Source organism: Chelonia mydas, chromosome 22, assembly GCF_015237465.2.
Source record: "Chelonia mydas isolate rCheMyd1 chromosome 22, rCheMyd1.pri.v2, whole genome shotgun sequence".
Lineage (NCBI taxonomy): Eukaryota > Metazoa > Chordata > Testudines > Cheloniidae > Chelonia > Chelonia mydas.
This window is the reverse complement of record NC_051262.2, coordinates 173,636-234,583: the sequence shown is the minus strand read 5'-3', so window position 1 is coordinate 234,583 and position 60,948 is coordinate 173,636. Positions and strand designations below refer to the sequence as shown.

Below are 60,948 nucleotides of genomic sequence, written 5' to 3'. Positions count from 1 at the left end.
AGACTCTGTCTTAGAATGTACTAACACAATTAGCAGCTTGCAACGTTCACACAGAGAGGGAGAGAAACAGTACCAAAAACCAAGAGACCTCTTAATTAGCAATACCCTGGAATTTAAACTGTGGGGAATCAAACTCATTTGTGATTTTAATACAGAACTTCTTTAATATGATCCAACACCTGAGTCTGAGCTACCAGGATCCCTGCCACAGAGCAGAGTGCACAGATCTCAGCCTCCCTTTCCCACACATGGCTCTGGACAGCACCAGGAATGATTTGGCTCCTGGCACACAAGAGCTGAGTTGCCTGGACAGGAGCTTGAACCCTGGTCCCGCCCATTAAGAGCCTGATGCTCTGTGGACTGAGCTGGCCAGGCTTGCTGAGAGCCTCTCCCCATCCTCTTTTTCTCCACGCCCACTGCCAATTCCTCCTCCTCTTCCTCCCTCCTGCACCTCAGGGTCAATAAATCTCTGCACCTAGACAGCCGGCCCGCCCTCTGCACCCCAATCCCCCATGCCTAAGCCTCCCTGCCAAAGTCCTGCACCTAGCTCCATAGAATTAAGTCTCACATCTCGCTGGAAACTCGAGTTCTTGTGCCCAGAGAGTCTCTGCCCCCCTCAGTAGCTGACCTGAGAAACTCAGTGTCAGGGTTCTTTCCCACTCTGAACTCTAGGGTACAAATGTGGGGACCTGCATGAAAACCTCCTAAGCTTACTTTTACCAGCTTAGGTTAAAACTTCCCCAAGGTACAAATTATTTTACCCTTTGCCCTTGGATTTCCACTGCCACCACCAAACTTTATCTGAGTTCCTGAAAAAACAGAGTTTGGACACGTCTTTCCTCCCGAAAATCCTCCCAACCCTTGCACCCCACTTCCTGGGGAAGGTTTGGTAAAAATCCTCACCGATCTGCATAGGTGACCACAGACCCAAACCCTTGGATCTTAGAACAATGAAAAAGCATTCAGTTTCCTTACAAGAAGACTTTTAATAGAAGTAAAAAAGAATCACCTCTGTAAAATCAGGATGGTGAATACCTTACAGGGTAATTAGATTCAAAACATAGAGAATCCCACGTGGCAAAACCTTAAGTTACAAAAAAGACACACAGACAGGAATAGTCATTCTATTCAGCACAGCTATTTTCTCAGCCATTTAAAGAAATCATAATCTAACACGTACCTAGCTAGATTACTTACTAAATTCTAAGACTCCATTCCTGTTCTGTCTCCAGCAAAAGCATCACACAGACAGACACAGACCCTTTGTTTTTCTCCCTCCTCCCAGCTTTTGAAAGTCTCTTGTCTCCTCATTGGTCATTTTGGTCAGGTGCCAGCGAGGTTACCTTTAGCTTCTTAACTCTTCACAGGTGAGAGGATTTTTCCTCTGGCCAGGAGGGATTTTAAAGGGGTTTACCCTTCCCTTTATATTTATTACAAGGCTGATGGCTGCAGTCCCTCAATCACCGCCGAACACGCTGTGGTCGCTGAAAGAGAGGCTGCTGCTGCTGTGTCGGATTTCCTCTTCGCTGGCGAGGGGCCCTCTGGTCTCAGGTCAGACCTAAGGACACTGTGGGACTCACCAACAGGTCCGGTGCTCACCGCTGGGTCAGTTCTCCCCCCATAGGGGTGTTTCCTTGCCTGGGTGAATGAGCCCCCAGACTGCTGCTCCCCATCCCCTGGGGTCCCACCACTACCCCGATCCAAAGACACCTCAGTCCCCACAAGTGCTCCCAAGGCGGGGTGAGAGACTCCTAGTGCTCCACTCCCCAGCTCCACCAATTCCGCACTCTCCTTCCCCTGGTCTCCTGACAATTCAGGCCCCAACCCTGGCCTGGACCCAAGCCTCCCAGGGATTGGCACACACAACAACCTTCTTCCTGGGGGAGGCACAGGCCTACCCCAGGCACTGCAGACACATGCTCTTCCTCCCACTCCACTCCTCTCGCAGACGTTTCACGCTCCTCCAAGTCCCAGCCAGCAGCACCGCCACCTGCACCCCTCTCCAACTGGGGGGGCTGAGCCCCACCCTCCTCCCCACTCCAACGAAGGGAAGCCGAGCGCTGGGTGAGCACCTAACGCTGACGGGGCAATTCTTTCAGACTCTCCACGGAGCCCACATCACTCTGCTGTAGGAGGGAGCCCTCAATACGAAGCAAAAGCTCCAAACATTCCCCACACCCTGTCTCAGACAGGCCAGCCAGATCAGCACAGCCACGTGAAGGCAGAAAAAAAGGCAAGGAGACAGAGCTTCCACCTCCACCATGTGAGATGCAGCCATCTGGGAGGAACCTGCTATATGCCCAGAGGCCTTTATTCCTCCAGCCTGTGAGGACAGAGGGGATGTCAGGAAGTTTCCCCTTCAATCCCACACACAAAGGGCCCTTCTTAGGAAAGGCAAAATCCTGAAGAGAAAAAGACATTCAGAAGGATGCCAAAGTGATAGACTTTTATGATCTTGGGAAATAGCTCATTGCCTGACCAGGGACTTGAACCCTGGACCCTCAGATTAAAAGTCTGATGCTCTACCAACTGAGCTAGCCAGGCTCACAAAGAAAAGGAACAAGTTCATGCAGAGGAGAAACTAGTCAAGAAAAAGAGAGGAGGAAACAATAGAGGAAACCTGCTGCTCTCTCTCTCTCTCTCTTCCCAGCCCTAGCCCTGGTCTCCTCCTCCCTCCAGCACCCTGAGGCATTTTGCTAGCACAATGCCCAAGTCAACTCCACCCTCCCCAAACTCTAGAAGGCCTATCTCATCAACCTGGCCACTCTTACAGCCTCCTCTCCAGCCCTGACCAATAGGGAGGAGGATTGAGTCTCTCTCCCTCAGGCCCACCCTTCACCATTCCTGGGTAAAGACCAACACCGCCAAAGTGACTTTGGGCCAGCAGGTCAACCAAGAGGGCTGCCTCCTAGGCCTTGCTGCAGCCCAGCTGCAGGACTCAGAGTAAATCCAGCTCACATCCCTCCCTATAGGGCTCCAGGAGAGGCCAGCCTTCTGGATCCAACGTCTCCTCTGGCGTTCAAGTCACAACTGCAAGCAGGCAAAAGACTGGCTCCCACATCATTTGAAAGAGCAAGACAAAGCCTTGAAACTCCACCTATGCTTAGGTGTGAAGCAACAAGTCCAAAAGCCCCACTGAGATCTGAGCTCAGCTTGCAGTATTCAGCACTCTGACAGCTGACCTTTACGCCATGGGACCCGATGATGTCACAGTCTCTAGACACCTGTGGCCCTCAGCTGGCAGGCTTGAACTCTGCACTTACAGCTCTCCAGCTGCTCCCCCTCTCTCTGCTGCTCTCACCCCCCCCTTGGTTTATCATAGTACCTGGCCCCCCTTTCTGCCAACCAGAGACTCTGCTTTCTGGGCCCGCTCCTGTGGAGATGGGCTTCTATCCTGCTTCCTAGGACTAAGCAGCAGAAAGAGGCCTTTCCAGGAAATGGTCATGGCTTCTGGGAATCCCTGTGTGGCTCTGGACACCACCAGGAATCATTTGGCTCCTGGCACACAAGGCAACTTAAAAGCTAAGTGTCCAGCCAGGGGCTTGAACCTTAGACCCTCAAAGTAAGAGCCTGATGCTCTACTGACTGAGCTAACTGGGCTTCCCAATAGACCACAAGAGTGAGCAGGCAGGCAAAAGAGAGGCAAAAAAGTGCCAGAAACCCCTCCTCTTTTTCTCCACAGCCACTGCCTTTCAGCAGGATTCATAGAATCATAGAATCATAGAACCATAGAATATCAGGGTTGGAAGGGACCTCAGGAGGTCATCTAGTCCAACCTCCTGATTCCTCCTCCTCCTCCCTCCTGTGCCTCAGTGTGACTAAATCTCTGCACCTAGACAGCCAGTCCATCTGCTGCATCCCAATCCCCCAGGCCTAAGCCTCCCTGCCCAAGTCTTGCACCTGGCTGCATAGAATTAAATCTCACATCTCGCTGGGAACTTGACTTCTTGTGCCCAGAGAGTTTCTGCCCCCCTCAGTAGATGACCCGAGAAACACAGTGTCTGCCTTTTCTGAAGAAGTGCTTAGACTACATCATCATGTGGTCGGATGGATAAAGCATCTCCCTTTGGATCAGATGATTCAGGATTGGAGTTCCTCCATGGTTGTGCTTGCTTTGGTTAAAAGTCCTGCTTTCTTCAGGGCTGGATCCTCTTCTTGGCTGCTCAGGCCAATGCTCTGGCTTCAGCTAGACCCCCGGGAAGGAGCTGGGTTTGGGCATCACAAAGGCTAGGGCGTGAGCCCCAGGTGCGTCCAGTCTAGCCTTTGCCATTCCTGACTTGCCAAAGTAAATGGGCAGCTGCCCAGGCTAGCGTGTAGAGCAGTTTCCCTCCTCCAAATGTGCACCTGTCCCTGTGCTTGAGGGGGCTAAATAGCGCCGAGGGGGCTGGGTGTTTCTCTGCTTCTCACCAGCTGGGGAAAGCCTCTTGGGGTAAAATCTCCTGCCCCGCTGCAAAAGTGAGCACCTGGAGTGGGAATGGTCAGAGGCCCCACCGGCGGGGCTGGCCCTGTTTTCCTACCATCTTCTGGTGCTGGCCACAGAGCAACAGCAGCTGCCTCACATGCTGGTCTGTGGGTGGCCTTCAGTGGGTGTTTGGCATGCCAGGGAACAGGTTGGCCGGGTGTCATTGTGGCTGTCTGCTGGCCACGTGCAGGCACGGTCCTCCCCTCCTCTTGCCCCACCCTCGGTTGCTCTTTGGCTTTTTCGCCTTCCCTTGGAGCTGTCAGCACCAGCCACCTCTGCTGTAGGTGCCCAGAGGAGGAGAGGTGTGCTGTGCTCCAGCCTGGGACTCTTCCTCCCTCCTGCCTAGCTCTGACTATGAAGCCTGGCCCTGGCACTCCTTTCTTCAAGCGCCATGTGGGAAAGAGGAAAAACATGGGCAGCAAGCACAAGGGCCAAACTTGTGGGCTGTCAAGATTCCTTCCCCACTCTGAACTCTAGGGTACAGATGTGGGGACCTGCATGAAAGAACCCCTAAGCTTATTCTTACCAGCTTAGGTTAAAACTTCCCCAAGGTACAAACTTTTACCTTTTGTCCTTGAACCTTTATGCTGCCACCACCAAAGTATCTAACAAAAATAACAGGGGAAGTGCCCACTTGGAAACATCTCCTCCCCAAAAAATATCCCCCCCAAGCACTACACCCCCTTTCCTGGGGAAGGCTTGATAAAAATCCTCACCAATTTGCATAGGAGAACACAGACCCAAACCCTTGGATCTTAAGAAAAATGAAAAATCAATCAGGTTCTTAAAAGAGAATTTTAATTAAAGAAAAAGTAAAAGAAAAACCTCTGTAAAATCAGGATGGTAAATACCTTACAGGGTAATCAGATTCAGAAACATAGAGAATCCCTCTAGGCAAAACCTTAAGTTACAAAAAGACACAAAAACAGGAATATACATTCCATTCAGCACAACTTATTTTATCAGCCATTTAAACAAAACAGAATCAAACGCAGATCTAGCTAGATTGCTTACTAACTCTTTACAGGAGTTCTGACCTGCATTCCTGCTCTGGTCCCGGCAAAAGCATCACACAGACAGAGAGGACCCTTTGTTTCCCCCCCCTCCAGCTTTGAAAGTATCTTGTCTCCTCATTGGTCATTTTGGTCAGCTGCCAGCGAGGTTATCTTATCTTCTTAACCCTTTTCAGGTAAAAGGACTTTGCCCAGGAGGGATTTTATAGCACTGTACGCAGAAAGGTGGTTACCCTTCCCTTTATATTTATGACATGGGCATCAGGTGAAACAGCGAGAATCCCAACCATCAGGTCAAACCGCAGGCATCACTAGCTAGGGTGGCAAATTCTAGGGCCCCAACCCATGGCAGCCATCCTGACCAAAGACCTGGCTCCAGTGGGCATGAGTCACCCAGCAGGACAGAAATGACTCACTCTTTCACACTTGGAGACAGGGAAGTTGAGCACTTTGAGCTCCAGGGCTTTACCACAAACCAATACAAGGTCCCAAAGAGATTTGAACTCAGATTGCAAGATTTAGAGGCCTGAGTGCTGACCATTACACCATGGGACCAGCTCATGCTGCTTTCTCTGGATATCAGTGACCCCCTACGGGGCTGGCTTGTGTAAGGGGGCTGTTGGCCCTTTACTAAAACTTTGTGGGTTTGCTTGATTGGCTAGTTCCCAGTACCAAGAGAAGCGGGAAGGGCCAATGGGGAATCAGGACCCAGAGACTGACAGTCCCCAGGGGCAATGGGGAGAGGCCAAAGCTCCAAGTTAGCCAGACTGACAGGGCAAGCAGTCTAATGAGGGAGTCATTATGTTGTACCATGGGTACTGTGCTATATAATTGGTTATGTTCTGGCTGTATACAGTGTATGTTTTATAGTAAGAATTAAGGTATTAGAATAAATGAATAGGATAGTGGATACTAGTATTAGTCATTTTCTTTTTATTCATGCCTTGTAAGTAACAGACAGGATCTTGTCTGTGTCTATGTTAATTAGATCAGAGGAATTTTGAAGGCCTAGGCCCCAATGTAGGAAAAGATAGTTGCAAGATTTAGTAAGGCCTAATTTACGATGCCTTACTTGTTCAACATAAAACACTGCCATTTGTTACCTTTTGACGGTCTCCGCAAAGACCTGTTTGTGTGATTGAGGAATGTATGCATCAGGAAAAGATAAGGTGTGAAGGCCATTTTTGAAGCCAGATGGCTAAGGGAGGAGAAGTGAAGAGACTGAAGAGACTCAAAGACACCAGAGAACCATCAACGCACATCCATGGTTGAGGAGGGGCAGACTGACGAACCTCAGGTGAAGGCTGGCACCCTTAAAACACAAGATAATAGATTAAATGGAAACCTGACAGGCTGACGCTCCCGGAGTGTTTTGGCCATCAAAAGATAACACCCACGGAGGAGTAACCGGTCATAAACTGACACAGCAAAACCCATAGACTTCAACAAGAAAAAGGACTATAAGAACAGGGTGCTTTGCCATGGGGCTTTGGGTTCGTCTTGCCAACAACTCCAGGAGCATCGGTTCGTGACCAACAGAGCCCGGCTCCCCTCTGCGACCAATCTGGCTGGCCACTAGATTGATCCAGACTCTGGACTGGTAACTATAAATATCGGCTGTCTGGTCTGCGTGCATGGTGTATGTGTGCGTGACTGAAAAGCATATGCTAATTGCCCAAGAAGAGCCGGGGAGCAGAGCTGTGCTGGTGTAGTGCCAGAAACTGCTATCTGTAGGAATTTGCTACATGTAGCAGTTACTGGTACCTGAGGTTGTTCTTATTGGATGACTTGTCCTAATTTGCTAAAACTTGACAGTGGCATGGGATGGAAGCATCAAGTCTTTGGCTTCCAAACGACCCTGCCTGGTGTACGTCTGTATCAATTACCTCTTTATTTATTACAATAGCACAAGGAAGTCAGTCAAACAAGTGACACAGTGGCCATTGCGAGTCTATGCTGACGTAACGAGAGTTAACATAGGCTTGTAGTGTAGCTATGGCCTTAGGTCTATGAAATGTTTGGGTGAGGTAACAGGAAAAGGATGAGGGGAGACCAAGATTCATTCAGGTGTTTAGGCTCCAGCTTTTGTGGAAGAGGCCTTACTGCACCCTAAAGGCTCAGGAACAAAGAGGCCCATAAGAACGAAATATCATGACTTTATTAACATTTCTTGACTTCCGGGTGTATAATTCCTGTTTTTAGAATTCTTGGGGTTGTCAAACCCTCTTGGGGTTGTAGACGTGTGTTCATTATGTTTTGAGGGCCAAAGCTGTAAATGGGTTCAACAAAGAATTAGATCAGTTCCTCAGGATAAGTGCATCAGCTATTAACTGAGATAATCAGGGATGTCTCCGCATGCTCTCGGTGTCCCTAAACCTCTGACTGCCAGATGCTGGGAGTAGATGATGGGATGGTTCACTCAGTGATTGCCTGTTCTGTTCATTCCCTCCGAAGCCCCTGGCACTGGCTGCTGTCAGAAGATGACGTTCTGGCTGACGATGTGTTATCATTAGGTTTTATCTGCCATAGGGCTGGATTAATCACATAAAACTGGGACCTGATTATGTTTTTACTGTTCTTTTGCACACCAAGTCAATGCCATTATGTCTCAGTTGAGCATGTCCGTGGAAGGAATCGCATTCCAGAGCTTCTCGGGCTGAGATCACTATAATCTGCAGGCGGGGAAAAAAAGTGTGTGGAGGCTAATTAAATATTTGGCTAAAGCTGGGGGCACTTGGTGAGCGCAGCACATTAGCCAGGGTTTGTTTCTACCCAGATATGTTCTGTCTCCCTGCTCCATAGTCGATAGCACAGCCTGTGGTGCAGGGAAGATGGCTAATGAAGTGAGCAGGTCGGAGGAGGCAGGTTAGTCAACGAGGAGAGCCGCACGGATGGAAGGTGGGGTGGGGCAGGGAGGGATGAGACAGACGCCCAAGTCCTCACCCCCCCGCACCCCAACCCTCTGCCCCAACCCTGAGCCCCCTCCGCACCCTGAACCCCTCATCTCAACCTCCAAGAGCCTGCAGCCCCAGCCAGACCCCTCACCCCAAACCTCTGCCCTAGCCCTGAGCCCCTTCCTGCACTCCAAACCCCTCATCCAAATGCCACCCCAGAGTCTTCACCCCCAGCCAGTGCCCTTGTCCCCCTGCACCCCAACTCTCTGCTCCAGCCCTGAGTCCCCTCCTGTACCCCGAACTCCTCATCCCAACCCCCCCGAGCCTGCACCTTCAGCCAGAGCCCTCACCACCCCCCAAAACCCAACCCTCTTCCCCAGTCCTGAGCCCCCTCCCACAGTCCGAACTCTTGGCCACACCCCCACCACACATCACCTCCATATTGGTGCACATAACAAAATTCATTCTGCACATGGATGTAAAAAATTAAAGGGAACATTCCCCAGGGCCCATTAGTAAATGTTTATGGCCTGTCACAACTCAGTAAATTGTCTGGGGGTGGAGGCATATGGGTGGTTTTGGGTGGATCCTGCCTCCTCTGGAGGTTTGGGTCCTGTCCTTCACTCACCCCACGGTGGCGGCTCCTGCACCGCCGGTGCTATGGGGCTGGCTGGACTTGACTCTCCGCTCCGGGCAGCAGGGCAGAATTAACTTTTTGTGGGCCTGGGGCCAAACATATCTGTGGGCTCCCCTGGGGAAGGATTGTAACAGACAGGAGAGTGACACGGGAGTTGTCTTTGACACAGCACACAGCTGCACGGGTTTTATGGACAATATTTACATGTTTAACTTGCAGATGGAGGTGGCTGCAACCAGGGGCCCAGCAATGGGAGCCCCAGGGCAAAAAGATCCACACAAGTGTCCAGCAAATACATTCTAAACGACCAACTACAAAATCAACCCTGTGGGGACAACCAGCAAACAAAAGCCAAAGCTGGGCAATCCACCAGCCCTGTGCTGCTCCCATGGAACGGGAACCTTCCAGCTATCTTCTCCCGCACAATTCCCACCCGAACCACCAGGGCTTGAATCCCATTTTCCTTTCCAATTGGGGTGGATTTAGAACATTGCAAAAATAAAAAATATGAAAAATACATTTTATTTCCAGCATCATTATTCACACTGGTTTTGCTAGCCCCCGAATGGGACCAGAACCACATCCCTCCGCAGAACGATCCCCCTAAAAACCAGTGCAGCCTCAGCAATTACAGTAGAGCCTCAGGGTTACAAACACCCCAGGATGGCGGTGGTTCAGAACTCTGAACAGAAAGCTCTGGTTGTTCCTTCAAAAGTCTGCAGCTGAACAGAGATTGAATACAGCTTTAAATCTTTACTATGCTGGAGAGAAATGTTGCTTTTAACCATCTTAATTTAAATGAAACCAGACAGAAACAATTTCCTTACCTTGTCAAATCTTTTTTAAAATTTTCCCTTTAATTATTTTAGACTACATTTAATACACCACTGTGCTTTTTTTTTTTTTTTTTTTTTGGTTCTCTCTCCTGTTGCCTGATTACATATTTCCAGTTCTAAATGAGGTGTGTTTTTGACGTGTCAGTAGGTAACTGGTGTTTGCAATGCTAGAGGTTCTACTGTAGCCACCACACAAATCTCACTTAAAGTCCAGTATTCATTAAGTTATTTTTTTCTACTAGGGACCAGGCTGCTGCAATGGGGATGGATGGGAGGAGCCTAGCTTGGCTTCCAGGGAAAAAATTTTTAGGCCTGACTGGGCTTTGTAAAACCAAAATTACCAAAAAATCCCCAAACCCTGCTACTGATCAATCACTGAGCAGACATCCAGCTGCACCAAGCAGTGCCCAGGTCACCAAGATCTCGAAACACAGGCCTCAGGAGATTACAACTCCCATGAGGTATGAGGACCTGGTCAGGGAGCTGCACTAGAAGTACACATTAGACGGTGCCAAGGAAGATTAGCAGCTCTCAAGATGAAGGAATTCTCCACCTGCCCGCAGAGCTAGTTGGGAACCTTTAATTGGAAATTAGCCCCAGCCCAAGGGAAGTCTCTCTGCAGTCATCAGGGCTGTCACCACAGCCTGGAGGAGACGAACACTTACCTTAGCGACAACAGCAGCTGCTTTGCTCCCGGCTGGTCTTGCCCAGAATCACTGGGTGAATGCTCTGGAACTACTCCATAGGACTCTGGGGTGGCCTACGCTCTCTGAGCATATTGTTCTTTCTGGATCTGATCTTGGAATCCCCACAGGCTCATGTCACTGCACACAGACCCCACAGCTCCCAGATGCTGCAAGCAGACCCCAGAGCTCCCAGGCACCCCATGGGACAGGGGACCCTGGAGTTCCCAGCCACCACAGGCAACAGAGGGAGCCCCCAGCTCCCAGACACGGCAAGCAGAGCCTGGCGTTCCCAGTCACCATGGGTGATGGGGAGAAGCCGCAGTCCCCTGCCATTGCAGATAGCCCCATAGCTCCCAGCTTCTGCGGGCGGACGCCAGAGCTCCCAGCTGCCACATGTGGTGGAAGAATGTTATGAAGGCCAAGACTAGAACAGGGTTCAAAAAAGAACTAGATAAATTCATGGAGGATAGGCCCATGTGGCTGTTCCTTCCCCAGAGAACCAGCAATGAGCTGGTCTACATCGCCCATAGGCATGGCAGTGCCAATGTCCCCCGCATGGGTGATCTGTGTGACATCGCGGTGATCACCCACGCCTTCCGCCTGCTGACGTGTCCCGACGCCATGGTCGCAGCAAACGCCCTCCATGACGCAACAAAGAAGTGGATCGGCAGAGCCCCCTCCAACCAAGACACCGCCAGCTTCCTGAGCGGTTCCCTGGATGGTGAATTCGGACGGGACGGGCGCGACATCGCTTCACTGTGGTCCCGCGCTCGCAATGCCACGCGTCACCTGGGGAAGCGCATCGGCTGCCTCTGGGAGTGGTGCGAGGAGCGCCAGGAGCTGGGAGTCCTGGTGCCGCAGATCAGGTCTGAGGACAACACCATCGTCACCCCGAGCGCCAGGGGCATGCTGGAGAGGACCCTGAAGGCGGCCATCCACTCGCTGTACATGGAAGCCCTGAAGCGTAAACCGGACCAGGGTAAAGTCTTCGAACTGACCAGCAAGTGGGACGCCAGCAACCACTTCCTCGCCAGGGGTGGCTTCACCCGTTTCGCTGACTGGCGGTTCAGCCACTGCACTCGGCTCCACTGCGTCCCACTCAACGGAGCCGTCCGCCACGGGAACCGAGACGAGCGTTGCAGGAAGTGCGGCTACTCCAACGAGACCCTGCCCCACGTCCTGTGCAGCTGCAAGCCCCACTCCAGAGCCGGGCAGCTGCGCTGCAATGCCATCCAGGACCGCCTAGTGAAAGCCATCGCACCATGCCTGGGGGAGGTCGCCGTGAACTGCGCCATCCCCGGCACTGACAGCCAGCTGCGACCCGACGTGGTCGTCACCGACGAGGCCCAGAAAAAGATCATCCTCGTCGACATCACGGTCCCCTTCGAGAACAGTACCCCGGCCCTCCGAGAAGCCCGAGCTCGTAAGCTGGAAATTTACACCCCCCTGGCCGACACCCTGAGAGCGAAGGGCTACGAGGTGCAGATGGACGCCCTGATCGTCGGAGCCCTGGGCGCTTGGGATCCCTGCAACGAGTGTGTGCTGCGGACCTGTGGGATCGGTCGATGCTACGCACGGCTCATGCGGCGCCTCATGGTCTCGGACACCATCCGATGGTCCAGGGACATCTACATCGAACACATCCCCAGCCACCGACAGTACCAGGAGGTGTGAGCCGGGACGACATCGTGCATCCACGATGGGAAAGGGACTGAGAGACTTTTTCCATTGGACCGTACGAACTGCAACCATAAACTCACTGAACATTAAATCCCACCAAATGAGGGTAAATCCATCCTCATCATCGTATCCGCTCATTATACTCCACACCTGAACATAGCCATTATATGGACAACATACCCCCAAATCTCAGTGTCTGTATTTTGACCGGTTAAACTTTTACCCCCAATCGGGGAGATTGCAGATTGTGTATTCCTTATGCCACCAGCTCCTAAACCAAATTTTGCACCCCTTGATAATCTGTACCTTATTCCCTGATAAACAGAAACTTCTATGCTTACACTCTGTACCGTTTTCTTTTTACTTCAACATCATCTTAATAAAATTATTAAATCTGTTCTTATCAGTTTAATCTCTGACATGTTCTCTATCTGAGAACTCAATTGAAGGGATTTTTGGAACAGGGATCTGGAACAGAGGCTTGCTCCATCCACTCCACGCATCAGCCTGGTATTGCAGTCCTGCTGGGTATGGTGCACCTCCCCCTGGGGAGAGCATGATGGTTCAAAAAAAGAAAAAACGTGTCCCATTTTGCTCTTTTATTTGTAACCTTGAGCTGTGTTTTCTGTCAGTTTCTCTATTTTCTCTTTCTGACGTGGGTGCTTTTCTTATTTCTGCTCTAGTGCTGTTTCATAAAGTACTTAAGAGGCTGGTTCTCACACATAGTGCTTTCCAGAAGTGTGGGCTTTGGGTCTGTGTCTCTCGGCAGTGTCCCCACAGGAGAGAATAGTTTCATTCCTTTCCCCTTGTGAAAATGTCCCTGTTGGCACAGAGGGAGCAGTTTAGAGGATCAGAAGAGGAGAAAGGTTTGAGTCGATTTGTAGACCCAGAGGCTAATGGGAGGGGGGACCCAACTCCCTAACAATCCCCCGTCCCCAAAGAAACTGTTCCGTACTGTCCCACCCACACCCAACTACCCTCCAGGTTCACCCCCAGGCTCCTTCCGTCTCCCTCAGCTCCTCCGTTCTCCCCTAGACTGGAGCGCCCTGGCAGTGCAGCCCTAGTGGTTTAGGGGCAGCCGTGCCCTCAGACAGGCCTTCCAGCTTTGTCCTGCCCTAGTGCTGGCCCCCAAACTGACACAGGGTGGTGCTGTTGCAGCCCAGAAGCCTCTGGCCAGAGGCGGAGGAGCCTGAGAGCTGACAGGGAGAGCAGGGGTAGGCGCCAGCCAGTGCTGGGCTTCCCCAGTGTCTGCCCTCCGCAGGGGCTGCTCCCCTTGAGAGCATCAGCCTCAGAGCCGCCCCCTGTTGCTGGCACGGGAGGAAGGATCGGGTGACGGGGCAGTTCTGGGACTGCTGCCCTGAGGTGCTGGAGCCTGGAACTAGGGGAAGTCGCGCGGGCTGCTAAACTCCCTGGCAGGAAGGAGTTTCCATCCTATCCAAGGTTTGCAGGTTCGTTCAGTGGCTCTCTGCTCCCCCACTGTACACGTCCCAATGCCCCGGCCACTGCCCCACTTCCAAAGAGCTGCCCAAGGGCAGGCCCATCCCAGCCCCTTGCTCCCAGTGCCAGGAATTAGGATGGGACTTTGAACAACCTGCTGGCTCGTCAAGTGCATGGGGCTGGATGGGTGTTCCTGAGCCGTCGCTGGGGATGCACTGAAGCCTTCACATCCATCGGCAAGGAAAAGGAGGGCACCCACCCGCAGAGAGGAAGTCTGGGAAGGCGGGGAGCTGGGTGGAGAAGGGAGTGGAAGGTCGAGTGGGGAGGGGAAGACGGGAGAGGTAGCTGCAGACGGAAGCAGGGTCAAGGAAGGGGAGGTGGGGTGTATTGGGGCCAGAGGGATGGGTGGAGTGGGGCAGAGGGTAGGGTGGGGCCAATGAGGTAGAAGGAGAAGGGATGGTGACTGAGGCAGATGGAGAAGGTGGTGTGGGGCACAGGGCAGGGGACCCCCTCTCCCATGCCTCCTGCCCAGCCCCTCACCCCAGAGTGCTGTGGCTGTGGTTCCAGTCTCAAGATGCCAGTGTCTCCTGCCCTCTGCCTCCCCCCACGACAGCGCATGTGCTTTATAAAAATAGGTTTATAAGTGTGACTGTGATGTAACTGGAATATGCTTTATGCAAAAGGTCTCATTACACAGCTTATGATCTACTGAGTGTGTCCATCCTATTTGTATGAATGTATCATTATTGTCTCTGAAGCTAGAAATATGAAGTATTACTCTAAAGTCCTATTGTAATTATGCAAAGTGGGGGCCATTCATGGTGGCTTGGAATTTTGGTGGCTCTCATTAACTAAAACAATTGGTTGTTGTGACATTCCCTTAACCAGACCAGTGATCTGCTCAGTCACTCCAATCTTTGACTCTGGGAGCCAGCCTTACCCTGCTCTGCTGTGAGCCCCCCACTCCTGGGCCGCTCATGCACAGCGTCTGGCTTGTAAACTGATCCCAGCTACTTGCAAGCCAATGACACTAGTCAATATCTCCGGTCCCAGACACAAGCTTGGGAACCTCCATCTTGCAGTGTCCAGTTATGCCCACCGGATGCTGCAAGCTTATAGGAATTCGTCAATTTAAGAAAGAAATTGACATGGACCAGGCTTGTTATCCCCAGCGGAGCCTCTGACCACTGCAAACCAAATGCACTGCTTCAGGCAGAACAAACAAATAGATTTATTAGCTATAAAGATATGCTTTGACTTCTAATCACTTAAAACCTAACAAGTCAGATTTGGTCAAATGAAATAAAAGCAAAACGCATTCTAAGCTGATCTTAACACTTTCAGTGCCCTTACAAATTTTGAGCCTTCTCACCACAGGCTGGCTGGTTACTTTTCAGTCAGGCTCTCCCCTTTGATCAGCGTTTCAGTCTCTTGGTGCTGGTGGTGTCTGTAGATGTAGGCAGAAGAGAGACAGACTGGCAAAATGTCTCTCCCTTTTATCATGTCCTTTCTTTTCTCGTGGCTTTGCCCCCGCCCCTACTTCAGAGTCAGGTGAGCATTACCTCATCAGTCCCCAACTGCCCACATGAAGGAGGTGATTCCCTCCAGGGTCTAACAGATTCTTTTGTTGCTGCCTAAGCCAGTGTCCATTGTTCCTGTGAGGCTGGGCTGGGTTTGTCCCATCCATCCCCTGACGAGGTGTGAACTGCCTCTCTCTTCTTGGAGAGCTTTTGCATGGGCTTGCTTTAAGCCATGAGGATACATTTTCAGCCTGGTAACTATATACATAAAATTATATCCTATAACTTTACTGTAACAATCACTATACCAACCATGCTCAGTGCATCATGAGCCTTCCAAAGATATCCAACATGACAAGCTTTGCATTGGATGCCACACAATCATTTTATAAAGATGAACATGGGGGTGTAGGGTGTTCCCTCGAGGTACAGAGCATCAGACCTCCCCTCTTAGTTTACTGAAGGAGGGTTAGTCACTGACTATCTTGAAGGCAGTTTCTGGTTATAGTTCTCTTGGCATCCAGCCATAAAGGCCATGAGGCAGCGTGCCTCAGTTTCCCCATTCACACACAGCAAACCAGGTTTTTTTATGGTTTCTCTGCTGTGATCAACTTTAAACCGGTTTACACGTATTAATGGAAAAGTAGCATCATCATAAGGTGTAACATCCGTGTCGAAATTCTTAGCCTCAAAACTTAACATTAATACCAAAATTTATCACCACAGATGCGTGTTTACAAGTATCTTTAGGATACCATGCCCTCCGTTCCGATAGTGTAGTTTGAGGTTAGTTTGTTCGTTACCCATGGTGTCCTTTGATTCTCTCCCACGTAGTCAGTCACTGGTTTTTCTTTCCCTCCAGCGTTCCCCTCTGTGTGGGCTCTTAATTTACGCATGTTTCTGGTATTTTGATATCTCAGGATCTGGCAAGATAAGGGCCCAGGGGGGTCCTGCACATTGGCTGGCCCTGTGGGGAGCAGTCTCCCAACCCCAGGACTGTACATATGTAGGAAATGCAGCTCCCCTTTAGGGGTTACCCTGTGTTTCCCCCTCCCAGCACTGAGTCCTCCCCTGCCCCCTAGAGGGCTGTGATCCGTGCTCTTTGGGCTAGGGGTGTTTAACCTTTGATCGGATTCACCCTTTCCCAGCAGCTTTCCCATAACTGCTCTCTGTGTCTCACCAGCCCGGGGGAAAGCCCCCCGCCCCCATGAGTTGGGTCATTTGTGTTCTGGCAGACGACCACCTAGCAATTTCCTGGTCTCAACTCCTCTGCTGTGACAGGTGTTGGAGCTGCATCTTGATGTAAAGAGACACATTTACTTTCCAAAAACGTATCAGACATAGAGTCCTGAAAAAATTGGGACCTGGATTGGGGTACCCTCTGTCACCCCTTTCTCTGTCCCTGAGAAGGCAGCTGTGTGACTGCTCCCCTCCAGGAAGTCAGTTACACAGTTCCTTCTCAAAACCTGGGTCACAGGCTGCATGCCTGGGTGCACAGATGCTGACCCAGCCATCCTCCCAGTGTCCTGGCCCAAGTGACTCATGAGGAGACATTCCTGTACCCCCACTATTCCTTCCCCAGTTTCCTCCTCTGGGCCCCCTCCTTCAGCTGCAGAACTCTGCCAGCTAACAACTGGGACCATTTCCTTAATCACTGACAACACCTCCCCTGCACCCAGGGCATGTTGCCTTCTGCTGGAAGGAGCTAGTCTGAGCCCCTCCCATACTTGGAAGCGCCCCGCTTCCCTGTGTTACAGAGTCACAGGAATCCTCACCCACCTCAGTGGTTTCTGAGATTCTCTGCCCCTTCTCTGGGCTCTCCTCTGGGCTACATTGTGCTCTGCTCCCCAGAGCTGCTTTTGTCTCTGGTTCAGCTGTAACCTGCTGCAGCTAACAACCTGGACAATTCTCTCCCTGGCAGGCATTTCACCCCCATCCCTTCCTGATGTGGTGTTGCCACCAGCTGCAGCGTAGGAGTTGGTCTCAACCACTCTCCCACCTGGAAACACACAGCTTCCCCCAGCTGCAGAAGAATCAAGGAGACTCTCTCCCATTCTCTCAGCAGTTCCTGAGATGTTACCCTTTCCCTTGGGGGTCCCAGCAGAACACTCTCTCCTGCTGCAGGCAAATACTTTAAGCTGAGCTTTGCAGAAAAAATCAATACCAAGGAGCAGGTCGAACAGGAGGTGTTCCATTAGCCCCACAGTCAAAACAACTGGGCAGATCTCTCTATCAGTGTTATAGAGGGTGGACAATTTATAAGTTTACCCTGTATAAGCTTTATACAGAGTAAAACAGATTTATTTGGAGGTTGAATCCCACTGGGAGCTGGGTGTCTGGGTGCTGGAGATAGGTGACCTGCTGAGCAGGTTTTGGTTAAAGTCTGCAGCTTTGCGGGTGTGGACCAGACCCGGATCTGCAGGCTGGCATGTCTGGCTCAACAAGGCAGGGTTCTGGAGCTCCAAACTGGCAGGGAAAATAGGCTCAGAGGTAATTCCAGCATGTCAGGTGACATTCCCAAGGGGGTCTCTGTGACCAAACCTGTCATCGCCCATTCCTCCTATGATCTGCCCTAGCACCGCCCTTTCACCTGAGGCCCTGCTCCTGCACCGCTCCTTTCCATAAGGCTCCGCCCTTGCCACAGCCCTACTCCCGAGTTCCCGCTCTTGTGTTTGCCTTCTCCTAGAGAAGTATGTGTATGTAATTGCCTATTCATTTCTTTAAGTAGCGCCTTGCTTCTTTTGGAGTGCTGGCAGGGGGGAGAGGTTTCTGCTTCTTTTTGTTTTTAATTTCCCACCAGAGAGCATGTAACAATGCTGGTTCTGGTGGGACCCAACTAAGAGTGCCAATTCAGGACAAATTGCTTAAAGCAGGGCAGTTACAGACCAAGGCTGGGGTTTTCCCACCTCTAAGGCAAACCAAACCAGCCAGCCAGAGAGGACTTTGGTTTTACCCCACTGGCTAACCACAAGTCACACAAGCAATTCCCTTAGACACGCCAGTTTCCCAGTATCACCACCAGTGCCACTCAGTATGGGGATGAATGGTTATGCAAACCAATACCCCAGTAAAAGACAAAAGGTTCTCCTGATCCCAAAGGACCAAGCCCCAGACCCAGGTCAATATATAAATCAGATCTTACCCACAAATCACGCTGTTGCTAATCCTTTAGAATCTAAAATGTAAAGGTTTATTTATAAAAGGAAAAAGATAGAGATGAGAGCTAGAATTGGTTAAATGGAAGCCTTCATAATGGCAAAGTTCTTGGTTCAGGCTCGTAGAAGTGATAGAATAAACTGCAGGTTCAAATCAAGTTTCTGGAGTATATCCACAGCTGGGATGGGTTATTCAGTCCTTTTGTTCAGAACTTCCATTTGTAGCAAAGTCCCTCAAGAGATATGAAGCAGGACTGAAGACAAGATAGAAGTAAGGCAGCTGCCTTTTATAGTCTCTTCCAGGTTTAAGGACACCTCTTTGTGCTTACTGTGGAAAATTACAGCAAAATGGAGTCTGGAGTCACATGGGCAAGTCATATGTCCATGCATGACTTAGTTCTTTACAGGTGGCAGCCATGGCCCACATGCTACCTTGCATGTTCCCAGGAAGACTTCTTATGTGGATTGGAGTTTTCCAAGATCCATTGTCAGTTAAGTGTTTCTTGACTGGGCACTTAATGTGCACATTCCTTTCTCAAGAAGCTGACCAAATGCTTTACTAAGGCTACTTCAGAATCAAAACATATTGATTTACAAGTACATAGCCAATATGTATAACTTCAACTACAAAAATGATGCATGCAGACAGACAGCATAATCATAATCAGCTAATCATAACCTCTCCATAGACCCCTTACACAACAACCGTTATACAATATTTGCTGCAAATATATAACAGGTTTCAGAGTAGCAGCCATGTTAGTCTGTATTCGCAAAAAGAAAAGGAGTACTTGTGGCACCTTAGAGACTAACCAATTTATTTGAGCATAAGCTTTCGTGAGCTACAGCTCACTTCATCAGATGCATTCAGTGGAAAATACAGTGGGGAGATTTATATACATAGAGAACATGAAACAATGGGTGTTACCATACACACTGTAATGAGAGTGATCACTTAAGGTGAGCTATTACCAGCGGGGAGGTGGGGAACCTTTTGTAGTGAGAATCAAGGTGGGCCATTTCCAGCAGTTGACAAGAACATCTGAGGAACAGTGGAGCGGGGGAATAAACATGGGGAAATAGTTTTACTTTGTGTAATGACCCATCCACTCCCAGTCTTTATTCAAGCCTAAATTAATTGTATCCAGTTTGCAAATCTCCCCCACCCCCGCTCTCCTGCTAGTAATAGCTCACCTTAAGTGATCACTCTGGTTACAGTGTGTATGGTAACACCCATTGTTTCATGTTCTCTATGTATATAAATCTCCCCACTGTATTTTCCACTGAATGCATCCGAGGATGAGAGCTGTAGCTCACGAAAGCTTATGCTCAAATAAATTTGTTAGTCTCTAAGGTGCCACAAGTACTCCTTTTCTTTTTGCGAATACAGACTAACACGGCTGCTACTCTGAAACCTGTTGTTAAGTGGACACCCTTTTTGAGCTGTGTGTGGCTGTATTCCTTGTAGATTTATATATTCTGTATTTTGTTACCAGAATGAAGTATTTTGTAGCTGGCTGTTACAATTTGTTTAACTTGAATATGCTCCCTCAGACTTCACCACCTGCCTTTCCCAGTAGCTCCCTGCCCCTTGCTCTCTGTGGTGGGAACAAGCCTCCAGAATGAGTGTCAACTGGATTTTTGTATTTAATTACTTCTCTTTGTTAAATTATTTATTAGTGTCTTTTTAAAATTCATTGCACTGCATTTTTTTCCTGCCACTGTCACCTGGCAGCTCAGGGACATGAGATTCTCATCCATTGCGTTTCTGCCCTCGAAAAAAAAACAGATCACACTTCAGTATCTTTGTAAATAAAAGCAACTTGTAAACAAACCAGCCGTCTCCTCAGTGTGCAGTTTGTGTCTCTTTGGTTTCAGTCGATGTGTGCGCAGCACGCATGGGGTGTGTGTGTGCGTGTGTATGTGCAGTGTGTGTGGTGGGCAGTGGCACTGTGTGTGTGTGTGCAGTATGTGTGCTCACATGGGAATTCATGGGGAACTCGCCAGCCTTGGTGTAGCATTTGAGGCGTACTCGGAGTGAATGTAGCACTGTGAAGTGTCAGGCCCAGCCTGCATGACCATGTCCTCCCTTTATCCTTGGCGCAGATACAGGCAACACTAGTGTAAGCTTTCCTCACGCTGCCCTCCACCATCATTTGTAGTGAGTAGGGGCACGCTGCAGCACACACCACACTTGATGGGTCAGCCTTGTGCATGCTGGGGTGGCCACCTCCCCATTGATGAGACCTGGTACCACCTTCTTCCTGGAGCTGCCGTCTGCCCTGCTGCCATCCCTGCCTGTGTTGCTGTTGTCTTCTCTAGCAGTTGGCTGGGAGGCGCGCATTGGCCCCATGCCATGTAGCCATGTTGTCTCGAAGGGTGAAAGCAGGAAGAATGGTGCCTTCATAGCCCGCCCCCATATTCCATAACATCATTAAGGAAATATTTCTCAAAGAACAGTAAAAGATCAGAAACAGCCAGTGTCCGCATCATGCTAAGGGTATTGGGATTTTCTTTAAATTTTCCAGACCAACCCCTAACACATGTTTGAAAATAAGACCAAGGTTTCTTTACTCTCTAGAGGAAGGAGACCCCAGATGGGACTTGAACCCACAATCTCTGCCTTTGGAAGCCAATGCCATATCCATTAGGCCACTGGAGTGCTATAGCTTAACTGCTGGCAGGTTGGAAATTCCCTCTCATAAATGCACATGCCTCACATTAGCTTAGACGCCAAATACCCCCTTTATGTGCCTTACAGAAATGTCTGCATCCCCTGGCAATTGGGCAGGTCGCTGACAGAGCTGAGCACCACCTTTCTGCAGCCATCTTTAGAGAAGAACCCCACCCTAGAGTCACACCTCCCTCCTCCAGCACCTCCACATCTGTGGCTCTGAGTGCCAGCAGGATGATTAGGGGGGAATCTGGGGTGGGAAGGGGGGTCAGGTCAGCCTGTAAGGAGTAACCAGGTGGGGCAGACCCAGCGGGAGGCTATGGGCTGCTGATCGGTTTGTTGGGATCCGAGCTCTAGATCAAAGCTGCACAGCGACCTGACACCCAGGGTTACAAGGCCAACATAGTGACCCCCTCACTGGCCTCAGTGAACCCCAAGCCCTTGTTACTCAGGGCATTTAGGACTCTCTGTCCCTTAATAGCTTCTGGGAGCTCCCCAGCAGGCTGCGGGCATCAGCCGCCTTCTGCCCCACAGGGTAGACTCTTGGCGCTGTGCCAGCCGCCCCCTCGCTTGAAGGCCCAGTGGAAGAAGAAGGAGGCCAGTGCTGGCAGAAGAGGGTTTTGATTCATCGACCTCTGTGCTATGGGCGCAGCACGGTTCCTCTGTGTCACTCTGCTGGCTTTTCTTCAGCAGCCCCAAGTGGCCCTGACTCCAGGCTAGTGCCTTGCAGGCTCTGGCATGGGCAGGGAGTGGGGCAGGGTGCTGGGCAGCGGCCCTGGCAAACCAGCTGCTGGTAGGTGTCTCTGTGGTGTCATGGGTCAGTGAGTTCAGCTGTTAATGGAAAGGAGGGGGAGGTTATGCTCCCCCAGGGATGCCACTGAAGGCTCCTTGCGGGCTCCTCAAGTTCTGCTGGGAGCCTTGAAGTCCCCCTTTGCCACTTTGAAGGTGTCCCTCTTGGACACAGTGGGTTCACCTGCTGGCTGGAAGAGTGTGGGGGCCGCGCCGCAAAAGCCCGTCTCCGAGCAGCCACGCCGGGGACTCAGGTTTAATCCAAGTGCAAAACCTTCAGCCAGGTACGTTTCGCTCCCTTCCCACCTCCGCCCAAGCGGCAAGGGAGAAACAGATGAGACGCGCCAGCTGAAGACGCCTCCCTCCCACTTCCCTGTTGGCTGCGCAAAGCCCTTGGCATGTCTCATGCCTCCTCAGGGAAGCACGGCCATGCTGCCCCAGCCTGAGTCCCGGCCGCAGCCTGGCCTGCCCCGGCTGACGGAGCGCAGAGCCCCGCGAGTCAATGGCAGGTTGAGTCAGGAGCTGCGGCTCTTTCCCCCGACAGCCACACAGAGCTGCCCAGAGCTGCCCAGCGTCCCGAGAGCCTCCCTCGTGTTCTCCTGCAGCAGCAGGGTGGGAAAAGGGGACGAGGAAGCACCGCTGCCTCAGGCTGGGACAGGGGCCCTCACCACACGCAGGCCTCTTGCCTTCAGCCCAGGCAGCCAAAGGTGCCGGGGAGCTCCCTGGCAGGCCCCCGCCTCAGCCGCCTCTGGCCTCATGGCCTAGGCTCTTGGCGCTCTGCTGGTCGCTGCCTCGCTTGAAGGCCCAGAGCAAAAAGAAACAAGCCTAGCAGAGGATGGTTTCGATCCATCAACCTCTGGGTTATGGGCCCAGCATGCTGCCACTGCACCACTCTGCTGGGTCTGTACCCACAGCCCCCAGCCTCCAGACTAGCGCCTTGCGAGCTCAGCACTGGCAGGCAGATGTGCAGCAGCCTTGTATCTCTGTGGCGCACTGCATCAGTGTGTTCTGCTGTTAATGCAGAGGACGGTGGTTTGAGCCTGGGACGGTGGCTGAATTTCTCCCTTTTTCTGGCTGGATTCCCCTCTCTCCCAGGACCGTCAGCCATGTTCACACTCAGTGCTTACTGAGCCCAGCACTTATTCTCACAGCTCTGCCAAAGCACCTCAGTCCTGTCCCTCCATGACCCTTCCAGCCAGGAGAGGACCAAAAGGATTCCCCTCTTGGGGCTAATTCCACCCCCTTGCCACAGGGCTGTTTCATCCTCCCGTGAGAAGGGAATGATGGTGCTTGTATGAGCAAGTGTCTTAACTCCTTCTCCCAGTTTTCAATCAAACTCTGCATATTGGGTCAGATCCTCGGCTGCTCTAAACTTGTGTCAGTGAAGTCAGTGGAGATACACCCATTTACACCAGCTGAGGATATGGCCCATACCCTTTAAAGCTGTATCCCCACACCTAACCCCTAGGCAGCTGAGCACAGGTAGTGTTGTCTAGTGGCCAGAACAGAGGCCAGGGAGCCAGGAGCCCCATGTGCTATTCACTGTGTGACCGCAGATAACTCCCTGCTGCTCGCTGCGTCTCAGGTTTTCCTCCTTTGCAGTGTTACCTACCCCTGGGGTCAGAGGTGAAAGGAAGCCGGTAGGGGCCGGGACGGCGTACCGGTAAGAAAAGGTGCAGCAGCATACCGGCAAGGAAGTGGAGCATTCAGTACCGGCTTCCTTTCTGACCAGTTACTGAATGTAAACCTGCTTCGCTTACAAGGGCTGAAAATAGCAAGTTGTACGGTCACTGTCATAGATATACAGGGAAGGGTAACCACCTGTCTGTATACAGTGCTAGAAAATCCCTCTGGCCAGAGGCAACATCCTGTTACCTGTCAAGGGTTAAGAAGCTCAGCTAACCTGGCTGGCACCTGACTCAAAGGTCCAATAAGGGGGCAAGATACTTTCGAATCTTGGGGCGGGGGAAGACTTTTGTTTTGTGCTCTTTGTTTAGGTGTTGTTCTCTCTTGGGACTGAGAGAGGCCAGACAGAATCCACCTTCTCCAACCCATCCTAATCCAACTCTCCAATATTGCAACCAGTATAGGTAAGCCAGGCAAGGTGGATTGGTTTATCTTTTGTTTTATGTGACTTTTCCCTATTTTAAGCGGGAGGTTTATTCCTGTTTTCTGTAACTTTAAGGTTTTGCCCAGAGGGGGATCCCCTGTGTTTTGAATCTGAATACCCTGTAAAGTATGTTCCATCCTGATTTTACAGAGATGATTTTTACCTTTCTTTTTCTTAATAAAATCCTTCTTTTAAGAACCTGAGTGATTTTTCCATTGTTCCAAGATCCAGGGGTTTGGGTCTTTGATGATTTTGTAACCAATTGGTGAGGATATTATTCTCAAGCCTCCCCAGGAAAGGGGGTGTGTAGAGCTTGGGGCAAAATTTTGGGGGAAGACGTCTCCAAGTGGGCTGTGATAAAAATAAAGGGAAGGGTAGCCACCTTTCTGTATACAGTGCTATAAAATCCCTCCTGACCAGAGGTAAAACCCTTTCACCTGTAAAGGGTTAAGAAGCTAAGATAACCTCGCTGGCACCTGACCAAAATGACCAATGAGGAGACAAGATACTTTCAAAGCTGGAAGGGGGGAACAAAGGGTCTGTCTGTGTCTGTGATGCTTTTGCCGGGAACAGATCAGGAATGCAGCCTTACAACTGTTAGTTACTAAGTAATCGAGCTAGATTTCCTTTTGTTTAATGCCTGGTAAAATAAGATGTGCTGAATGGAATGTATATTCCTGTTTTTGTGTCTTTTTGTAACTTAAGGTTTTGCCTAGAGGGATTCCCTATGTTTTGAATCTGATTACCCTGTAAGGCATTTACCATCCTGATTTTACAGAGGTGATTCTTTTACCTTTTCTTTCATTAAAATTCTTCTTTTAAGAACCTTACAAGGGCTGAAAATATCAGGTAGTATGGTCACAAAAGCAAGGCCCTTCTGAATTCAGGAGGAATTTTGGATGTGCACAGAACACAGACAGGACTGGTCAATGCACGGTTACAGAACTGCGGTAAAGTGGAACAATTTTCAGCTTGTGTGATTGGAGGATATCTGGATCCATACGGTAAGACTGTCCTACATAAATGAGGAAAAGGTGAGGTACTTTTGTTATTCTTTTGTTCCACTCTTTGTTTCTGTGGGGAATTTGCCAGGGCAATATTACTGTCTTCCCTTTCAACAATCAACACTAAAAGAAATGACAATGGCTGTTGAAAATAGCAATTCCAGTCCGAGTTAGCACTGGGGAGATGCCAGCATTTGTTGCTCAATTTTATTCTACTTTTTCCACAGCACGTTTCAGTGGATCAGCATATTTGACTGGGGAGAAATGAAGTAACAAGCAGCCCAAATTGAGCTTGAGCACTCCTGAGTTTTGAGAATGTTCAAATGTGGAAGACAGGTGCTCGATTCCCTTTCTGAATATTGGATAAATCAAGAAAGGAAAAGCCAATTTCTGCTTCCCTGGCTCAGAATGGAAATCCTCCTACGGGCCTGGTACTGTATCTACAGCTGCCCAGGTCCTCGAGTAGAGCCTCCCCTCCCTTACTTTTCATTTTAACTTCTTGTGGGATCCACAGACCCCGCCCCCCCCTTGCTAGGCTTCAGACAAAGACGGGCACTGTCCATTCAGTCCACCCAGTTCCTCCTTTGGGGGCTGCCAGGCGAGGTCACACCAGCATCCCTCATCCAGCCTGGGGAAGTCTTTGAGGGTGATAGCCGGACCAAAGCCTTCTACTTCTTGGGCACACTTGTTCCCCATTCACAGGGCCTCCCCTTCGAGCAGCCAGCTCCCCATTCACAGCAAGCTGCAGCGCATGGGGTCTCAGCTTCCCCGCTCCCTCCCCCTCCCTTTCCTGTGGATAGTGGCCAAGGGAATGCTGGGAAATGTAGTTCCTTCCCTGCTCCAGGGCTGGCTCTCTAGGCAGGGAGCTGGCCAAGGAACTACAGCTCCCAGGGCCCCGTGGGCTCTCAGCTCCCAGGCTGGATCCCTGCTGCTCCGAGGCTCCACTTGGGCAGCGCTGCGAGAGGGGAGGAAGCGAGTGTTATGGGCCCGTCTGAGCTTGGGCCTGGCACGGTGGAGCCACGGTGAATCCGGTCCTGTCCGGGCTAGCGCCTTGCAAGCTCTAGCGTGGGCAGCAGATGTGCAGGCTGCACAGCCTTGGTAACAGCAGACAGGTCTCTAGGTGTCTCTGTGGCGCAATGGGTCAGCGCGTTCGGCTGTTAACCGAGAGGATGGTGGTTCGAGCCCACCCAGGGACGCTGGTAACCTCATGCTATTTCCTTGCTCCTCAAGATGTGCTGAGAGCCTCAAAGGCCCCCTTTTTGCCACCTCAAACTCGACTCTCTTGGCCTCAGGGGGTTCAGCTGGTGGCCCGCAGAGTGCGCTGGATGCGAGTCAGAAACCCATCTCCCAGCAGCCATGCCGGGGGCTCGGGCTTAATCCTCAAGGCCTAGTGCAAAACCTTCAGCCGGGCACCTTTCGCTCCCTTCCCGCTTCTGCCAAGCAGCAAGGGAGAAACGGACGAGACGCGCCAGCTCGAAGACGCCTCCCTCCCACTTCCCTGTTGGCTGCACATAGCCCTTGGCGTGTCTCATGGCTCACCAGGGAAGCGCGGCCATGCTGCCCCAGCCTGAGTCCGGCCGCAGCCTGGCGCTTTCCCCAGGTCAGCTCCAAAAGTTCTTCGAGAGACGCGCTCGGTTCCCTCATGCCTCGCTGGGAACTAAAGGGAACCTACCCTCCCCCGCAAGTGCTGCCCTTAGCTCCAGGCTGATTTTTCCGGGGAGGGGACATGGAATTGACTCGTTTGCTGCTGAGAAGTGAGTCAGGCCAGTTCTCTGGAAGGCAAATGCAGAGCAGTTACACTGGAGGGGCCCAGACCTGCAGTGGGGGCACAATGGAAATTAATAATGGGAAGATCATTTGTTAAATTAGTCGTCACTGACAAGATTTGTCTCTGTTTCTATGTCAAGTTATGGTGTCATTTAGAGGAATCGGTACATATTTTTACTGTAGTAATTAAACCCTTAACTTTATTTAATCAAGCCAAAAACTTAGTGTCACTTATTTTTTTCTCTGTCCTAGCAGGAATGAATTGAATTTTGTGACTTTCTCAAAAGTGCAGAGAGATTAACTGTGGGGAATTCAGTCTCTGTGTTTGTGAGCTGGTGTTTTCCTCTCACAGTTCAGTGCCTGCATGGATATCCTAAGAGGGATCTAAGGGCTGGTGTACGCTGGTCACTTAACTGGCAGAGCTACGTCTCTCAGGGTGTGAAAAATCCACACCCCCAAACCAATACAGTTAAGCTGACCTAAGCCCTGGTTAGATAGAGCTAAATAGAAGGAAAAATTGTTCCGTCAATGTAACTATTACAGGGACGGGAAAACCCCTCCAGTCAGTGTAGTGACTGTCTACCCAAGGTGCTAGAGAAGTGTCACAGCAACATTTTAAGTGTAGACAGCCAAAGAGACCAGATCTGGCTCCAGTTCACACTGTGGATGCTCAGGCACTAAGACTACAGTAATAATAACAGCCCAATGCTTCTGTAGTTGGCAGGATTTGAACCTGCGCAGGGCGACCCCAATGGATTTCTAGTCCATCGCCTTAACCACTCGGCTACAACTACTGGATATACAGCTGCTCCACTACACTATGATTCAGTTCTCACAGAATTGTCACTTCAAATTGCTCAGATCCACTTCCCCAGCACAATCACGGCTGTGCATTCGTGTAAGTGTGTCCATGGCTGAACAGCAAGAATTCCTGCCCATTTCCCTTCCGGCTGGAGCACGATGGGAGTGTGTTTGTGTTAACAACATTGCTGTAGATCAGTGTTCATTCCCCAAATTGACAATTCAGACAGTCCCTTTCCTTGTCAAATCTCCAGCACATCATTTCAATAGCAGGGGTCAGGTTTTCTCTGGGGCATGGACATTTTTCAGGGGGTTGGTGCATGAACTCAGCCTTGCATTCCATCCTTGATGTTTCATGGACTAGCAAGAGCAGCATAAAGAAAGAGCCGAGCCAATATCTCCCTGTCAGGGATGTAGGTGGCCACATCCCCTCTGTCTGACCATTGCAATTGCAGGAGAGAAGGGTTCACTGGAGTTGAATGCCCTGGCTCAGACAAGACACATAGGGAGGTTTTGCTGTTCATGGATCTGTGCACAGGAAATTGTATCTCCGTATGAAATTGAGGAGGGAAATGAAACATCCACATGGTGGCCCAATGCCCTACGGAATGTAGGTGAAGGGCTTGGGCTGAGAAATGATTTAACAGGGGTTTGTTTCAATTTATTGCTCTGATTAAAAACTATGGCTAAAAGGGAGCCATTGCTGTTAGTACTGGTACCTGTGTAGGACACTCTGGTGGGTGTCAAGTCCATGGCCTTAACCAGGGGTAGTCGATTCTTTTTATCAAGGTCCAAATTTCTTGGACAAGGGACAGTCAAGGTCTAGACTCCAGAGAAAACAATACACGGAGGTAATAAGAAATATATAAAAAGATTTTGCAGTCACTGTGGGCATAGCTATGATGTGTCGTGTTTCACTCTATATCTGGCCCCACTGCCAGCTGTGGCGGGATAAGGAACACTTCAGGCTGTCACTGAACTAAAGGCGGGAGATCATTTTTTGACCGGGAGAGGGACACCTCCCCTTAAAGGTGTTTGGTTCCCAGGTCTCTCCTGAGGGAAGAAAGTTTCTATGCAAAATACCAAAACTTTTAAGGGAGAGGAGGGAAAGGTGATGGCCACACGATGGGGCCAGCATGAACCACAACGTGGTGCTTTCACGTGGGACGACTCTAAACATTGACTGATCTCCACACCCTTGGATTTGAAGAGAAGTTTACTTTTGGACTTGGTGAACTGCAAGGCTGAAGCAATTATATCTGGGGTCTCAAACTCCCAGCCTCCGGGCCATTTGTGGCCCGCGAGCCTCCCCAATGTGATGCTTTTGCCTGGGACAGAACAGGAATCTAGTCTTAGAACTTAGTAAGTAATCTAGGTAGGTATGCGTTAGATTCTGATTTCTTTAAATGGCTGAGAAAATAAGTTGTGCTGAATGGAATGGATATTCCTGGTTTTGTGTTTTTTGTAACTTAAGGTTTTGCCAAGAGGGTTTTGAATCTAATTACCCTGTAAGGAATTTACCATCCTGATTTTACAGAGGTGATCCTTTTTTATTTTTTCTTCTATTAAAATTCTTCTTTTAAGAAACTGAATGCTTTTTCATTATTCTTAAGATTCAAGGGTTTGAGTGTGTGGTCACCTATGCAAATTGGTGAGGATTTTTATCAAACCTTCCCCAGGAAAGGGGAGTTAAGATTTGGGAGGATTTTGGGGGGAAAGACATTTCCAAACGAACTCTTTCCCAATAACCAGTGTTAGACGTTTGGTGGTGGCAGCGAAAGTCCAAGGGCAAAAGGTAAAATAGTTTGTACCTTGGGGAAGATTTAACCTAAGCTGGTAAAAGTAAGCTTAGGAGGTTTTCATGCAGGTCCCCACATCTGTACCCTAGCAAGCGTCAATCTCAATTACAAGCAAGCAAAAGTGTCAACTCAGAGAGAGTATCCAGAGTAGCAGCCGTGTTAGTCTGTATCCGCAAAAAGAACTGCATCGGATGAAGTGAGCTGTAGCTCATGAAAGCTTATGCTCAAATAAATTGGTTAGTCTCTAAGGTGCCACAGGTCCTCCTTTTCTTTTTTCAGAGAGAGTAGTGTCAATTGAGCGGTTTGTGTTGTAAGGTGTCCATGTCAATTACAAAGCATCGCTTAGAGTTAATTAATGGCTTACAAGGTACTTAGAGTCAATTGACAGTTTGCAAGCTTTAACACGGACACTGTCAGCAGCTAAGGAGAGCTGCAAATCAATATTGCAGAATTACAATTATTTCAAATAGGGGAATTACAAATATTAGAAACAGAATTACAAATATATAAAATATGCCTACAGCCTGGCCCTGGCACTGCTTTCTTCAGGCGCCATGTGGGAAAGAGGAAAAATGTGGCAGCAAGTACAAACTTGTGGGCATCAGGTGAAGCAGCGAGAATCCCAACCGCCAGGTCCAACCACAGGACTGCAGGCATCAGTAGCCAGTTCTAGGGCCCCTACCCATTGCAGCCATCCCACCCAAAGACCTGGCTCCAGTGGGCAGGAGTCACCCAGTAGGAGGTAAACAACTCGCTCTTGCGCAGTCGGAGATAGGAGCACTTTGAGCTCTAGGGATTTACCACAAGGTCCCACTGAGATTTGAACTCAGATTGCAGGATTCAGAGTCCTGAGTGCTGACCATTACACCATGGGACCAGCTTCTGCTGCCTTCTCTGGCCATCAGTGACCCTCACGGGGCTGGCTTGTGTAAGGGGACTGTTGGCCCTTTACTAAAACTTTGTGGGTTTTTTTGGTTGGCTAGTTCCCAGTTCCAAGAGAAGGGGGAAGGGTTAATGGGAAATCAGGACCCTGAGAGTGACAGTGCTCTGGGGCAATGGTCACCAACAGGTAGGGAACAAGTGAGAATTGGTTGATGGAGAAAAATTCCTGGTGAAAACTGGCAAAGCTGTGGATATTTTGAAAAGTTACAGTGAATTTACACATGAAGATACAAACAGAGAGACAAACACACAGAGAGAAAGAGAAAATCACACACTACACAGGCCCATACAGGTATAAACAAAAACCACACATATACACACACACACAGAGCCATACACACATAAGGGAAAGCCACTCAAAATATACAAAGAACAAATCCACACCAAAAAAACAAAACACAAAAACCACACACCAAAAGAATACTAAGCAAAAAACAATATGCATGCAAAAATCATACACACACGCACACAAAACTGGGCAAGGCATCCACAAAAATCACCCAGGACGCACAGGCACATCAACACGAGAGACACAAAACATACCAACATACAGAAGTCAGGCAGGGTTTGAGTCTCACAGCCAGGAGGGTGTGCACACAGGTGATTTGGGGAGCAAAGATTGAAGGGGAGTCAGGGGGTGAAGAATCACAGGATGGGCAGCGCTCTGGGCTCTGCTTGACCCCTCCTGACACAGGCGGCTGGTGGATAGCGAAGCCTTGTAGATGTGTGAATCTGCCCTGCACTCGGTGAAGGAAGGGACCTCGGTGTCTGCAGGGCTGGAATTGTATTTTCCGCAGGGCAAAATGATTGGCAGAAGCCATCTGCTTACAGAAATCCAGAGCTTCAGCTAGGGTTTGAATGCACAATTGCAGCATCGCTCTATAAGTCCTGTGCGCTAACCCATTGCACCACTGGAGCCCACAGTTAGGCGCTTGTCTCTTTATTTCATGGATGGATGGGTTGGTGGGGGTTGCATTACTAAAACAAATCCATAGGAAAGGCTGTAGGACGGCAGCAACAGAGGTGGGGAGCCTCCTTCTATCTCATTGAGCTGGTTCCCACCTTCTCCTGCTGAGGGGAAGGTTGGTGCTTTGAGCCCACCTGATGCTGGAACTTCTCCTGGGTGAGGTTAATGAGACCCTGAAATGGCGAATTGAAGTCTTTTCTATTCCGGCCGATCTCCATCTGTCTCCTGTGGCCCTTCAGGCTCTCTGCTCCCCTGTTGGGGCGATGCAGAGGCAAGTCCTGACCTGGGTGAGTCACGGAGAGGCTGTGTCCCATGGTGTGTGTGTGGGAGAGGGGTAGTGTAGGGTTGGGGTGGGCTCCAGGGGAAAAGGTTGGGTGTGACAGTGTGTGGGGGAGGGGGAAGGGTGTGTTTCTTAGGATATAAATGAGGGCAAACACAGGGATAGTGACGGTGAAGCCCCGGGTCTGAGTGTTATGACCCTGTGCTGCCATTCACCTTCACGTCCTGTGGTCTCAGCTGTCATTGAATCCAGCATTTTTTCACCTGTTATCGTCCCAGAGGTGTCACACGTGCCCCAAATACAGAGTGTCCCTCTTGGAGACGCGAGGACTGGAGTGGATTTCAGCTGCTGGACAGCTCTGCTGGGTTTTCTACATTTGCAAGGGGAACTGCTGAGTGTTTACATTCATTTCAAGCATCCCCATTCAGCGGACTCCTGAACACACTGGAGATGGGTCTGGAAATCAATTTTCATTTGAAAAAGTTTTTAAAGGGTAGCACTTGGATTTGAAGTAGGAACCCATTGCCCTCTAGGCAACTATTCAACCAGTGAGCTACACTCTCAGCAAAGACTGCCTGTATAGCCCAGAGTAGGAACAGTATTGAACCTGGGGGTTAGTAAACTTTATCTGTGTACAAACCCCACAGCTTACAAAATCCCCACACCCGCCCCAGAGGGCAACAACACCAGAGCGCAACAACAACTTTCCTTGGAGCACACACTGCTCCCCTGCCCTGTGCCCTTCCATCTCCCCAGCATTGCTCCAATCCCTTAAAGCAGGGTCTCAAACTCAATTTACCTTAGGGCCAGTGTCAATCCTCAAAGTCTCCCAGTTGGCCAATAATGTCGCTCGTGCTGCCCATAACCCACTCCCCAAAACTCCACCCCCCAAAAAAATCTGCCCCCCAGCTGCCTAAGGCTCTGGGATAGAGTTTTGGTGGGAGCACAGGTCTGGGAAAGGGGATTGGGGTGCAAGCTCTGGAAGGGAGTTTGGGTGTAGAAGGGGTGAGAGGTTGGGCTCTGGGAGGGAGTTTGGATGGGGGAGGGAGTTTGGGGTGAAGGCTCTGGGATGGAGTTTGGGTCCTGGATGCAGGCTCTGGACTGGGGCAGAGGGTGGGGGTTCAGGAGGAGGGGGTGGGAGTGCAGGCTCTGGGAGGAACTTTGGGGTCAGGGGGGTGCGTGGGAATGGGGAGAGGGTGTAGGCTCTGGCTGGGAATTTGGAGGCTCGGGGGTGTGTGGAGGAAGGGGGTGCAGGCCCTGGGAGGGCCTTGGGGGAGGGAAGGAGTATATGGGGAGAGGGAAGGGGATGCAGGCTCTGGGAGAGAGTTGGGGCAGGAGGGGAGTATCTGGGGTGGGGATGCAGGCTCTGGGAGGGGGTCAGAGGTGCGGTGCTTACCTGGGGCTCCAAGGCGGGGGGGACCTCCACAGTGTACCATTGGCCACGGGCGCGCTCGGGGAGGGACAGCACATGGAGGCACAACCCCCCCGCCCGCCCCGGGGCCACAGGGAGGGGCCAGCAGCCTCTGGAGTGAGCAGGAAGATGCCACTCAACTCCGCTGTGCTGCCAGGGCCCCTGGAGTCGGGGGTGGGAGCGTCTGGGGGCAGCAGGTGGGGCCAAGGGAGAGAACCGGCCCCAAAACTGCTGAAGCCCTGCAGGCCACATTGGGAAGCTCGCGAGCTGCAAATGGCCTGGAGGCTGGGAGTTTGAGACCCCGGATATAATTGCTTCAGCCTTGTAGTTTCCCAAGTCCAAAAGTAAACATCTCTTCAAATCCAAGGGTGTGGAGATCAGTCAATGTTCAGAGTCGTCCCACGTGAAAGCACCACGTTGTGGTTCATGCTGGCCCCATCGTGTGGCCATCACCTTTCCCTCCTCTCCCTTAAAAGTTTTGGTATTTTGCATAGAAACTTTCTTCCCTCAGGAGAGACCTGGGAATCAGGGCTGCCAGCCAGACAAACACCTCTAAGAGGAGGTGTTCCTCTCCCGGTCAAAAAATGATCTCCCGCCTTCAGTTCAGTGACAGCCTGAATTGTTCCTTATCCCGCCAGCACCGGTTTGAGTAAATAAAGTTTTGGAGATAGTTATTAAGCTCGCAAAAATAAGCCAAAGATCCCTCTGCATAACACCGGAAGGTGAAATAGGAACAGAGACGAACCTTGTCAGCAAAGGCTAATTTCCCAAACGATCCTCAAAATGTTTCTAATTCCCATCTATCCTCCACAGGAGCTCTGTGCAGTTTAACTGTTCTGCACCCAGCTGCCCATTAGAAATCCTTCTGTGGGACATTCCCAGACCTGGACATTTCCAAACGACAGAATTTGAAGAGCAAACCCGACTCCCCGCACCAGGCGGGACTGGAGTGTTTTGTCCCTAGCACTTGGTCTTTTTCAATAGTACTGACCCTCCCGTGCCCAGCCAGCCAATGAACTTGGGGAAAAGGTTGCAGGAAGCAGAGACCTTAATAACAAGGAAATAAGAGGCCGTTCATTGGGCAAGGCGGCGTAGTAGTTAAAGCAATAGCCTGCTCATCTGATGCCATTCTTGAGCTGCCTGTTATAAAAAGCCCAAGCCCACTCCTGGAGCCCTGGCAAGCTGGAGCCCAAAGTCTTCCCCCAGAGCGTCTCAGCCCCCTGGTAGGTGACTTGGGAACTCACCAGCTGCCTGCAGAGTTGAAGTTTCCTACCCCGTCAAGAACACCCCCAGCCCCACATGCCTGCAGATGCGCTGCCTGGAGCCCCAAGGGGCTGGGTGGTACATGACGCTGATCCCCTGCCGGTAGTGCCAACAAACACCAAGGCAGTGCATCCAGGAGCAACAGCTCGGCGCTGCAGGGAGAGGCTGCTGCTTTCCCCCCACCTGCATCTCTGCCCAGGAGGCTGTCCTGGCTGTAGAAAAATCCCCGAATTTGAGGTATGCTGCTCTAGATTCAAAATTCAGGGCCCTAGTGAGGCAGTGGCTGGGGCAGGGCAGCAGCCTGGGCTGGGCTGGGAAGATGCTGGAAGTTCTGGTGCCCAGAGAACTGGTCTGACTCACTTCTCAGCAGCAAACGAGTCAATTCCACGTCCCCTCCCCGGAAAAATCAGCCTGGAGCTAAGGGCAGCACTGGTGGTGGTGGTGGTGGTGGTGGGAGGGGGGGGGGCGGGTTCCCTTTAGTTCCCAGTGAGGCATGAGGGAACCCAGGGCGTCTCTAGAAGAACTGCTCAAATAAATTGGTTAGTCTCTAAGATGCCACAAGTCCTCCTTTTCATCCTGGCTAATTTAAATCTCACCTTGTTCTCTGCCTGCAGGCTGCCCTGGAGAGCTGGGGAGAGGCCTGAGCATGGCTGCTCCTTATTTGCATATTAAAAGAGGCAGTTTGGGGCCATTGGGGTGAAATGTGAGTAAGTTTTGGGGCTGGGAACCACCTGTCTAGTGCAGGCGGTGCAGAGCCTGGCTGAGCAGAGCCTGCCCCTGGCAGGGTGTGTAGTCACCTTCAGCTGGGAGCAGGTTGCCCAGCTTGGGAAACGCGCGCCAAGGGTTTGCAAACAGGTTAGGGAGAGATTGTGTGTGTGTCTATCTCTTGCAGCACGGGGGCAGGAAGGGAAGGGAGCGAAAGGTGCCCGGCTGAAGGTTTTGCACTAGGCCTTGAGGATTAAGCCCGAGCCCCCGGCATGGCTGCTGGGAGATGGGTTTCTGACTCGCATCCAGCGCACTCTGCGGGCCACCAGCTGAACCCCCTGAGGCCAAGAGAGTCGAGTTTGAGGTGGCAAAAAGGGGGCCTTTGAGGCTCTCAGCACATCTTGAGGAGCAAGGAAATAGCATGAGGTTACCAGCGTCCCTGGGTGGGCTCGAACCACCATCCTCTCGGTTAACAGCCGAACGCGCTGACCCATTGCGCCACAGAGACACCTAGAGACCTGTCTGCTGTTACCAAGGCTGTGCAGCCTGCACATCTGCTGCCCACGCTAGAGCTTGCAAGGCGCTAGCCCGGACAGGACCGGATTCACCGTGGCTCCACCGTGCCAGGCCCAAGCTCAGACGGGCCCATAACACTCGCTTCCTCCCCTCTCGCAGCGCTGCCCAAGTGGAGCCTCGGAGCAGCAGGGATCCAGCCTGGGAGCTGAGAGCCCACGGGGCCCTGGGAGCTGTAGTTCCTTGGCCAGCTCCCTGCCTAGAGAGCCAGCCCTGGAGCAGGGAAGGAACTACATTTCCCAGCATTCCCTTGGCCACTATCCACAGGAAAGGGAGGGGGAGGGAGCGGGGAAGCTGAGACCCCATGCGCTGCAGCTTGCTGTGAATGGGGAGCTGGCTGCTCGAAGGGGAGGCCCTGTGAATGGGGAACAAGTGTGCCCAAGAAGTAGAAGGCTTTGGTCCGGCTATCACCCTCAAAGACTTCCCCAGGCTGGATGAGGGATGCTGGTGTGACCTCGCCTGGCAGCCCCCAAAGGAGGAACTGGGTGGACTGAATGGACAGTGCCCGTCTTTGTCTGAAGCCTAGCAAGGGGGGGGCGGGGTCTGTGGATCCCACAAGAAGTTAAAATGAAAAGTAAGGGAGGGGAGGCTCTACTCGAGGACCTGGGCAGCTGTAGATACAGTACCAGGCCCGTAGGAGGATTTCCATTCTGAGCCAGGGAAGCAGAAATTGGCTTTTCCTTTCTTGATTTATCCAATATTCAGAAAGGGAATCGAGCACCTGTCTTCCACATTTGAACATTCTCAAAACTCAGGAGTGCTCAAGCTCAATTTGGGCTGCTTGTTACTTCATTTCTCCCCAGTCAAATATGCTGATCCACTGAAACGTGCTGTGGAAAAAGTAGAATAAAATTGAGCAACAAATGCTGGCATCTCCCCAGTGCTAACTCGGACTGGAATTGCTATTTTCAACAGCCATTGTCATTTCTTTTAGTGTTGATTGTTGAAAGGGAAGACAGTAATATTGCCCTGGCAAATTCCCCACAGAAACAAAGAGTGGAACAAAAGAATAACAAAAGTACCTCACCTTTTCCTCATTTATGTAGGACAGTCTTACCGTATGGATCCAGATATCCTCCAATCACACAAGCTGAAAATTGTTCCACTTTACCGCAGTTCTGTAACCGTGCATTGACCAGTCCTGTCTGTGTTCTGTGCACATCCAAAATTCCTCCTGAATTCAGAAGGGCCTTGCTTTTGTGACCATACTACCTGATATTTTCAGCCCTTGTAAGGTTCTTAAAAGAAGAATTTTAATGAAAGAAAAGGTAAAAGAATCACCTCTGTAAAATCAGGATGGTAAATGCCTTACAGGGTAATCAGATTCAAAACATAGGGAATCCCTCTAGGCAAAACCTTAAGTTACAAAAAGACACAAAAACAGGAATATACATTCCATTCAGCACATCTTATTTTACCAGGCATTAAACAAAAGGAAATCTAGCTCGATTACTTAGTAACTAACAGTTGTAAGGCTGCATTCCTGATCTGTTCCCGGCAAAAGCATCACAGACACAGACAGACCCTTTGTTCCCCCCTTCCAGCTTTGAAAGTATCTTGTCTCCTCATTGGTCATTTTGGTCAGGTGCCAGCGAGGTTATCTTAGCTTCTTAACCCTTTACAGGTGAAAGGGTTTTACCTCTGGTCAGGAGGGATTTTATAGCACTGTATACAGAAAGGTGGCTACCCTTCCCTTTATTTTTATCACAGCCCACTTGGAGACGTCTTCCCCCAAAATTTTGCCCCAAGCTCTACACACCCCCTTTCCTGGGGAGGCTTGAGAATAATATCCTCACCAATTGGTTACAAAATCATCAAAGACCCAAACCCCTGGATCTTGGAACAATGGAAAAATCACTCAGGTTCTTAAAAGAAGGATTTTATTAAGAAAAAGAAAGGTAAAAATCATCTCTGTAAAATCAGGATGGAACATACTTTACAGGGTATTCAGATTCAAAACACAGGGGATCCCCCTCTGGGCAAAACCTTAAAGTTACAGAAAACAGGAATAAACCTCCCGCTTAAAATAGGGAAAAGTCACATAAAACAAAAGATAAACCAATCCACCTTGCCTGGCTTACCTATACTGGTTGCAATATTGGAGAGTTGGATTAGGATGGGTTGGAGAAGGTGGATTCTGTCTGGCCTCTCTCAGTCCCAAGAGAGAACAACACCTAAACAAAGAGCACAAAACAAAAGTCTTCCCCCGCCCCAAGATTCGAAAGTATCTTGCCCCCTTATTGGACCTTTGAGTCAGGTGCCAGCCAGGTTAGCTGAGCTTCTTAACCCTTGACAGGTAACAGGATGTTGCCTCTGGCCAGAGGGATTTTCTAGCACTGTATACAGACAGGTGGTTACCCTTCCCTGTATATCTATGACAGTGACCGTACAACTTGCTATTTTCAGCCCTTGTAAGCGAAGCAGGTTTACATTCAGTAACTGGTCAGAAAGGAAGCCGGTACTGAATGCTCCACTTCCTTGCCGGTATGCTGCTGCACCTTTTCTTACCGGTACGCCGTCCCGGCCCCTACCGGCTTCCTTTCACCTCTGACCCCAGGGGTAGGTAACACTGCAAAGGAGGAAAACCTGAGACGCAGCGAGCAGCAGGGAGTTATCTGCGGTCACACAGTGAATAGCACATGGGGCTCCTGGCTCCCTGGCCTCTGTTCTGGCCACTAGACAACACTACCTGTGCTCAGCTGCCTAGGGGTTAGGTGTGGGGATACAGCTTTAAAGGGTATGGGCCATATCCTCAGCTGGTGTAAATGGGTGTATCTCCACTGACTTCACTGACACAAGTTTAGAGCAGCCGAGGATCTGACCCAATATGCAGAGTTTGATTGAAAACTGGGAGAAGGAGTTAAGACACTTGCTCATACAAGCACCATCATTCCCTTCTCACGGGAGGATGAAACAGCCCTGTGGCAAGGGGGTGGAATTAGCCCCAAGAGGGGAATCCTTTTGGTCCTCTCCTGGCTGGAAGGGTCATGGAGGGACAGGACTGAGGTGCTTTGGCAGAGCTGTGAGAATAAGTGCTGGGCTCAGTAAGCACTGAGTGTGAACATGGCTGACGGTCCTGGGAGAGAGGGGAATCCAGCCAGAAAAAGGGAGAAATTCAGCCACCGTCCCAGGCTCAAACCACCGTCCTCTGCATTAACAGCAGAACACACTGATGCAGTGCGCCACAGAGATACAAGGCTGCTGCACATCTGCCTGCCAGTGCTGAGCTCGCAAGGCGCTAGTCTGGAGGCTGGGGGCTGTGGGTACAGACCCAGCAGAGTGGTGCAGTGGCAGCATGCTGGGCCCATAACCCAGAGGTTGATGGATCAAAACCATCCTCTGCTAGGCTTGTTTCTTTTTGCTCTGGGCCTTCAAGCGAGGCAGCGACCAGCAGAGCGCCAAGAGCCTAGGCCATGAGGCCAGAGGCGGCTGAGGCGGGGGCCTGCCAGGGAGCTCCCCGGCACCTTTGGCTGCCTGGGCTGAAGGCAAGAGGCCTGCGTGTGGTGAGGGCCCCTGTCCCAGCCTGAGGCAGCGGTGCTTCCTCGTCCCCTTTTCCCACCCTGCTGCTGCAGGAGAACACGAGGGAGGCTCTCGGGACGCTGGGCAGCTCTGGGCAGCTCTGTGTGGCTGTCGGGGGAAAGAGCCGCAGCTCCTGACTCAACCTGCCATTGACTCGCGGGGCTCTGCGCTCCGTCAGCCGGGGCAGGCCAGGCTGCGGCCGGGACTCAGGCTGGGGCAGCATGGCCGTGCTTCCCTGAGGAGGCATGAGACATGCCAAGGGCTTTGCGCAGCCAACAGGGAAGTGGGAGGGAGGCGTCTTCAGCTGGCGCGTCTCATCTGTTTCTCCCTTGCCGCTTGGGCGGAGGTGGGAAGGGAGCGAAACGTACCTGGCTGAAGGTTTTGCACTTGGATTAAACCTGAGTCCCCGGCGTGGCTGCTCGGAGACGGGCTTTTGCGGCGCGGCCCCCACACTCTTCCAGCCAGCAGGTGAACCCACTGTGTCCAAGAGGGACACCTTCAAAGTGGCAAAGGGGGACTTCAAGGCTCCCAGCAGAACTTGAGGAGCCCGCAAGGAGCCTTCAGTGGCATCCCTGGGGGAGCATAACCTCCCCCTCCTTTCCATTAACAGCTGAACTCACTGACCCATGACACCACAGAGACACCTACCAGCAGCTGGTTTGCCAGGGCCGCTGCCCAGCACCCTGCCCCACTCCCTGCCCATGCCAGAGCCTGCAAGGCACTAGCCTGGAGTCAGGGCCACTTGGGGCTGCTGAAGAAAAGCCAGCAGAGTGACACAGAGGAACCGTGCTGCGCCCATAGCACAGAGGTCGATGAATCAAAACCCTCTTCTGCCAGCACTGGCCTCCTTCTTCTTCCACTGGGCCTTCAAGCGAGGGGGCGGCTGGCACAGCGCCAAGAGTCTACCCTGTGGGGCAGAAGGCGGCTGATGCCCGCAGCCTGCTGGGGAGCTCCCAGAAGCTATTAAGGGACAGAGAGTCCTAAATGCCCTGAGTAACAAGGGCTTGGGGTTCACTGAGGCCAGTGAGGGGGTCACTATGTTGGCCTTGTAACCCTGGGTGTCAGGTCGCTGTGCAGCTTTGATCTAGAGCTCGGATCCCAACAAACCGATCAGCAGCCCATAGCCTCCCGCTGGGTCTGCCCCACCTGGTTACTCCTTACAGGCTGACCTGACCCCCCTTCCCACCCCAGATTCCCCCCTAATCATCCTGCTGGCACTCAGAGCCACAGATGTGGAGGTGCTGGAGGAGGGAGGTGTGACTCTAGGGTGGGGTTCTTCTCTAAAGATGGCTGCAGAAAGGTGGTGCTCAGCTCTGTCAGCGACCTGCCCAATTGCCAGGGGATGCAGACATTTCTGTAAGGCACATAAAGGGGGTATTTGGCGTCTAAGCTAATGTGAGGCATGTGCATTTATGAGAGGGAATTTCCAACCTGCCAGCAGTTAAGCTATAGCACTCCAGTGGCCTAATGGATATGGCATTGGCTTCCAAAGGCAGAGATTGTGGGTTCAAGTCCCATCTGGGGTCTCCTTCCTCTAGAGAGTAAAGAAACCTTGGTCTTATTTTCAAACATGTGTTAGGGGTTGGTCTGGAAAATTTAAAGAAAATCCCAATACCCTTAGCATGATGCGGACACTGGCTGTTTCTGATCTTTTACTGTTCTTTGAGAAATATTTCCTTAATGATGTTATGGAATATGGGGGCGGGCTATGAAGGCACCATTCTTCCTGCTTTCACCCTTCGAGACAACATGGCTACATGGCATGGGGCCAATGCGCGCCTCCCAGCCAACTGCTAGAGAAGACAACAGCAACACAGGCAGGGATGGCAGCAGGGCAGACGGCAGCTCCAGGAAGAAGGTGGTACCAGGTCTCATCAATGGGGAGGTGGCCACCCCAGCATGCACAAGGCTGACCCATCAAGTGTGGTGTGTGCTGCAGCGTGCCCCTACTCACTACAAATGATGGTGGAGGGCAGCGTGAGGAAAGCTTACACTAGTGTTGCCTGTATCTGCGCCAAGGATAAAGGGAGGACATGGTCATGCAGGCTGGGCCTGACACTTCACAGTGCTACATTCACTCCGAGTACGCCTCAAATGCTACACCAAGGCTGGCGAGTTCCCCATGAATTCCCATGTGAGCACACATACTGCACACACACACACAGTGCCACTGCCCACCACACACACTGCACATACACACGCACACACACACCCCATGCGTGCTGCGCACACATCGACTGAAACCAAAGAGACACAAACTGCACACTGAGGAGACGGCTGGTTTGTTTACAAGTTGCTTTTATTTACAAAGATACTGAAGTGTGATCTGTTTTTTTTTCGAGGGCAGAAACGCAATGGATGAGAATCTCATGTCCCTGAGCTGCCAGGTGACAGTGGCAGGAAAAAAATGCAGTGCAATGAATTTTAAAAAGACACTAATAAATAATTTAACAAAGAGAAGTAATTAAATACAAAAATCCAGTTGACACTCATTCTGGAGGCTTGTTCCCACCACAGAGAGCAAGGGGCAGGGAGCTACTGGGAAAGGCAGGTGGTGAAGTCTGAGGGAGCATATTCAAGTTAAACAAATTGTAACAGCCAGCTACAAAATACTTCATTCTGGTAACAAAATACAGAATATATAAATCTACAAGGAATACAGCCACACACAGCTCAAAAAGGGTGTCCACTTAACAACAGGTTTCAGAGTAGCAGCCGTGTTAGTCTGTATTCGCAAAAAGAAAAGGAGTACTTGTGGCACCTTAGAGACTAACAAATTTATTTGAGCATAAGCTTTCGTGAGCTACAGCTCTCATCCTCGGATGCATTCAGTGGAAAATACAGTGGGGAGATTTATATACATAGAGAACATGAAACAATGGGTGTTACCATACACACTGTAACCAGAGTGATCACTTAAGGTGAGCTATTACTAGCAGGAGAGCGGGGGTGGGGGAGATTTGCAAACTGGATACAATTAATTTAGGCTTGAATAAAGACTGGGAGTGGATGGGTCATTACACAAAGTAAAACTATTTCCCCATGTTTATTCCCCCGCTCCACTGTTCCTCAGATGTTCTTGTCAACTGCTGGAAATGGCCCACCTTGATTCTCACTACAAAAGGTTCCCCACCTCCCCGCTGGTAATAGCTCACCTTAAGTGATCACTCTCATTACAGTGTGTATGGTAACACCCATTGTTTCATGTTCTCTATGTATATAAATCTCCCCACTGTATTTTCCACTGAATGCATCTGATGAAGTGAGCTGTAGCTCACGAAAGCTTATGCTCAAATAAATTGGTTAGTCTCTAAGGTGCCACAAGTACTCCTTTTCTTTTTGCGAATACAGACTAACATGGCTGCTACTCTGAAACCTGTTATATATTTGCAGCAAATATTGTATAACGGTTGTTGTGTAAGGGGTCTATGGAGAGGTTATGATTAGCTGATTATGATTATGCTGTCTGTCTGCATGCATCATTTTTGTAGTTGAAGTTATACATATTGGCTATGTACTTGTAAATCAATATGTTTTGATTCTGAAGTAGCCTTAGTAAAGCATTTGGTCAGCTTCTTGAGAAAGGAATGTGCACATTAAGTGCCCAGTCAAGAAACACTTAACTGACAATGGATCTTGGAAAACTCCAATCCACATAAGAAGTCTTCCTGGGAACATGCAAGGTAGCATGTGGGCCATGGCTGCCACCTGTAAAGAACTAAGTCATGCATGGACATATGACTTGCCCATGTGACTCCAGACTCCATTTTGCTGTAATTTTCCACAGTAAGCACAAAGAGGTGTCCTTAAACCTGGAAGAGACTATAAAAGGCAGCTGCCTTACTTCTATCTTGTCTTCAGTCCTGCTTCATATCTCTTGAGGGACTTTGCTACAAATGGAAGTTCTGAACAAAAGGACTGAATAACCCATCCCAGCTGTGGATATACTCCAGAAACTTGATTTGAACCTGCAGTTTATTCTATCACTTCTACGAGCCTGAACCAAGAACTTTGCCATTATGAAGGCTTCCATTTAACCAATTCTAGCTCTCATCTCTATCTTTTTCCTTTTATAAATAAACCTTTACATTTTAGATTCTAAAGGATTAGCAACAGCGTGATTTGTGGGTAAGATCTGATTTATATATTGACCTGGGTCTGGGGCTTGGTCCTTTGGGATCAGGAGAACCTTTTGTCTTTTACTGGGGTATTGGTTTGCATAACCATTCATCCCCATACTGAGTGGCACTGGTGGTGATACTGGGAAACTGGCGTGTCTAAGGGAATTGCTTGTGTGACTTGTGGTTAGCCAGTGGGGTAAAACCAAAGTCCTCTCTGGCTGGCTGGTTTGGTTTGCCTTAGAGGTGGGAAAACCCCAGCCTTGGTCTGTAACTGCCCTGCTTTAAGCAATTTGTCCTGAATTGGCACTCTTAGTTGGGTCCCACCAGAACCAGCATTGTTACATGCTCTCTGGTGGGAAATTAAAAACAAAAAGAAGCAGAAACCTCTCCCCCCTGCCAGCACTCCAAAAGAAGCAAGGCGCTACTTAAAGAAATGAATAGGCAATTACATACACATACTTCTCTAGGAGAAGGCAAACACAAGAGCGGGAACTCGGGAGTAGGGCTGTGGCAAGGGCGGAGCCTTATGGAAAGGAGCGGTGCAGGAGCAGGGCCTCAGGTGAAAGGGCGGTGCTAGGGCAGATCATAGGAGGAATGGGCGATGACAGGTTTGGTCACAGAGACCCCCTTGGGAATGTCACCTGACATGCTGGAATTACCTCTGAGCCTATTTTCCCTGCCAGTTTGGAGCTCCAGAACCCTGCCTTGTTGAGCCAGACATGCCAGCCTGCAGATCCGGGTCTGGTCCACACCCGCAAAGCTGCAGACTTTAACCAAAACCTGCTCAGCAGGTCACCTATCTCCAGCACCCAGACACCCAGCTCCCAGTGGGATTCAACCTCCAAATAAATCTGTTTTACTCTGTATAAAGCTTATACAGGGTAAACTTATAAATTGTCCACCCTCTATAACACTGATAGAGAGATCTGCCCAGTTGTTTTGACTGTGGGGCTAATGGAACACCTCCTGTTCGACCTGCTCCTTGGTATTGATTTTTTCTGCAAAGCTCAGCTTAAAGTATTTGCCTGCAGCAGGAGAGAGTGTTCTGCTGGGACCCCCAAGGGAAAGGGTAACATCTCAGGAACTGCTGAGAGAATGGGAGAGAGTCTCCTTGATTCTTCTGCAGCTGGGGGAAGCTGTGTGTTTCCAGGTGGGAGAGTGGTTGAGACCAACTCCTACGCTGCAGCTGGTGGCAACACCACATCAGGAAGGGATGGGGGTGAAATGCCTGCCAGGGAGAGAATTGTCCAGGTTGTTAGCTGCAGCAGGTTACAGCTGAACCAGAGACAAAAGCAGCTCTGGGGAGCAGAGCACAATGTAGCCCAGAGGAGAGCCCAGAGAAGGGGCAGAGAATCTCAGAAACCACTGAGGTGGGTGAGGATTCCTGTGACTCTGTAACACAGGGAAGCGGGGCGCTTCCAAGTATGGGAGGGGCTCAGACTAGCTCCTTCCAGCAGAAGGCAACATGCCCTGGGTGCAGGGGAGGTGTTGTCAGTGATTAAGGAAATGGTCCCAGTTGTTAGCTGGCAGAGTTCTGCAGCTGAAGGAGGGGGCCCAGAGGAGGAAACTGGGGAAGGAATAGTGGGGGTACAGGAATGTCTCCTCATGAGTCACTTGGGCCAGGACACTGGGAGGATGGCTGGGTCAGCATCTGTGCACCCAGGCATGCAGCCTGTGACCCAGGTTTTGAGAAGGAACTGTGTAACTGACTTCCTGGAGGGGAGCAGTCACACAGCTGCCTTCTCAGGGACAGAGAAAGGGGTGACAGAGGGTACCCCAATCCAGGTCCCAATTTTTTCAGGACTCTATGTCTGATACGTTTTTGGAAAGTAAATGTGTCTCTTTACATCAAGATGCAGCTCCAACACCTGTCACAGCAGAGGAGTTGAGACCAGGAAATTGCTAGGTGGTCGTCTGCCAGAACACAAATGACCCAACTCATGGGGGCGGGGGGCTTTCCCCCGGGCTGGTGAGACACAGAGAGCAGTTATGGGAAAGCTGCTGGGAAAGGGTGAATCCGATCAAAGGTTAAACACCCCTAGCCCAAAGAGCACGGATCACAGCCCTCTAGGGGGCAGGGGAGGACTCAGTGCTGGGAGGGGGAAACACAGGGTAACCCCTAAAGGGGAGCTGCATTTCCTACATATGTACAGTCCTGGGGTTGGGAGACTGCTCCCCACAGGGCCAGCCAATGTGCAGGACCCCCCTGGGCCCTTATCTTGCCAGATCCTGAGATATCAAAATACCAGAAACATGCGTAAATTAAGAGCCCACACAGAGGGGAACGCTGGAGGGAAAGAAAAACCAGTGACTGACTACGTGGGAGAGAATCAAAGGACACCATGGGTAACGAACAAACTAACCTCAAACTACACTATCGGAACGGAGGGCATGGTATCCTAAAGATACTTGTAAACACGCATCTGTGGTGATAAATTTTGGTATTAATGTTAAGTTTTGAGGCTAAGAATTTCGACACGGATGTTACACCTTATGATGATGCTACTTTTCCATTAATACGTGTAAACCGGTTTAAAGTTGATCACAGCAGAGAAACCATAAAAAAACCTGGTTTGCTGTGTGTGAATGGGGAAACTGAGGCACGCTGCCTCATGGCCTTTATGGCTGGATGCCAAGAGAACTATAACCAGAAACTGCCTTCAAGATAGTCAGTGACTAACCCTCCTTCAGTAAACTAAGAGGGGAGGTCTGATGCTCTGTACCTCGAGGGAACACCCTACACCCCCATGTTCATCTTTATAAAATGATTGTGTGGCATCCAATGCAAAGCTTGTCATGTTGGATATCTTTGGAAGGCTCATGATGCACTGAGCATGGTTGGTATAGTGATTGTTACAGTAAAGTTATAGGATATAATTTTATGTATATAGTTACCAGGCTGAAAATGTATCCTCATGGCTTAAAGCAAGCCCATGCAAAAGCTCTCCAAGAAGAGAGAGGCAGTTCACACCTCGTCAGGGGATGGATGGGACAAACCCAGCCCAGCCTCACAGGAACAATGGACACTGGCTTAGGCAGCAACAAAAGAATCTGTTAGACCCTGGAGGGAATCACCTCCTTCATGTGGGCAGTTGGGGACTGATGAGGTAATGCTCACCTGACTCTGAAGTAGGGGCGGGGGCAAAGCCACGAGAAAAGAAAGGACATGATAAAAGGGAGAGACATTTTGCCAGTCTGTCTCTCTTCTGCCTACATCTACAGACACCACCAGCACCAAGAGACTGAAACGCTGATCAAAGGGGAGAGCCTGACTGAAAAGTAACCAGCCAGCCTGTGGTGAGAAGGCTCAAAATTTGTAAGGGCACTGAAAGTGTTAAGATCAGCTTAGAATGCGTTTTGCTTTTATTTCATTTGACCAAATCTGACTTGTTAGGTTTTAAGTGATTAGAAGTCAAAGCATATCTTTATAGCTAATAAATCTATTTGTTTGTTCTGCCTGAAGCAGTGCATTTGGTTTGCAGTGGTCAGAGGCTCCGCTGGGGATAACAAGCCTGGTCCATGTCAATTTCTTTCTTAAATTGACGAATTCCTATAAGCTTGCAGCATCCGGTGGGCATAACTGGACACTGCAAGATGGAGGTTCCCAAGCTTGTGTCTGGGACCGGAGATATTGACTAGTGTCATTGGCTTGCAAGTAGCTGGGATCAGTTTACAAGCCAGACGCTGTGCATGAGCGGCCCAGGAGTGGGGGGCTCACAGCAGAGCAGGGTAAGGCTGGCTCCCAGAGTCAAAGATTGGAGTGACTGAGCAGATCACTGGTCTGGTTAAGGGAATGTCACAACAACCAATTGTTTTAGTTAATGAGAGCCACCAAAATTCCAAGCCACCATGAATGGCCCCCACTTTGCATAATTACAATAGGACTTTAGAGTAATACTTCATATTTCTAGCTTCAGAGACAATAATGATACATTCATACAAATAGGATGGACACACTCAGTAGATCATAAGCTGTGTAATGAGACCTTTTGCATAAAGCATATTCCAGTTACATCACAGTCACACTTATAAACCTATTTTTATAAAGCACATGCGCTGTCGTGGGGGGAGGCAGAGGGCAGGAGACACTGGCATCTTGAGACTGGAACCACAGCCACAGCACTCTGGGGTGAGGGGCTGGGCAGGAGGCATGGGAGAGGGGGTCCCCTGCCCTGTGCCCCACACCACCTTCTCCATCTGCCTCAGTCACCATCCCTTCTCCTTCTACCTCATTGGCCCCACCCTACCCTCTGCCCCACTCCACCCATCCCTCTGGCCCCAATACACCCCACCTCCCCTTCCTTGACCCTGCTTCCGTCTGCAGCTACCTCTCCCGTCTTCCCCTCCCCACTCGACCTTCCACTCCCTTCTCCACCCAGCTCCCCGCCTTCCCAGACTTCCTCTCTGCGGGTGGGTGCCCTCCTTTTCCTTGCCGATGGATGTGAAGGCTTCAGTGCATCCCCAGCGACGGCTCAGGAACACCCATCCAGCCCCATGCACTTGACGAGCCAGCAGGTTGTTCAAAGTCCCATCCTAATTCCTGGCACTGGGAGCAAGGGGCTGGGATGGGCCTGCCCTTGGGCAGCTCTTTGGAAGTGGGGCAGTGGCCGGGGCACTGGGACGTGTACAGTGGGGGAGCAGAGAGCCACTGAACGAACCTGCAAACCTTGGATAGGATGGAAACTCCTTCCTGCCAGGGAGTTTAGCAGCCCGCGCGACTTCCCCTAGTTCCAGGCTCCAGCACCTCAGGGCAGCAGTCCCAGAACTGCCCCGTCACCCGATCCTTCCTCCCGTGCCAGCAACAGGGGGCGGCTCTGAGGCTGATGCTCTCAAGGGGAGCAGCCCCTGCGGAGGGCAGACACTGGGGAAGCCCAGCACTGGCTGGCGCCTACCCCTGCTCTCCCTGTCAGCTCTCAGGCTCCTCCGCCTCTGGCCAGAGGCTTCTGGGCTGCAACAGCACCACCCTGTGTCAGTTTGGGGGCCAGCACTAGGGCAGGACAAAGCTGGAAGGCCTGTCTGAGGGCACGGCTGCCCCTAAACCACTAGGGCTGCACTGCCAGGGCGCTCCAGTCTAGGGGAGAACGGAGGAGCTGAGGGAGACGGAAGGAGCCTGGGGGTGAACCTGGAGGGTAGTTGGGTGTGGGTGGGACAGTACGGAACAGTTTCTTTGGGGACGGGGGATTGTTAGGGAGTTGGGTCCCCCCTCCCATTAGCCTCTGGGTCTACAAATCGACTCAAACCTTTCTCCTCTTCTGATCCTCTAAACTGCTCCCTCTGTGCCAACAGGGACATTTTCACAAGGGGAAAGGAATGAAACTATTCTCTCCTGTGGGGACACTGCCGAGAGACACAGACCCAAAGCCCACACTTCTGGAAAGCACTATGTGTGAGAACCAGCCTCTTAAGTACTTTATGAAACAGCACTAGAGCAGAAATAAGAAAAGCACCCACGTCAGAAAGAGAAAATAGAGAAACTGACAGAAAACACAGCTCAAGGTTACAAATAAAAGAGCAAAATGGGACACGTTTTTTCTTTTTTTGAACCATCATGCTCTCCCCAGGGGGAGGTGCACCATACCCAGCAGGACTGCAATACCAGGCTGATGCGTGGAGTGGATGGAGCAAGCCTCTGTTCCAGATCCCTGTTCCAAAAATCCCTTCAATTGAGTTCTCAGATAGAGAACATGTCAGAGATTAAACTGATAAGAACAGATTTAATAATTTTATTAAGATGATGTTGAAGTAAAAAGAAAACGGTACAGAGTGTAAGCATAGAAGTTTCTGTTTATCAGGGAATAAGGTACAGATTATCAAGGGGTGCAAAATTTGGTTTAGGAGCTGGTGGCATAAGGAATACACAATCTGCAATCTCCCCGATTGGGGGTAAAAGTTTAACCGGTCAAAATACAGACACTGAGATTTGGGGGTATGTTGTCCATATAATGGCTATGTTCAGGTGTGGAGTATAATGAGCGGATACGATGATGAGGATGGATTTACCCTCATTTGGTGGGATTTAATGTTCAGTGAGTTTATGGTTGCAGTTCGTACGGTCCAATGGAAAAAGTCTCTCAGTCCCTTTCCCATCGTGGATGCACGATGTCGTCCCGGCTCACACCTCCTGGTACTGTCGGTGGCCGGGGATGTGTTCGATGTAGATGTCCCTGGACCATCGGATGGTGTCCGAGACCATGAGGCGCCGCATGAGCCGTGCGTAGCATCGACCGATCCCACAGGTCCGCAGCACACACTCGTTGCAGGGATCCCAAGCGCCCAGGGCTCCGACGATTAGGGCGTCCATCTGCACCTCGTAGCCCTTCGCTCTCAGGGTGTCGGCCAGGGGGGTGTAAATTTCCAGCTTACGAGCTCGGGCTTCTCGGAGGGCCGGGGTACTGTTCTCGAAGGGGACCGTGATGTCGACGAGGATGATCTTTTTCTGGGCCTCGTCGGTGACGACCACGTCGGGTCGCAGCTGGCTGTCAGTGCCGGGGATGGCGCAGTTCACGGCGACCTCCCCCAGGCATGGTGCGATGGCTTTCACTAGGCGGTCCTGGATGGCATTGCAGCGCAGCTGCCCGGCTCTGGAGTGGGGCTTGCAGCTGCACAGGACGTGGGGCAGGGTCTCGTTGGAGTAGCCGCACTTCCTGCAACGCTCGTCTCGGTTCCCGTGGCGGACGGCTCCGTTGAGTGGGACGCAGTGGAGCCGAGTGCAGTGGCTGAACCGCCAGTCAGCGAAACGGGTGAAGCCACCCCTGGCGAGGAAGTGGTTGCTGGCGTCCCACTTGCTGGTCAGTTCGAAGACTTTACCCTGGTCCGGTTTACGCTTCAGGGCTTCCATGTACAGCGAGTGGATGGCCGCCTTCAGGGTCCTCTCCAGCATGCCCCTGGCGCTCGGGGTGACGATGGTGTTGTCCTCAGACCTGATCTGCGGCACCAGGACTCCCAGCTCCTGGCGCTCCTCGCACCACTCCCAGAGGCAGCCGATGCGCTTCCCCAGGTGACGCGTGGCATTGCGAGCGCGGGACCACAGTGAAGCGATGTCGCGCCCGTCCCGTCCGAATTCACCATCCAGGGAACCGCTCAGGAAGCTGGCGGTGTCTTGGTTGGAGGGGGCTCTGCCGATCCACTTCTTTGTTGCGTCATGGAGGGCGTTTGCTGCGACCATGGCGTCGGGACACGTCAGCAGGCGGAAGGCGTGGGTGATCACCGCGATGTCACACAGATCACCCATGCGGGGGACATTGGCACTGCCATGCCTATGGGCGATGTAGACCAGCTCATTGCTGGTTCTCTGGGGAAGGAACAGCCACATGGGCCTATCCTCCATGAATTTATCTAGTTCTTTTTTGAACCCTGTTCTAGTCTTGGCCTTCATAACATTCTTCCACCACATGTGGCAGCTGGGAGCTCTGGCGTCCGCCCGCAGAAGCTGGGAGCTATGGGGCTATCTGCAATGGCAGGGGACTGCGGCTTCTCCCCATCACCCATGGTGACTGGGAACGCCAGGCTCTGCTTGCCGTGTCTGGGAGCTGGGGGCTCCCTCTGTTGCCTGTGGTGGCTGGGAACTCCAGGGTCCCCTGTCCCATGGGGTGCCTGGGAGCTCTGGGGTCTGCTTGCAGCATCTGGGAGCTGTGGGGTCTGTGTGCAGTGACATGAGCCTGTGGGGATTCCAAGATCAGATCCAGAAAGAACAATATGCTCAGAGAGCGTAGGCCACCCCAGAGTCCTATGGAGTAGTTCCAGAGCATTCACCCAGTGATTCTGGGCAAGACCAGCCGGGAGCAAAGCAGCTGCTGTTGTCGCTAAGGTAAGTGTTCGTCTCCTCCAGGCTGTGGTGACAGCCCTGATGACTGCAGAGAGACTTCCCTTGGGCTGGGGCTAATTTCCAATTAAAGGTTCCCAACTAGCTCTGCGGGCAGGTGGAGAATTCCTTCATCTTGAGAGCTGCTAATCTTCCTTGGCACCGTCTAATGTGTACTTCTAGTGCAGCTCCCTGACCAGGTCCTCATACCTCATGGGAGTTGTAATCTCCTGAGGCCTGTGTTTCGAGATCTTGGTGACCTGGGCACTGCTTGGTGCAGCTGGATGTCTGCTCAGTGATTGATCAGTAGCAGGGTTTGGGGATTTTTTGGTAATTTTGGTTTTACAAAGCCCAGTCAGGCCTAAAAATTTTTTCCCTGGAAGCCAAGCTAGGCTCCTCCCATCCATCCCCATTGCAGCAGCCTGGTCCCTAGTAGAAAAAAATAACTTAATGAATACTGGACTTTAAGTGAGATTTGTGTGGTGGCTACAGTAGAACCTCTAGCATTGCAAACACCAGTTACCTACTGACACGTCAAAAACACACCTCATTTAGAACTGGAAATATGTAATCAGGCAACAGGAGAGAGAACCAAAAAAAAAAAAAAAAAAAGCACAGTGGTGTATTAAATGTAGTCTAAAATAATTAAAGGGAAAATTTTAAAAAAGATTTGACAAGGTAAGGAAATTGTTTCTGTCTGGTTTCATTTAAATTAAGATGGTTAAAAGCAACATTTCTCTCCAGCATAGTAAAGATTTAAAGCTGTATTCAATCTCTGTTCAGCTGCAGACTTTTGAAGGAACAACCAGAGCTTTCTGTTCAGAGTTCTGAACCACCGCCATCCTGGGGTGTTTGTAACCCTGAGGCTCTACTGTAATTGCTGAGGCTGCACTGGTTTTAGGGGGATCGTTCTGCGGAGGGATGTGGTTCTGGTCCCATTCGGGGGCTAGCAAAACCAGTGTGAATAATGATGCTGGAAATAAAATGTATTTTTCATATTTTTTATTTTTGCAATGTTCTAAATCCACCCCAATTGGAAAGGAAAATGGGATTCAAGCCCTGGTGGTTCGGGTGGGAATTGTGCGGGAGAAGATAGCTGGAAGGTTCCCGTTCCATGGGAGCAGCACAGGGCTGGTGGATTGCCCAGCTTTGGCTTTTGTTTGCTGGTTGTCCCCACAGGGTTGATTTTGTAGTTGGTCGTTTAGAATGTATTTGCTGGACACTTGTGTGGATCTTTTTGCCCTGGGGCTCCCATTGCTGGGCCCCTGGTTGCAGCCACCTCCATCTGCAAGTTAAACATGTAAATATTGTCCATAAAACCCGTGCAGCTGTGTGCTGTGTCAAAGACAACTCCCGTGTCACTCTCCTGTCTGTTACAATCCTTCCCCAGGGGAGCCCACAGATATGTTTGGCCCCAGGCCCACAAAAAGTTAATTCTGCCCTGCTGCCCGGAGCGGAGAGTCAAGTCCAGCCAGCCCCATAGCACCGGCGGTGCAGGAGCCGCCACCGTGGGGTGAGTGAAGGACAGGACCCAAACCTCCAGAGGAGGCAGGATCCACCCAAAACCACCCATATGCCTCCACCCCCAGACAATTTACTGAGTTGTGACAGGCCATAAACATTTACTAATGGGCCCTGGGGAATGTTCCCTTTAATTTTTTACATCCATGTGCAGAATGAATTTTGTTATGTGCACCAATATGGAGGTGATGTGTGGTGGGGGTGTGGCCAAGAGTTCGGACTGTGGGAGGGGGCTCAGGACTGGGGAAGAGGGTTGGGTTTTGGGGGGTGGTGAGGGCTCTGGCTGAAGGTGCAGGCTCGGGGGGGTTGGGATGAGGAGTTCGGGGTACAGGAGGGGACTCAGGGCTGGAGCAGAGAGTTGGGGTGCAGGGGGACAAGGGCACTGGCTGGGGGTGAAGACTCTGGGGTGGCATTTGGATGAGGGGTTTGGAGTGCAGGAAGGGGCTCAGGGCTAGGGCAGAGGTTTGGGGTGAGGGGTCTGGCTGGGGCTGCAGGCTCTTGGAGGTTGAGATGAGGGGTTCAGGGTGCGGAGGGGGCTCAGGGTTGGGGCAGAGGGTTGGGGTGCGGGGGGGTGAGGACTTGGGCGTCTGTCTCATCCCTCCCTGCCCCACCCCACCTTCCATCCGTGCGGCTCTCCTCGTTGACTAACCTGCCTCCTCCGACCTGCTCACTTCATTAGCCATCTTCCCTGCACCACAGGCTGTGCTATCGACTATGGAGCAGGGAGACAGAACATATCTGGGTAGAAACAAACCCTGGCTAATGTGCTGCGCTCACCAAGTGCCCCCAGCTTTAGCCAAATATTTAATTAGCCTCCACACACTTTTTTTCCCCGCCTGCAGATTATAGTGATCTCAGCCCGAGAAGCTCTGGAATGCGATTCCTTCCACGGACATGCTCAACTGAGACATAATGGCATTGACTTGGTGTGCAAAAGAACAGTAAAAACATAATCAGGTCCCAGTTTTATGTGATTAATCCAGCCCTATGGCAGATAAAACCTAATGATAACACATCGTCAGCCAGAACGTCATCTTCTGACAGCAGCCAGTGCCAGGGGCTTCGGAGGGAATGAACAGAACAGGCAATCACTGAGTGAACCATCCCATCATCTACTCCCAGCATCTGGCAGTCAGAGGTTTAGGGACACCGAGAGCATGCGGAGACATCCCTGATTATCTCAGTTAATAGCTGATGCACTTATCCTGAGGAACTGATCTAATTCTTTGTTGAACCCATTTACAGCTTTGGCCCTCAAAACATAATGAACACACGTCTACAACCCCAAGAGGGTTTGACAACCCCAAGAATTCTAAAAACAGGAATTATACACCCGGAAGTCAAGAAATGTTAATAAAGTCATGATATTTCGTTCTTATGGGCCTCTTTGTTCCTGAGCCTTTAGGGTGCAGTAAGGCCTCTTCCACAAAAGCTGGAGCCTAAACACCTGAATGAATCTTGGTCTCCCCTCATCCTTTTCCTGTTACCTCACCCAAACATTTCATAGACCTAAGGCCATAGCTACACTACAAGCCTATGTTAACTCTCGTTACGTCAGCATAGACTCGCAATGGCCACTGTGTCACTTGTTTGACTGACTTCCTTGTGCTATTGTAATAAATAAAGAGGTAATTGATACAGACGTACACCAGGCAGGGTCGTTTGGAAGCCAAAGACTTGATGCTTCCATCCCATGCCACTGTCAAGTTTTAGCAAATTAGGACAAGTCATCCAATAAGAACAACCTCAGGTACCAGTAACTGCTACATGTAGCAAATTCCTACAGATAGCAGTTTCTGGCACTACACCAGCACAGCTCTGCTCCCCGGCTCTTCTTGGGCAATTAGCATATGCTTTTCAGTCACGCACACATACACCATGCACGCAGACCAGACAGCCGATATTTATAGTTACCAGTCCAGAGTCTGGATCAATCTAGTGGCCAGCCAGATTGGTCGCAGAGGGGAGCCGGGCTCTGTTGGTCACGAACCGATGCTCCTGGAGTTGTTGGCAAGACGAACCCAAAGCCCCATGGCAAAGCACCCTGTTCTTATAGTCCTTTTTCTTGTTGAAGTCTATGGGTTTTGCTGTGTCAGTTTATGACCGGTTACTCCTCCGTGGGTGTTATCTTTTGATGGCCAAAACACTCCGGGAGCGTCAGCCTGTCAGGTTTCCATTTAATCTATTATCTTGTGTTTTAAGGGTGCCAGCCTTCACCTGAGGTTCGTCAGTCTGCCCCTCCTCAACCATGGATGTGCGTTGATGGTTCTCTGGTGTCTTTGAGTCTCTTCAGTCTCTTCACTTCTCCTCCCTTAGCCATCTGGCTTCAAAAATGGCCTTCACACCTTATCTTTTCCTGATGCATACATTCCTCAATCACACAAACAGGTCTTTGCGGAGACCGTCAAAAGGTAACAAATGGCAGTGTTTTATGTTGAACAAGTAAGGCATCGTAAATTAGGCCTTACTAAATCTTGCAACTATCTTTTCCTACATTGGGGCCTAGGCCTTCAAAATTCCTCTGATCTAATTAACATAGACACAGACAAGATCCTGTCTGTTACTTACAAGGCATGAATAAAAAGAAAATGACTAATACTAGTATCCACTATCCTATTCATTTATTCTAATACCTTAATTCTTACTATAAAACATACACTGTATACAGCCAGAACATAACCAATTATATAGCACAGTACCCATGGTACAACATAATGACTCCCTCATTAGACTGCTTGCCCTGTCAGTCTGGCTAACTTGGAGCTTTGGCCTCTCCCCATTGCCCCTGGGGACTGTCAGTCTCTGGGTCCTGATTCCCCATTGGCCCTTCCCGCTTCTCTTGGTACTGGGAACTAGCCAATCAAGCAAACCCACAAAGTTTTAGTAAAGGGCCAACAGCCCCCTTACACAAGCCAGCCCCGTAGGGGGTCACTGATATCCAGAGAAAGCAGCATGAGCTGGTCCCATGGTGTAATGGTCAGCACTCAGGCCTCTAAATCTTGCAATCTGAGTTCAAATCTCTTTGGGACCTTGTATTGGTTTGTGGTAAAGCCCTGGAGCTCAAAGTGCTCAACTTCCCTGTCTCCAAGTGTGAAAGAGTGAGTCATTTCTGTCCTGCTGGGTGACTCATGCCCACTGGAGCCAGGTCTTTGGTCAGGATGGCTGCCATGGGTTGGGGCCCTAGAATTTGCCACCCTAGCTAGTGATGCCTGCGGTTTGACCTGATGGTTGGGATTCTCGCTGTTTCACCTGATGCCCATGTCATAAATATAAAGGGAAGGGTAACCACCTTTCTGCGTACAGTGCTATAAAATCCCTCCTGGGCAAAGTCCTTTTACCTGAAAAGGGTTAAGAAGATAAGATAACCTCGCTGGCAGCTGACCAAAATGACCAATGAGGAGACAAGATACTTTCAAAGCTGGAGGGGGGGGAAACAAAGGGTCCTCTCTGTCTGTGTGATGCTTTTGCCGGGACCAGAGCAGGAATGCAGGTCAGAACTCCTGTAAAGAGTTAGTAAGCAATCTAGCTAGATCTGCGTTTGATTCTGTTTTGTTTAAATGGCTGATAAAATAAGTTGTGCTGAATGGAATGTATATTCCTGTTTTTGTGTCTTTTTGTAACTTAAGGTTTTGCCTAGAGGGATTCTCTATGTTTCTGAATCTGATTACCCTGTAAGGTATTTACCATCCTGATTTTACAGAGGTTTTTCTTTTACTTTTTCTTTAATTAAAATTCTCTTTTAAGAACCTGATTGATTTTTCATTTTTCTTAAGATCCAAGGGTTTGGGTCTGTGTTCTCCTATGCAAATTGGTGAGGATTTTTATCAAGCCTTCCCCAGGAAAGGGGGTGTAGTGCTTGGGGGGGATATTTTTTGGGGAGGAGATGTTTCCAAGTGGGCACTTCCCCTGTTATTTTTGTTAGATACTTTGGTGGTGGCAGCATAAAGGTTCAAGGACAAAAGGTAAAAGTTTGTACCTTGGGGAAGTTTTAAACCTAAGCTGGTAAGAATAAGCTTAGGGGTTCTTTCATGCAGGTCCCCACATCTGTACCCTAGAGTTCAGAGTGGGGAAGGAATCTTGACAGCCCACAAGTTTGGCCCTTGTGCTTGCTGCCCATGTTTTTCCTCTTTCCCACATGGCGCTTGAAGAAAGGAGTGCCAGGGCCAGGCTTCATAGTCAGAGCTAGGCAGGAGGGAGGAAGAGTCCCAGGCTGGAGCACAGCACACCTCTCCTCCTCTGGGCACCTACAGCAGAGGTGGCTGGTGCTGACAGCTCCAAGGGAAGGCGAAAAAGCCAAAGAGCAACCGAGGGTGGGGCAAGAGGAGGGGAGGACCGTGCCTGCACGTGGCCAGCAGACAGCCACAATGACACCCGGCCAACCTGTTCCCTGGCATGCCAAACACCCACTGAAGGCCACCCACAGACCAGCATGTGAGGCAGCTGCTGTTGCTCTGTGGCCAGCACCAGAAGATGGTAGGAAAACAGGGCCAGCCCCGCCGGTGGGGCCTCTGACCATTCCCACTCCAGGTGCTCACTTTTGCAGCGGGGCAGGAGATTTTACCCCAAGAGGCTTTCCCCAGCTGGTGAGAAGCAGAGAAACACCCAGCCCCCTCGGCGCTATTTAGCCCCCTCAAGCACAGGGACAGGTGCACATTTGGAGGAGGGAAACTGCTCTACACGCTAGCCTGGGCAGCTGCCCATTTACTTTGGCAAGTCAGGAATGGCAAAGGCTAGACTGGACGCACCTGGGGCTCACGCCCTAGCCTTTGTGATGCCCAAACCCAGCTCCTTCCCGGGGGTCTAGCTGAAGCCAGAGCATTGGCCTGAGCAGCCAAGAAGAGGATCCAGCCCTGAAGAAAGCAGGACTTTTAACCAAAGCAAGCACAACCATGGAGGAACTCCAATCCTGAATCATCTGATCCAAAGGGAGATGCTTTATCCATCCGACCACATGATGATGTAGTCTAAGCACTTCTTCAGAAAAGGCAGACACTGTGTTTCTCGGGTCATCTACTGAGGGGGGCAGAAACTCTCTGGGCACAAGAAGTCGAGTTCCCAGCGAGATGTGAGATTTAATTCTATGCAGCCAGGTGCAAGACTTGGGCAGGGAGGCTTAGGCCTGGGGGATTGGGATGCAGCAGATGGACTGGCTGTCTAGGTGCAGAGATTTAGTCACACTGAGGCACAGGAGGGAGGAGGAGGAGGAATCAGGAGGTTGGACTAGATGACCTCCTGAGGTCCCTTCCAACCCTGATATTCTATGGTTCTATGATTCTATGATTCTATGAATCCTGCTGAAAGGCAGTGGCTGTGGAGAAAAAGAGGAGGGGTTTCTGGCACTTTTTTGCCTCTCTTTTGCCTGCCTGCTCACTCTTGTGGTCTATTGGGAAGCCCAGTTAGCTCAGTCCGTAGAGCATCAGGCTCTTACTTTGAGGGTCTAAGGTTCAAGCCCCTGGCTGGACACTTAGCTTTTAAGTTGCCTTGTGTGCCAGGAGCCAAATGATTCCTGGTGGTGTCCAGAGCCACACAGGGATTCCCAGAAGCCATGACCATTTCCTGGAAAGGCCTCTTTCTGCTGCTTAGTCCTAGGAAGCAGGATAGAAGCCCATCTCCACAGGAGCGGGCCCAGAAAGCAGAGTCTCTGGTTGGCAGAAAGGGGGGCCAGGTACTATGATAAACCAAGGGGGGGGTGAGAGCAGCAGAGAGAGGGGGAGCAGCTGGAGAGCTGTAAGTGCAGAGTTCAAGCCTGCCAGCTGAGGGCCACAGGTGTCTAGAGACTGTGACATCATCGGGTCCCATGGCGTAAAGGTCAGCTGTCAGAGTGCTGAATACTGCAAGCTGAGCTCAGATCTCAGTGGGGCTTTTGGACTTGTTGCTTCACACCTAAGCATAGGTGGAGTTTCAAGGCTTTGTCTTGCTCTTTCAAATGATGTGGGAGCCAGTCTTTTGCCTGCTTGCAGTTGTGACTTGAACGCCAGAGGAGACGTTGGATCCAGAAGGCTGGCCTCTCCTGGAGCCCTATAGGGAGGGATGTGAGCTGGATTTACTCTGAGTCCTGCAGCTGGGCTGCAGCAAGGCCTAGGAGGCAGCCCTCTTGGTTGACCTGCTGGCCCAAAGTCACTTTGGCGGTGTTGGTCTTTACCCAGGAATGGTGAAGGGTGGGCCTGAGGGAGAGAGACTCAATCCTCCTCCCTATTGGTCAGGGCTGGAGAGGAGGCTGTAAGAGTGGCCAGGTTGATGAGATAGGCCTTCTAGAGTTTGGGGAGGGTGGAGTTGACTTGGGCATTGTGCTAGCAAAATGCCTCAGGGTGCTGGAGGGAGGAGGAGACCAGGGCTAGGGCTGGGAAGAGAGAGAGAGAGAGAGCAGCAGGTTTCCTCTATTGTTTCCTCCTCTCTTTTTCTTGACTAGTTTCTCCTCTGCATGAACTTGTTCCTTTTCTTTGTGAGCCTGGCTAGCTCAGTTGGTAGAGCATCAGACTTTTAATCTGAGGGTCCAGGGTTCAAGTCCCTGGTCAGGCAATGAGCTATTTCCCAAGATCATAAAAGTCTATCACTTTGGCATCCTTCTGAATGTCTTTTTCTCTTCAGGATTTTGCCTTTCCTAAGAAGGGCCCTTTGTGTGTGGGATTGAAGGGGAAACTTCCTGACATCCCCTCTGTCCTCACAGGCTGGAGGAATAAAGGCCTCTGGGCATATAGCAGGTTCCTCCCAGATGGCTGCATCTCACATGGTGGAGGTGGAAGCTCTGTCTCCTTGCCTTTTTTTCTGCCTTCACGTGGCTGTGCTGATCTGGCTGGCCTGTCTGAGACAGGGTGTGGGGAATGTTTGGAGCTTTTGCTTCGTATTGAGGGCTCCCTCCTACAGCAGAGTGATGTGGGCTCCGTGGAGAGTCTGAAAGAATTGCCCCGTCAGCGTTAGGTGCTCACCCAGCGCTCGGCTTCCCTTCGTTGGAGTGGGGAGGAGGGTGGGGCTCAGCCCCCCCAGTTGGAGAGGGGTGCAGGTGGCGGTGTTGCTGGCTGGGACTTGGAGGAGCGTGAAACGTCTGCGAGAGGAGTGGAGTGGGAGGAAGAGCATGTGTCTGCAGTGCCTGGGGTAGGCCTGTGCCTCCCCCAGGAAGAAGGTTGTTGTGTGTGCCAATCCCTGGGAGGCTTGGGTCCAGGCCAGGGTTGGGGCCTGAATTGTCAGGAGACCAGGGGAAGGAGAGTGCGGAATTGGTGGAGCTGGGGAGTGGAGCACTAGGAGTCTCTCACCCCGCCTTGGGAGCACTTGTGGGGACTGAGGTGTCTTTGGATCGGGGTAGTGGTGGGACCCCAGGGGATGGGGAGCAGCAGTCTGGGGGCTCATTCACCCAGGCAAGGAAACACCCCTATGGGGGGAGAACTGACCCAGCGGTGAGCACCGGACCTGTTGGTGAGTCCCACAGTGTCCTTAGGTCTGACCTGAGACCAGAGGGCCCCTCGCCAGCGAAGAGGAAATCCGACACAGCAGCAGCAGCCTCTCTTTCAGCGACCACAGCGTGTTCGGCGGTGATTGAGGGACTGCAGCCATCAGCCTCCTTGCAGCAGCAGCATCATGTGCTTAGGCTGCGGCACATGGGGGTTTTGAGCGGGTGCCCTACACGTGACTTTGTAGTGGGCATGTTGCTGCTCCTTGGGCTTTCTCCCTCGGCAGCTGAGGTCAGTGATTCACCTGCCCGACAGCAGGGAATTTGATGTTAGTTTCCATTCAGTCAAGGAGTCCGAGCAGTTCTGGGAGAAGATTGGGGAGAAAGCCCTCATGGAGCAGGTGTGGGTGGGATTTGTCGCCATCCCCCTTTTCAAGCCTGCCGTGAAGACAGTGACCATATTTTTCCGCACAGATGTGGTACAGGAGGAGGATGTGTGCACCTGACTGGAGCATCATGCCCGGGTGAGCCGGGCCCTCGCCAGGGTGCATGACAAATCCGGGGTGTGGGCGGGTGAATTCTGGGGGACAGTTGAGCTTTTAAGGGATGACGGTGAGCAGTTAAGACATGTTCCAAACATGTTTTACATCGGGTTGGAGTGGGGTTATAGCCAGTATGTGGGACAGCCTAAGGCCTGCTTCAGCTCCAGCTCATCCGAGCACTTCAATTATGGGTGCTCTAGCCGGCGCTGTCTGCGCGGTGAGTCCCCGGAGCACAGGACAGAGGGCTGCCGGCTGGGGATCTGTTGCATTTTGTGTGGGAGGGAGGGACCCGTGTACCGCAGTTGTCCAGAGGCATGGCATAGCCGAGAGGAGACACACTGGTGACAGTGTAGAGCATGCATGCAGATGGAGAGCGCTTAGGAAACAAGGGAAAAGGGAATGGGAGTGGCCAGGCAGACACCGGCCTCGGAAGTGGAAGGAGTGGAGGGTTCGTGCCCCAGAGAAAAGAGTGGAAAGCAGTGGACCCAGGGGTAGCAGAGCGAGCCTGGAGGAGCTAGTGCAGAAGAGGGAGGGAAGCAGTGGGGCAGGCATGGGAGTACAGTCAGGCAAGGCCCTTGGTGAAGTGCTGGCCGGGGTAACAGGGCCCAGACGATCTCCATGTGACCAGCAACAGGGTGACGGGGCCCAGCTGGGT

General features: G+C 51.0%; 10 non-coding genes across 10 annotated transcripts; 4 read left to right on the top strand and 6 right to left on the bottom strand.

Annotated features, from left to right (window-relative positions):
* Window positions 1-2,471: 2,471 nt before the first annotated feature.
* Window positions 2,472-2,544, bottom strand: TRNAK-UUU. Its single transcript has one exon. It is a non-coding gene; the product is annotated as a tRNA-Lys (tRNA).
* A 10,016-nt stretch (window positions 2,545-12,560) lies between these two features.
* Window positions 12,561-12,752, top strand: LOC114020152. The gene has a single exon (XR_005222937.1). It is a non-coding gene; the product is annotated as a U2 spliceosomal RNA (small nuclear RNA).
* Window positions 12,753-22,609: 9,857 nt separating this feature from the next.
* Window positions 22,610-22,681, bottom strand: TRNAM-CAU. The gene has a single exon. It is a non-coding gene; the product is annotated as a tRNA-Met (tRNA).
* A 3,338-nt stretch (window positions 22,682-26,019) lies between these two features.
* On the top strand, window positions 26,020-26,093 carry TRNAN-GUU. The gene has a single exon. It is a non-coding gene; the product is annotated as a tRNA-Asn (tRNA).
* Window positions 26,094-27,376: 1,283 nt separating this feature from the next.
* On the bottom strand, window positions 27,377-27,458 carry TRNAS-AGA. The gene has a single exon. It is a non-coding gene; the product is annotated as a tRNA-Ser (tRNA).
* A 2,611-nt stretch (window positions 27,459-30,069) lies between these two features.
* TRNAQ-CUG lies at window positions 30,070-30,141 on the bottom strand. Its single transcript has one exon. It is a non-coding gene; the product is annotated as a tRNA-Gln (tRNA).
* Window positions 30,142-35,266: 5,125 nt separating this feature from the next.
* On the bottom strand, window positions 35,267-35,340 carry TRNAN-GUU. Its single transcript has one exon. It is a non-coding gene; the product is annotated as a tRNA-Asn (tRNA).
* A 3,338-nt stretch (window positions 35,341-38,678) lies between these two features.
* On the top strand, window positions 38,679-38,750 carry TRNAM-CAU. Its single transcript has one exon. It is a non-coding gene; the product is annotated as a tRNA-Met (tRNA).
* Window positions 38,751-48,607: 9,857 nt separating this feature from the next.
* On the bottom strand, window positions 48,608-48,799 carry LOC119564036. The gene has a single exon (XR_005222938.1). It is a non-coding gene; the product is annotated as a U2 spliceosomal RNA (small nuclear RNA).
* A 10,014-nt stretch (window positions 48,800-58,813) lies between these two features.
* Window positions 58,814-58,886, top strand: TRNAK-UUU. Its single transcript has one exon. It is a non-coding gene; the product is annotated as a tRNA-Lys (tRNA).
* The last annotated feature ends 2,062 nt before the right edge of the window (window positions 58,887-60,948 follow it).